Genomic DNA, 63,856 nt, shown 5'->3' with positions numbered 1-63,856 from the left:
TGCCTCCCTATGGGTCAGTGCATTCCTTAAGTTCTTGATTTACTTTAAAGTGCAGCTGTGCCTAGACTTTGTACATTAACATATTTACATGTCATTAAAAAGCAGTAAAATTGATTTAAAGCAAGTCCTCATTCATCATTCTAGCTACGTGTACTGTGAATAATTCATTCTCGAGGATACTCAAAGATCACAGCTGGGACTTGGAAGTTGATTTTAGACAGTTTATAACAGCACTTGCTATGTGTTTACTCTAGATGGCTGGCAGGATTCTGCTAAAATAGAAAATAGCTGAGATTTCAGTGCGTCTGTTGTGAACTTTGAAGATTAACTTCTCCAGAATGCTTATAGCTACAGAGATGAATTAGGTGGTGTTTAAAGTGCTTTTACTGCTGATTCAGAATATGTAAACATTTCAGTGTACATGGTATGAACACAGGTTCACTTAAAATAAAACTAAAACATCTTTGCTGTTGCAAAGCTTGTAGTACTATAAGTAAGGTCCCATTTTCACATAGATAACACAGGCTGTGGCTTAGGGTGCAGGGTTGTCAGGGGTTGCATACAGCTCCAGCAACAACAACCATGTCACTGAATATAATTAACAATTCCCATGCATGATAAAAGATTTTAGGTTACCACCCAGCCTGCCAACACAGTCCTCCAGGGTCCTTATTGTTGCTACCTACCTCTACACAGTTGGCTTATTTTCACTGTGCATTTACAGCTCAACCGCCTGTAGGCCTAGAACTGCTAGGTGAAATATACACATTTTCTTAAGTGCTGCTCCATCAATGGTCTTTACTGCATTTGGCACTCTGCTGGCCTAAATCTGCTTTACATTGCCGGGCATTATTGCTGCTGCAACAATTAGGTAACACGTAGTATTCTTGCTAATGTGGCTGGCCTATTGCTGGTTCTAAGTCCTACTGCTTTTCACATTGGCCCTTATGTATTAATGTGAATCAGTGCTGCTAGAAGTATATTTCCTGGTACTTTAGAAAGGTCTATTACTTGGCACACACACACTTGGATAATACTGGCCTATGGTATCAACTTTCATATCCCTCTTAGATTGCTTGTTCAATTGAAAATGCTTCTAAAGAGCAATTACAGACAAAAAGTTAAAGCAATCAAAGAGCTGATATAACTGTGCTAAAATCAGGAAGTTCACTGTGATTACTTTGGAGGAAACCTCAAGTGAGGAAGCAATGCTGAATAAGGCTAGGTTCACACCTGGCCGACTTCTGACCGCGCTGCAATCATGCACAAAACTGCACTGATTGCCGGGCGGTCATGAAGTCGACCACCACAGCCGATCGCACTGTGGGTACCATTATTTTCTAATGGCACCCCAGTCGCGCCGGGCAGAAAAGCGGCGCATCGTGTGTTGCAAAAAAAAAGACCTTTTTTAGCGATTGCCGTGTGGATCCAGGAGGAGGTCAGCTATTGCAGTCTCTATTTTTCTCTTACTATAGGTTTGTGAGTTCTGTGTAATGCAGTCACAGCATGTAGAAGGCAGAAAGAAGGACAGTAGGAATTCACTTCTTGGAGTAGGTAACCTCCTCTATCTTCTTTCTAGGCACATATAAATCTGGTTGGTGGCTGTGAGAACATTCTAACTACAGGCATTCATTTTTTACACCAGGCTTTCTGTATGTGAGAGGCAGTAAGAAGTGACTAAGCATCACAACTAAAGGTGTTCTAGGATCATCAGATTAACAACGAAAGGGGGATTGGTGCAATACTGATTTGCCTGGGTGAGGAGTACTGAGCAGGCAGGCTATGCTACCTGCATGCATCTGATCGTTTAAAGCTGAACTCCCGGCAGATATAAAAGACACAGATTAATGCAGCTCTGTATTCATCAGTGCATCATTAAATGTATTTTCCATAAAAACAGTAAAAGTATCTGATTTGATTCGGTATCAGTCTCTTGCAGTTGCTGTTCAAGCAGAGCTAATACTGGGAGAGGAAGAAGCAGCACAAGGATTCAATCAGTTGTACTGAAGTGCTCATATGCTAACAAAGAACACCGTGATAGGAAGAGAGAGCAGTCACATGTAGCAGAGAAAAATCTGGTCTTCTGCCCTGTCAAATAGGACTGTGCCATGTGGTAGAGCTGTGTAAATCTCAGTGCTGAATGAACAGAAATACAAATCCTCTGGCAGGTAAAACAGGTCTCATGTATGTATGTTATTTGAGTATTTTGCTGTTTGCCTGGAGTGCAGCTTTCATTTTCCGTTTTTGACCAGAATGTACTTTTTAAGGAACGTGCTAAATGAATGCACAGTTCTAATCATTTCTACATGCTATATAAATTTTTTATTTTTTTTGGCAGAGCACCAAAAAAAAAAAATGTGTGGCACTGCTGTTGCTTTTCGGGGATCACAAATGTCACTTTGAGAATCCGAAGTACTGGTGACTCTCAACAGTCCCTTTAGAATTTTATTGCATCCTAGTCAATAGGTTCATTAATCAGTGATCAGAGCAATATGTTTTTATGTTCATTTTTGCCCAGAAGTGTAGTAAGGTAAACAAGCAACCTATAAAATGATTATAGAAACACCATCAAAGCACCAGCAATGGGTAACATTGCCAATAATTCACTTCAATCCCTTACAAAAATGAAATCTGAAAATATTGTTATACTGAAAATAGACTTAATTTTTCTCACCTTAACTAACTAATGTATAGCTGTATTCTAGATATCAGAAATATATGTCTAGATATATTGTTCTATTCTATGGACTAAATTCATCCAAGATGCAGGTATTGATAGCTGACTATTATGGGAGATTTTCTTCAACAGCTTGCGTGGAAGGATTACTAACGCGCAGTTACAGTCTTATATTGCAATGGTGCTCTGCTATGAATTTGTGACCGGATTGCAACAATCATAAAAGATGAACCATAGAAGAGAAAAGGAAAATAATGATTTCACATTACTAGTCCGTGTTCTGCGATATTGCACCAGATAATTGTTTTTTTTTTTTGTTCATTAGAGGATTGCATTAGTTAATCTCCATGTGCCTTGGCATTAATCTTTCAGTGATGAACTGCCTGCAACTCCTCACTGCAAGAACTGTACAATTAGATTGCAAACTCTTTGACAGAGCTTTTGTCTAGATAAGTTGCATGGAGACAATCATGTGTTTATCATCTGTTCCCCTCCACCTTTGCCTGAGTGTGATTACACGGGGGCTGGAGGATCACCATCAACTGGCTTTTTCTCACCAAGGCAGCCCTTAGCTGTTCCTTCATAGCCTCTATCTTCTCTTCCAGCTGCTGTAGCTCTTCCTCTTTAGGGCGACAGGGTTGTCCATTCTCACATGAACTATCCTTGGCATTCACAGTCTCTAGGTTAAAATGTACTCTTTTCTCTTGGCGGATGGTAGTCCGACCTAGATTGTTCCAGACAGACTGAGGCTTCTTGCTGCCATCTTTCTGAGGGTTACAGCTGCAAATGAAATATACTGGAATGCAATATTCATCCTCTTTGTGGTTCTTGATCGAGCTCCTGTGTAGGTTCATTCTGAGCTGCAGCTTAAGGCCTCAGCAGCTTTAGCAGCACAGCAATGGTATCACCAAATCTCACTTCAAATCTGGTGAGACCAGCCGTTGTAGATTCACTCTACTGATATACAGCTATGAGGCCGCAGACACAGGGGTGCTTAGGCACCCTCACATACCAGGAAGTGGAATGCTATTTTTCAGTAGGAATTCAAGACAAATTGTACATTTTCAGGGTACCGATTGGGCACAATTACATTTCTAAATATTCCCTAACATGGAGAATCGATTGCCTAAAGGCTGCCATTGTGTGCTTTCTTCTGTAAATGCTAGTTTTTTGGCTATATATGGTTTCAGTAGTTTTAAGTCACAGACCTTAAACAACCATTCTGTAAATGATTGTCAGAAACTTATCTCCATACTTTTTCCAGATCAGAGTGTTATAAAGTACTGCCAGAGCATCAGCATGGCAGCCAGGAAAGTAACATATGGCAGCCTGCATACTTCTCTCAAGTGCATAGTTTACTAGAATGAAGTCTTCAGTTAAAAGAAACCTGATTTTAGACAAACGCTTAATTCATCAGAGTGTGAGCCAATGTGATGGCTTGGCCCTGTAAGACCTACTGTATGTATTCTATTGCCAAGGGAGCTTAGTGAAATGGTAGGACCCAGCATAACAGGAGCTATATGCAAGTACAGATGCTATGTTGTAGAGTAGTATTTAAAATTACACTTGTTTTAAAGAAGCACCCCTGTTAGCTACTCACAGCCTATGTACAGTATGTAATATCTGGATTGCCCAAGAAAACCAAATCTTAGGCAGTAGGTATATCAAATGAACAAAGAATATGGATCAAAATACCATTTGTCTGGGTTTTGGGGCTTCACATCTTGGTCTTCGAGAGTCATATTTAAAGCCCGATGGATTTTCTGTTAAATATTAAAATAAGAGTATTAGTATTCACAAGAGTTCAGTACTCTTCAGTTAAGAGTAAGCTGCTTGGGAATAGAAATGGAAAAATAGAGTAACCTAAAAATTTAAAGCCTTCAGGGGGAGACACAAAAATGTAAATTCATTATTAAACCAATATAATTATGGATAAAGGGCAAAAGCTGAAGGTCTAAAGAAAGTAAAATGAAATGGAAATGTAAAACATGTCTATGATACAGTGTTAATTTTGACAGCAAATTTCGATTTAGTTTTAGTCTTAGTCTTTTGACTAAAATGCCATTTAGTTGTAGTCATATTTTAGTCATCTGAATTGTTTTAGTTGACTAAATATTAGGGATGCACCGATATATCGGCCGCCGAAACATATTGGCCCACAATGGCACTTTTGGCTAAATGCCGAAAGTGCCATTTTCCTGCCGATACATCGGCGCATCCGTGATTTCTTTCCTCCCCGCTGGGCGCTGCTCTGTGTCCCAGCGTGGAGGAGAGAAAGTGACAGCCGGCCAAGCGCTGCTGGACAAGAGCGCTGTGAGCGGCCGGTGTCTCTCCTCCCACACCGCTCGGCCGCCTATCACAGTGCGGCAGACAGCGCTGTCAGAGGAGGCTGGGCTCTCCTCTCGCACCGCTCACTCAGCCTCCTGTGACAGTGTGTGTCAGAAAGGAGAGCAGGCTACATACACTCAGAGATCAGTGAACGCTAAGTGTATGGTACATAATTGAGGCTATGGTATGGTTAATATATCCTCTTTTATGAATGAATGGGAGTGATCTATATCCACTCCTGTTCATTCATAATTGTGGTTATAGTAAACATACTATATTCTCAAGTTATCAATGAACAGAACACTCATAGAGGATTCCTGTTCATTGATAAAAGGGGATACAGAAAAAGAGATTGAGGACTCTGTGTTCTCAATCTCTTTTTCTATTTTAAAAGGGAAATATCAGGGGTCTGTTTAGACCAACAATATTTCCCCGAAGCCCCTAAATGTAAAGTAAAAAATAAAAATATTTAATAAAAAATGAATACATAAAAACAAATAAATATGAAAACATTTAAAAGTTTATAAAAAATAAATAAAAATAAAATATTTTAAAAATGAATTTTTTTAAAAATAAAAAACATTTTCGGTATCGGTTTCGGCCTGACAATTTTTTCTATTTCGGTTTCGTCTCGGTTTTTACATTTCTATTTCGGTGCACCTCTACTAAATATCATAAAATTGTGGTCGACTAAATCTACAGTAGATTTAGTCTACTAAAATCTAGTGGGTTTAGTTAAAGAGTAATTTAACTACTTGTTGTAAATAAATGGGCGGACGGCAGCCTCTTCCTGACGGGTGGACGTACCTGCATGACATCAGTTTTTTCTGCTCTAGGGGGGCGCGTGCGAGCCGAATCCTGCTGTGTATGTAAACAGCTGGTACCAGCTGTTACATTAAAGCATTTCGGGCGGCTCTACAGCATTGGAGTACAAGCAATAATTCTAGGGACAACAATCACTGATAACACTAAACTGATGAGTGGTAAAAGCTTTTAAAGTGTCGCCTTTGGCCAATTTTAGGTATGGAAGTTTTTTGGGATTTCGCAGGCGCACGCAATTTTAAAGCTTGACATGTATGGTGTTTTTTTTACCTAATATGACCCCATCTTCTATATTGTACCAAAATATTGGATACTAATAAATGTTCTATAACATAACATAGGGAAAACTGTCTTTTTCTACAAATTTTAAGAACTTTTTTCATTATATAGTAAAACATACAAAACCCCCCAGTGGTGATTAAATACCACCAAAAGAAAGCTCTATGTGTTCCCCAAAAATGGTATAAAATTAATTTCAGTACAGCTGAATAAATGTCAGTCAAAGTACTGCAGTGCTGAATACTGAAAAATGGCCTGGACAAGAAGGGGGTGTAACACCCCGGTCATCAAGTGGTTAAGAATTTCTCTAAAATTTCCAATATCAATATACCGTATATACTCGAGTATAAGCCGAGATTTTCAGCCCATTTTTTTGGGTGAAAAGTGCCCCCCTCGGCTTATACTCGAGTCAGCGCCAGCGCGTCATCTTACTTACCTCGCCGAGCGTCGCGTCACTGCTGCTCCGGTGGGCGGCGCTCCGAGCGGGGTCATCTGGCAGTCTCCGGGTCCTAATTTAGGTGGCCGGAGACTGCCAGATGACCCCGCTCGGAGCGCCGCACACCGCAGCAGCAGCGACGCTCGGCGAGGTAAGTAAGAAGAAGAAAAAACCCCCCGCAGCGGCCAGTCAGGCAGGGGAGCAGGGATGAGTCAGCGGCGCGCTGATCAGGCGAGAGGAGCTCCAGGTGGGGTTGTAATTTAGCGGGCAGGCACCTCTGAGCCAGCTAAATTAGGACCCCACCTGGAGCTCCTCCCACTGGACCAGCGCGCCGCTGACTCGTCCCTGCTCTCTCCGTGATGTGATGATCGATCACCGGCACACGGACACAGTGAGTGAGTGAGGGGGGAGGGGGGGTAGAGAGAGAGATTCATTAAGCAATTATATATGTATTGTCTGCACTGTATTAGCAGTATATACTCTATATAGAGTATATACTGCTAATACAGTGCAGACAATACATTTACAATTATACTAACATGAATGTATTAAATGATCTGTATGTAGCCCTGTACTATGGATCATTTAACCCATTCATGTTAGCAGAGGATCATTGTAAATGTATTGTTGCAGGCACTCTATATATACATGTACTATATACTACATATAGAGTGCACTGAACAATAGATTTACAATTATCCTCTGCTAATATGAATGGGTTAAATGATCCGTAGTACATGATATGTAGCCCTGTACCCCCTTTTCCACTTACAGAGCTAGGTTATTTTTCTTTTAAATAAATATTAATGTCATTTTATTGGTATCTATCTACCAGTAGCTGCCTCATTTCCCACCCTCGGCTTATATTCGGGTCAATACTTTTTCCCAGTTTTTTTTGCTAAAATTAGGTACCTCGGCTTATATTCGGGACGGCTTATACTCGAGTATATACGGTATACTCCAGGAGTAAATATCTGGTAACCTGTAATTACTTATGGTATTAAGGTTTGAACATGCAATACAGACACAGAGTTAACTGTTGTGATATATAACATGTCTTTATTTATCTTAAAATTAGATTAAACCAAGTCTTAAAGAAACAATATTGAGTATTTTCAACAAAGGACCAGTAATTAGTAATGTATTCATTATAGCAACTTGCATATAAAATTCTTAATTCTTTCAAGCAGAAGTGCAACTCTAAAATGCTAAAATGAAAAACTATATTGGCTGTAATGCCATTGCACATATTACCTATTAGCCGTCCATTCAGGATGTACCTGGAAGGCCAAAAAGATTCATTCTGATTGGTTCTCTTCCCAAATCATCTCTCCCTAACATTTTAGTCTAGTTTTAGTTCGTCGACTTAAATGTCAATATATTTTCGTTATAGTTTTAGTCATCAAAGCTTAGTTTTTGTCTAGTTTTAGTCACTGAAAAAGTGATGTAGATGAAATTAACACAGCTATCATATAAATATGGATGATTTTTGAAGGCAATGAACAATGATAACAATGCAACAATTTTGTAAGTTATAATTAAATTCAACTTTTTTTAAAGAGAACCAGTCACTTTAGGTTTATGCATGAATCTTAATCTTTAGTTTTAAATTGTTATAAATGGGCAGGCTTGCTTAATAGGAATTTGAATTTAACCCCTTATTTAGCTTTAGTTTATGTGTATCAGCTTAAGTGCCAGGGATCAAAGATCACCTGAAGTCTGCAGCTGCTACCATGTCAACTGGCTGACTCCAAACATTGTGTCCCAATTTCCTGGATTGCATGACAATGTATAAGCACAGTCCTGCTGTTGCTTACATTTTTATTAACTCTAGGTGTTGGAAAGCAGTGTGTGAGATCAAGCAGATTTCATAGCAGCAGCTTCAGTGAGCCCTCAAACTGTCAGGACTAGAAGCAACAGAACATTGCAACAGTGTACAAACCATGCAGTGGACTTGTAAATACTAATGGCACTTTCCTGCAATTGAAATGGTATTATATTGACCTCTCTGGTGGTCCATGTTTCCTACATTCACTCCATTCCAGTGCTGCAAGCTCCATCAGACTTACTGCTGTGTCCTGTACACATATAGGATGCTTACAGTTTTAGAGTAAGGTAGAACTGGGATCCTGATATTATTTGTGCCAGTGGTTCTGATTTAATACATCTTAAAACAAAACCATTAATGTTTATTTTAAAATCTTAACTTACCTGACTAGTATGCAGCCAGTATGTGAATCTGCGACGCCCTCGCATACGAGGTATAACCAGGTGGTAGACAACTCTCTCCCCTAGTGATGTTAGAAGTGAGCCACCGAACCCAACGCAAAGAAGAACAAACAGGCCTGAAAAATGGTAAATTCCCATCTGGAGTGTCTGTAAGATATGAGCACAGTAATAACATGAGCACAATAATAAACACAAAAAAGAACCTAACTTCAAATGTAAGACTTTAAATAGTGATTAGACGTTTGTCTATTTTTGGACAAATATTTGTTACACAGAAGAAAATGAGTCTCACCCAGGTTGGAAAAGTGTGCTTAGTTCTTTTTGTTTGACTTGCACGCTGTTCTGGATATTAATATACGCTCATGCGCATAGAAATCCGCTGCGCTAAAAAGCACAGTTCTCAGCTCTTTTGTATATGATAGAGCGCGCTCAGCGGTACCAAGTGAAACAGACACAAGCTGTTCTCACGTTGGATGCTCAGTAGAAAGTCCTGTCTAGTGCAGGAAGCTCCGTTTATTTATAGGACACAAAGGGATAACAGTCGGAAGAGCTAGCCACAACAGCCAATTAATTATTCAATACATTAACATAACACAGAGTCGCCCATCAAAAGCCGTCGTGTAGGGGGCGTGGCTTACGCATGACGCTGAATGGTCGCACTTGAGCAGAACTCCTGCCACAGCCCGAAGAAAACTGCCGTAATACAGCTTAATCGCTTCTTAGACCTCAGCCCAACTGAGCACAGACATGGGTAGGAGAAGCCAACGTTCATCTGGTTCGGAAAAAGCTGCCTCCAGTACCTTGAAACAGTACTTATTCGTGGACACGCGAACCTCTCAGGCCTACTCCTCGCTGCCTACCACGCGGCAGGCGCCTGTGGAACGGACGGAGGAACTAGCCATTCGCACCATACCGATGACTCCGGATTCCCCGGGTTCCTCCAACGAGTCAGATCCCTCCTCTCCTGCGCAACTACAAGCTGAGTTGCAGGTATCGGAGGTTGTGAGAGACCTTCCAACTAAGGCGGACCTGGCCCACATTTTCCAGGTACTGGAATCCTCCAGGTCAAGTAGGACCTGTACAACATGAGATCAGACCTCTCTCATCTCTTGACCCGGGTGGAGGAATCGGAGTCTCGGCTAGATGGCCACGACAGGGTTCTTCGAGACATTCGAGAAGCCCAACGTCAAATGGCGCTTACGCAGGGGAATCTCCTCTACAAAGTCGAAGACCAAGAGAACCACAACCGTCTAAACAATCTGAGAATACGGGGCCTGCCAGAAGCTACCGCAGATCCCGACCTAGTGGCTTCCCTACAAGGTATATTCAACTCCATCCTGGGAAGGCCGGTCTCCACACCCATACGCTTTGACAGAGCGCATAGGGCCCTACGTCCGCGTAATCTCTCCGACTCTGCTCCCCGGGATGTGATGTGCCGGTTCCACAACTACGGAGATAAAGAAGAAGTATCCCGCAAGCTGAGAGGGATGTCATCAATAGATTTTGACGGAGCACAGCTGCACATATTCCCGGACCTGACCCGAGAGACTCTGTAACGCCGACGGGCCCTACGCACATTATTGGATCTACTTCGTTGTGCAGAGATCACCTACCGCTGGGGCTTTCCGTCCAGCTTGATCGACAGGAAGGGCGGCAGCCCGATAGTTTTGCGTTTCCCGGAAGAGTTGGAAGCTTTCTGCTCAGATCTGAACATCTAAGTGTCTGACTTGCCCGGCTGGATCAACACTGTTCCTGACCCCTACAACAACGCAGCGAGTAGCTGGCGCACCCCCCCTCCCCCCCCAAGAAAAGGCATTCTGGAAGACCGGAGGTTGCCATGGGACTCGGGTGAGACTGTTCCACTATCCCTCTAATCTCCCGCCACTGCTATAATGACCGCCTTACCCTCCGAGCATCGGCGGTTATTCTCTTACCCACACCGGGATACGCACTGGCATACCCTTAGATACTGTTCATGTTTGGGTTTTGATTTTTTCTTACGGTACCACCTGCTGTCAACGATATGTTGTTTCTGTTGTTTTCATATGTTACTTATTTGAATGTGTTTCTTTGTTCCCCCCTTCCCCTCCCCCTTCCCCCTTTATGTTCCACTATCCCATGTAGGAATGCTATGGTATCTCAAACTATGTTGCACTTAAGGGATGTTCCTGACTCACCATGGCAACTGTTAAATTAACATATTATAACGTACGGGGACTGAATACACCCGCCAAACGCCACAAGGTTTTGAAAGAACTCCACACGCTCTGTTGTGACATAGCGTTTCTTCAAGAGACGCACTTATCACATTCTACAAATATGCAATCTGCACTCTCACATCTATCCCACCTGGTACTATAGTCTATCAGACTCCAACCCTGCCAAAGGAGTTGCCATTGGTGTTTGCATGAACACCCCTTTTATGCTATCTGAAATTAAATCAGATGATAAGGGTCGATTCTTATTCTTGAAGGTAACTCTCTGTAACACTTCATGCACTCTGGCCTGTCTTTACTGCCCAAACCAGAACCAAACTGGCTTTTTGTCCAAGACACTCACCAGTCTCCTGGATTTCACATCTGTGATACTTCTGGTAGGGGGGACTTTAATTTAGCACTGGACCCTCATCTAGATGTCTCCTCGGGACGCACGGCACTCTCACATGGTCAATTGTCTTACATTAAATGACTATTACATAAGACACAACTAATCGACACATGGCGTTTTAAGCACCCCTCAGACAAATACTTATCTCATTACTCAGCGGTAGCCACACGACTTATTCACGTATAGATATGATCTTCATTGATCATCATCACCTACACTTGGTTAAATCGGCCTCTATAGCCACGAGGACAGTGTCTGATCATACCCCGGTTCTGACCTCCCTTCCTGGCCATCATTACCTTCCACATCTACTAATTGGAAGCTAAATTAATATTTACTACAATGCCCCATCTCCAGACCACAGCTGGCAGCAGATATACAAAATTATTTTCATCTAAATGCCACACCAGGTGCCTCTCCGGCAGTAGTCTGGGAGGCACACAAAGCAGTGACTAGTGGCAGATTAATAGAATTGGGAGCCAGGAAAAAGCGGGAGGCAGAACGGGATTTTTTTGGGGTTTTTTTTAAACTTTTTTTATATGTGACTTTTATTTTATTTTACTTTTTTATATGTGACTTTTATTTTTTTTTTTATTTATATATATCTTTTTTTGCACTTATTGTTATTGCTATTATATAGGGGATAACAATCCCCCTATATAATAGCAAAGGCACACTGACAGGTCCTCTTTATGGAGACATTAGGGGTCCCTAGGACCCATAATGTCACCTGTGGACTCCAAAAGAAGCTGATGAAGCAGAGATCTGCTTCATCAGCTTCTTTTCTCTGGCTATAGCAGCCAGATGACTGACAGGTGAATGCGGAAGTGATGTAACACACATCACTTCTGCATTCACAGCCTGGAGGGAGGTCAGCAAGGAATTCACAAAGTCTCCCTCCCAAATGTATTATCTGCATTAAAGGACTATAATTTGGTATCAAATTTTAAAATCAATCTCTCGAAATCTACCATCCTCAATTTAACAGACCCCCCTCCCACAGAAGTTAGAGCCCTACAATCCCTTTTTAGTGGCAATCGCACAAACTAAAATGTCAGGGAGTCAATTACACACCCCGCCTAAAAGATATGTTTAAATATAACAACATGCCTTTACTGAATAACATTCGTGCAGACTTGAGTCGCTGGTCCCCCCTGTACCACTCCTGGATGGGAAGAATAGGTGCCATCAAGATGAATGAGTTGCCGAGACTTCTTTTTCTTTTTCAAATGCTACCCATGGGCGTTCCACTCTCCTTTTTTACACTCTTATGCTCACTGGTCTCTAGATTTATCTGGAGAAACAGAAAAGCAAGGATCTCTTACAAAATTCTGACCAGAGCAAAATCTCTTGGTGGAGCTTCCCTCCCTGATTTCAGAAGGTATTATAGAGTGGCCTCACGAGCCAGACTTATAGATTGGCATTACGCAAGATAGACCAAATTGTGGGTGCAAATGGAACACACTGTGAGTCAAACAGCTTTACACAGGGTATGTTGGATTCCAAAGCGCTATAGACCACTGTCCACTGACCATCCTCTTAATGACTACAATGCTATCCATTTGGGATACGATTCACTCCAGTCAGAACTGGCCATACAACTCCCCTCTGATGCCTTTACTGGGCCACACATATTTCTCACCGGGACTCATGGACAGTGGATATCGCTCATGGATTCAAACTGGCTCAGATCTATTACTCCACCAGGTCTTACATGAAGGGAGGCTTAAGCCTCTGTCCTCCCTGTGTAATGCCCCAAGACCCTCCTTTATGGATGCCTAGACATATGGGCAACTATCACATTTTGTGCAGCAGCTCCCTGGTCCCCTGAGATCCAAAAAGGAATTAAACCCACTGGAACTGCTCTTCCCAACAGGCTCCACCTCCAATAAATGCATCTCCTCACTCTACACAACATTATCACACATGGATGCCACCTCTCACCCGCCTTATTTGACACACTGGGAAAGGGAGCTGGACAGCCCTCTTACTGAAAAACGCAGATCACGTATACTGACTAGACATGTGCGATTAGTTTAGTTCCGCATCGAAATTCGGACGAATTTTCGGAAATTCGGACATTCGGATGTATCCGAATTCCGAATTACAGACATAACGAATTCAAATGAATCCGAATTTCCATTTCCGAAATTCGGTAGCGGTAGTTCGAACGTTCGTTTCGTTTTCGGTTCTTATTCGTTTCGTTCGTTGGAGAAAAGTGACATTAGAGAAGGAGAAAAATATTTTTTCCCCCTCAAATGTCACGAACGAACGAAACGAATAAGAAACGAATAAGAAGCGAATAAGAACAGAAAATGAAACGAACGTTCGACCTACCGCTACCGAATTTCGTCCGAATCCGAATTCCGAATCCGAATTGACTTTCACACCTGATCCCGAAAAACGAAATAACACAAATCCGAATTTAAAACGAAACGAAACTAAACAAATTTTTTGGCAGTGCACATGTCTAATACTGACCTTCTCAAGAGGAGTGTCCAGATCCTCACACATCCAGGAACTCCACTATAAGTTACTATGTCGTTGGTATTACACGCCATAGAGAATGCACGAGATTGATAATTCAGTGTCTCCTCTGTGTTGGAGGGGATGCGGAAAAGTGGCCACACATGCTCACATATGGTGGCAGTGTCCTAAAATAGTACCCTACTGGCAGGAGGTTGCCTCAGAAATGTCCAAGATTCAGGGAACCCCAGTACAACTTGACCCTTGGGCAATGTTATTCCATGGCTCTAATGGCCCAGTGGCCATGGATCTACGCCCGCTTCATTACACCATTACTTAATGCAGCTAAATCTTTAATACCAGCCAAATGGAAGAATAGCTCTGCTCCTTCCTTGTTGGAATGGTTGGACAAGGTGGAGCAGATTTATAGTATGGAAGACCTCACCCTTACCGGGTTAGATCAAAAAGAACGCCTCAAAAAACCTGGGCCTGCTGGCTCGCTTATAAGACGACCCCCTCTTATCTCACCAAGAGGACCCATGTCATCTAGGACAGGATACTGGTTTAAGGACCGAATGTTATAAATCACTATGCTGATATAATACCGCGTCTACAAATTGGGATTTTAGCTCATGTATTAAGGGTTTACTATGTACAACTCCAATGCTATTTAATACCATGCGAGACATGATCCTACCTCTCCCCATTTTTCATTTACCCTCTCCTCCCTGCCCTTGCCCTCTCCCTTCCCTACCCTTCCTAACTTCCCACACTCACGCCAAACCTGTTCCCCTTCCGTACGTCGGGACAAGATCTTGGGAATTAAAGTATCCAGTACGCCTCATGTCCTGATGTATGCATTGTGCTTGCCTTTTTGTTACTGTCTCCCTTCAAATGTCTGTATTTGTAATGTGTTACCGTAATTGTATTTCCCACTAAAAAAAATTTCAAATAAAAATGTATTACACAAAAAAACCACAGTCAGCCAATGAGACACATGTATACATTTGAATAGACAATAGAAAGGGGAGTATATGTCCATGCATGTGCAGCACACCGTGCACAGTTTCCAGCTGCTAGTTCATGAGAACGCCGTGCACACCAGTTAAAAAAAGAAAACCATGTGCAGTGGATTTCCTGCCAGAAAGCTACACAAAGGAATCAGCATGTTAACCGTAAACGCTGGTCTGATCAGACTCGTGCATACACTCCCGCCGTTACCACTGGCACAAATTCTATTCAGCATTGCTCAGTGAACAATGCCTAATAGAACTATACTACGATTCCTGTGAATGTGAGTTTATGTGCAGGGAAAACACCACATTATTTCCAGTGTGTTGATCAGGCACATTAAAAAGACATAAACGTATGTTCTTTCATAAAAGCAGATATGTTCCAAATGATACTGTATGCAGGCCCCTGCTCGGCCTCTGTCATCGTTTCGGCCCAAGCATTCATTGCCAATCAGCAGACCTTGCTCTGCCGGCAATGCCTCCTCCCCTCCCATTGGCCAGCGGCAGCACTCCCCTCTGCTTGCATCCTTATTGCTAGGCAACAGGTTGGCTCTTTCTGCCTCCACTGATATGATTGACCTGTGGCACTAGGGTGGTGCTCTATTTAAACACCACAAGCCCAGAGGTCTGTCTAAACGGGTGCTAGTCTAATACTTGGTTTGAGCCTAGCCTGTCTTTAAAGTATGCTTATTGTCTGCTGCCTGCCCTGACCTCTGCCTGTAGCTGGATTACGTTCCTGATTTCAGTGTGTTTGATCCTGGAACAGAATTTGACATTGTGAACCTCAGCTTTATTACATTAACATTTAAATATGTTCTGGTCAGAAAAAAAAAACAGTTAATGTACATAAAACCAGAATGTTTGCAGTAGGTTTCATTGGTGAGCTACAGCAGTAATGCTATTGAATGTTGCTAATACCTCTGTAGCAGCTAAGTGCAATTTCATCAAATAAGAAAGAAATACACCAGGGAGATTTTTTGTTAAGGCTTCAACCAAACTACTTTGTATGTATTAGCTTATTTTCTGTTTGGAAACCACAGGAGTAGGACATTGTCTGAGACTGGGAGGCCTGCTACAAATCCAAAACCTTCTTTCACACACTGTATCCAAAAATAAAAAGCAGATACAGATAAATTTATTGTTCTACATGCATATTTATTGCTTGGTAATAGTCTTGTGTGCAGGTCCTCTATATCTATCTACATTTATCATATATTATCCATACCATTTTCCTGAATAAAGCTGTATATGTTAGGAATTATATGAGTGACCTTCCATCTTATTGTAACTATGGCAATAAAAGATTATTCATACCTCTGTCACAGCAAATACTCGTTTCCCGCATGGCACCATTTTGTACCATTTGTCGTGCAAAGTGTCCATGAATCCAGATGACTTGTAACGACTTATAAACTCTGAAATATTCGAAGTTAGGGCAGAGTTTTGGGGTAAACCAATTCCATATCCTGCAAAATGGATAGACTTGACTATGAGAGATAAACTGGCTTACATATATCAAATACATATTAAAGGTCATAAAAAATAATCAGAATTTAATATAGCTCTATACCTAAAACTTAATTTTACGTTTTCTTATATTATACATATTTAAAACACAAGGAATCAGTCTATTTCTTATACATTCCTTACTCAGGGTAACGATTATCACACATACTCAGAAATGACTAGGAAGGCTTAATTTTGTTTTTGTTTTTTTTTGTCTACCTTTTTTTTATTTTCTGAAAGACCTTGACTGATATCAGTGTCTGTGCTGTGTTGTCTTAATACTGCCTGCAGACACTTATCTTAACTGTTCTGCCAAGATTTGTAACTCACGCCTCTGGCACTGACTGAGGTAGTGGATCTTTGTCATGCACAACATGCTGGGATTAGGGATGGGGGGAGAACTGAAGCCTGCCATGCTCTGATAATGGGCCTATTCTGTTTTAGCATCTGACCTTGAATGAGCTGCTGTGACAGAAGACTGAGGGTGCTAATTAGATTTAATAGTAGAAAAGTAAAAATTTAGATGATACCTTTTGTGGGGTTAACTGAATATACAGCATCTTAAGGCACAAGCTTTCAAAAACTATTTATAAAAAACTGCATAGTTATTTGTATACAGTGGTGTAACCAGAGTTGCGGGCGCCCGGGGCAGAACAAAATTTTACGCCCCCCCCCCCACAACCATTATATCACTACCTCATCCATACTACTGTCCCTCTGGTTCGAGGATAATTCAATACAATACGCAATACATTATACAACAGTGGAGAATGGCAACTGACTATAGAGGACTACAAATCCCAGCAATGCATTATAGAGGACTATAGAGGACTACAAATCCCAGCAATACAGTAATGGAGAATCGCATCCGGCTACAGAGGACTACAAATCCCAGCAATACATATTACAGCAATGCAGAGTAATATGAAGCTACATACTCTTTGTTGCCAGGGCCGCTGTCAGGGGGGTACGGCCGATATTGATGTAAGGGGCCCGGCCAGCCTCAGAGGCCTGGCCCGGGCACCTTACATGAGTATCGACCGTTCAAGTGACAGGCCAGGATGTGGCCGGGCCCCCCGCAGCACCGGAGGAGGCCGGGGCCCGCACGCTCCAGACCCTCACCTGGGATGCCTCCTCTGGTGTCCCCAGGGGGTCTCCCCACTGTACATTCGTTTTTAAAGATGGACGCCGCGAGTAGAGGCGGCCATCTTTAAACCTGGCAAGCGCCCACATATCATTTAATATATTGCCGAACAGGCAATATATTGAATGAAAATCATTCCCTGGTGGTCATCAAGTGGGGAATCAGTATGATCTGTACCTCTTGCTGATGCAGATCATACTGATTGCTCCCTCGTGGTGCCTCTGCTAACAGGCAGGGATCGATTAGCATGTCTGCTCAGCCAGAGTGCAGATGACACTGATTCTCCACTGAAGCCCAGGGATGCAGCCCCCCTTCCTGCAAAACAGGTAAGCAGGAGAGGGGGACGTTTTTTAAATAACTATTTTAATTGTTAATGCGTGTGTGTTTTTATTGTGTGTGTTTTAATAAATGTGTGTGATTTTTTTTTTTTTTAAATGAAGCTATGTGTGTGTTTTTTAATGAGTGTGTGTGATATGTGTGTGTTTTTTTAACCACTTCCCGCGGGTTCACGTAATTGTGCGTAATCCTCTGGAAATGGTTATACCAAGAACACGGCTGCTCCTGAAGCCATGTTCTTGTACCGTGTTAAACAGCTGACGATTGCTGTTTAAATACAAGCAATCCGGCGTCTGTACAGGCGCTGAATCGCTTGTACGGTGTGGAGCTGTGCACCCCTCCTCCACGTCCGCCGGTGCCACCGTCAGCTTCCTGGGCTCATCTGTCCCTCGTGTGAGCCCAGGCCGCGCGTGGAGGTTCTCCCCTGACAGATCGGAGGAGAGATCAGTGGCTTCTAGTTGCGGATCTCTCCTCCGATCACTGGACCCGGAAGTGATGTGCATTACATCACTTCCGGTGTCACTGTACACAGTCTCTGGCTCTTAGGGCCTGTTCAGACCACTTACAGTGCGTTCCGGCCTGAACGCACTGCATCACATTGCAGCCGGCTCACTTTTGTGCCGGGCAGGAGGTGTGGCGGGCCATTGAAGTGAATGGCGCCGTAGCTACGCCCTCCAGCCGCAATTTGTTTGCCTGCACAGGATCGCAGGGCACATTCTGCCTGCAGTGCGTTACGGTGTGGTCCGGTCAAAATGCTGCAAGCACTATTTTGACCGCATCGGGACGCAGGCACAATGTGCCCTGTGATCCCGTGTGGGCGATCGCATTGTGGCCGGAGGGTGTGGCTATGGCGCCCATCACTTCAATGGCCCGCCACTCCCCCTCCTACCTGGCAAAAATTGAGCCGGCCGCAATGTGATGCAGTGCGTTCCGGCCGGAATCGGGCCGAGAAGCACTGCAAGTAGTGTGGACAACCCCTTAGAGCCAGAAGAAGAAGCTGATGACGCAGATCTCTGCTTCATCAGCTTCTTTGGGGTCCCTATGTGACATTAGGGGTATGAAAAACCCCTGACGTCTCCATGAAGAGGACCTGTCACATTATATGTGCTATTACATAAGGGGCTTTTTAGCCCGCTATGTGATAGCAATAAAGCTGAGTGTAAAAAAAAGGTAAAAATTAAAGTAACATAAAAAAAAAAGTAAAATGCAAAAAAATATTTTTTTAAGTTTCCCCTTTCCCCACGTGCACGCACATACAACACAAACCCGGGTCGGATGCGCCTACATGCAAAAACAAAAAGTACGCCACACGTGTTATGTCGCTAGCGTTGGAGTGAGAGCAATAATTCTCGGCCCATCAATCACTGATAGCACTAAACTGATGAGCCGTAAAAGCATTTAAAGCGTCGCTTATGGAAAATTTTGGTTATTGTAGTTTTTAGCGGTTTCATGGATGCTTGACATGTTTAGTATCTATTTGCCCGGCGAGGCCCCGTGTTTTATATTGTACCAAAAAATTAGCCATTATATTCTGATTCTGTGCACTAAATTTTATTTTAGTGTATTTTATCTTAAAAATACTGGTTTGATAAACATTTGCGCAAATACTGTGCGACATAAAAAATTGCAACTAGTATCTTTTTATTCTACAGGGCCTCTGCTTTCAGAAAATATATAATTGTTTGGGGGTCCAAAGCTGTTTTCTACCCAAAAATTCAGATTTTATCATGTGTTCAATTGTACTGTGATTGTAATGTCTGCCCTATATTGTAAAGCTCTGCGCAAACTGTTGGCGCTATATACATCCTGTATTATAATAATACTAATAATAATGTGTGTGCAACTGTAAGAAATTGCTCTGGGCAGCAAGTGGTTAATGAGTGTATAAATATTTGAATGTGTGTGTTTCCCTATTTTGTCTGAGGCGGTGATGATGCGGAACATTTTTTAAACCCGAGTGCCCGAACTGCAACGCAATACTAAAGTTATTTTCAGAGTTGGCACTTTGAGATAAATATATTGATTTTGTGTCGCAGTTTGGGCACTCGGGTTCAAAAACATTTGCCATCACTATACTAATCTGACAGCGACGCAGACGAGTGCACGGAGGTAGCGGGGATCACATCACTTCCAGCCAGTCCGGCGGCAGAGAAGGCAAGGCACCAGCAGCAGGAGCAGGTAAGAGGATCTGGGAGGGAGATGCAGCCCCAACCAGCCCACCTGAGACCACTACGGAGCCCACCATAGAGAGTCTCAGATGAGCTGTGCAGCATGTATGGTGTGCTCTGCAGGGTGACTTTCAGGTGGGCTGTGTGGGGTCTCAGGTGGGTCCTGTGTCCAGCGCGCAACTAAGGCCAGAGTCCGGCGCGCAACTAACGCCAGAGTCCTGCGCACAACTAAGGCCAGAGTCCGGCGCGCAACTAACGCCAGAGCCCGGCGCGCAACTAACGCCAGAGTCCGGCGCACAACTAAGGCCAGAGTCCGGCGCGCAACTAAGCCCAGAGTCCGCCTCGTAACTAAGCCCAGAGTCCGGCGCGCAACTAAGCCCAGACTCCGGCGCGCAACTAAGCCCAGTGTCCAATTCATATACTGTTCTGCATTGCTGTATAAATGTATTGCTGGGATTTGTAGTCCACCTACAAGCGGTGCCATTCTGCATTAGAGTGTAAGCTCCTCTGGAATGATGGGACTGGCTCAGTGTTCTCTGTACAGCATTGTGGTATATATCAGAGCTATATAAATGTATAATAATAACAGTGTGACTGGCTCAGCGGTGCAGGGGGGACGGGGGGTTGCGGGGTGCAGTAGAGGAGGCTCCCTAATTAGGCTCTCAGGTGGCCAATGAGGACTGTCAGGTGGTCAGTGGCTCTCTGCTGGTCAGTGTGGGATCTGTGGTGGCCAGTGCGGGTTCCCTGATAATTAGTGGGAACTCTGTGGTAGCTCCCAGGTGGGTAGTGGGGGCTCCACTGTGCCCAGTGGAGGCTCCCTGGTGGCCAGTGGAGGATCCTTGTTGGTTAGTTCGGCTCCCTGGTGGCCAGTGGAGGCTCCCTGGTAGATAGTGAGGGCTTCCTGTGTACGGTGACCATTTGTCCCCAATTTCTGGGGACAGTCCCCGGATTGAGGAGACCATCCCCAGACAAATGATGTCCCCAAAAATGTCGCCGGGAACATAAAATATATATATATAATTTTTTTTTAACCACTTGCTGTCCGGAGCAGTTTCTTACTATTTGCGCACACATGATAAAATATACATTTTTGGCTAGAAAACAGCTTCAGACCCCCAAACAATGATATATTTTGTGAAAGCAGAGGCCCTGTAGAATATAAAAATGCTAGTTGCAATTTTTTATGTTGCACGGTTTTTGCGCAAATGTTTATCAAACCAGTATTTTTAGGAAAAAATAATAAAAATTTTAATTTAGTGCACAGAAACATAATATAGTACCAAATTTTTGGGTAAAATATGAAAGATGGGGTCACATCGGGTAAATAGATACCAAACATGTCTAGCCTTAAAATTGTGGTCGCCTGTGAAGCCCAAAATTTCCCATAGGGAACATTTTAAACGATTTTACCGCTCATTAGTTTAGTGTTATCAGTGATTGATGGCTCTAGAATGATTGCTCTCACTCCAATATGTAACATGTGTAGCGCAATTGTCATTTTCGCACGTAGGCTCTCCGACCCGTGTGTATGTGGGGGGCGGGGACTTAAACATTTTTTTATTTATTTATTTTTTCTTTTATGTTACTTTAATTTTTAAACACTTTTTTTTTTTTAACACTAACCCTATTGCTATCACATAGGGGGCTAACAAGCACCCTATGTAATAGCAGATAGGGTGTGACAGGTTCTCTTTGTGGAGGCAAAGAAGCTGAGGAAGCAGATATCTGATTCCCCAGCTTCATCTCCTGGCTCTAAGAGCCGGAGACTGTGTACAGTGACACCGCAAGTGATGTAATGCACATCACTTCCAGGTCCAGTGATCGGAGCCCGGTACAAAGGATCTGGCGGCTGTACGGACACCAGATCGCTTGTAAGTTAACAGCAATTGCCTGCTGTTAAAAGCGCAACCAAGAGCTTCAGCAGCGTGTTCTTGTTTTAACCACTTCTGCGGGCCGCCGTCTAGAGACGTATTGCGGACCGGAAGTGGTTAATACTCACCTGATCCCTGGAACCACCGACAAGCGCAGCCTACCGTCTCTCATGCTGTCAGAATATGCATACAGAGCGTGCCGGTTACTATTTAAACTGGCACGCTGTGTACAGCTTCTGAGAAGATACGCTATTAGCATAGCGAGGAATTCAGCTGCGCATTGTGCATCGCTCCGGCTATGCTAATAGCGTATCTTCTCAGAAGCTGCACACTGTGCGCGCCGGTTTAAATAGTAACTGGCACTCTCTGTATGCATATTCTGACAGCGTGAGAGGCGGGACGCTGCGCTTGTCGGTGGATCGGATCAGGTAAGTATTTTAAAAAAAAATGTTTTATTTTATGTTGCCGGGGACATTTAAAAATCTCCCCGGATTTTATTTTAAACATGTCTCCTTACCCTGGTGGTCAGTGGGGCTCCCTGGACCCTGGTTGTGGGGGGTCTGTTGTGGCTGCAACTGCTCCATCCCTCCGCTGCCTCTCTGCCACCTGCAGCCGGTCAGCCCGCCCGCATCAGATGCGGCTCTGTAATCGCCAGCCGCTCGTTCCTCAAGTGGGTCCTCGGGAGGCCTGCTACTGTTTGTATAGAAAACTACATGTAACTTAGTTCTGTGTGAGTTAACCAGCTGCTGTGAGAATGGGGCAAAATCTCTTCTATTTAATTGTTAAAATATTGTGGGCTGTAGTGAATGAAAGAAATACCATATTAAGGCCTTTAGATGGAGCTTAAGATCATCTTAGTACCAATAGCTATAATACGTGTAGTAGCTAGCAATGGTTACAGTTAGCTGCTAATTTCCTCAAGCATGCTCTAAAATTGTTACTAATTGTTACTAAGATTTATCTCCTATGTCCAGTCACCATAATGTGTTATTTTCCCAATTATCTATGCAATAGTCATGTTTTTTTATTTATATAGCTAGACCCCTTAGGGTTCTGTTTATCAATCTTTTCACACAAGCGTCACACAACTTCACTCACCATTGCACATTTGCACAATAAATTCTTATGTAAAAATGTATGCATCTTGGTTGAAAGTTGTATAAGTCATTGGTGAAATCATTACAGGTGAAACTCGAAAAAATTAGAATATTGTGCAAAAGTTCATTTATTTCACTAATGCAACTTAAAAGGTTAAACTAATATATGAGATAGACTCATTACATGCAAAGCAAGATAGTTCAAGCCGTGATTTGTCATAATTGTGATGATTATGGCTTACAGCTCATGAAAACCCAGATCCACAATCTCAGAAAATTTTTGGCAGTGTGGGCAGGTGCCAAGTCCTGCTGGAAAATAAAGTCAGCATCCCCATAGAGCTCGTCTGCAGAAGAAAGCATGAAGTGCTCCAAAATCTCCCGGTAGACGGCTAAGTTGCATTAGTGAAATAAATGAACTTTTGCACGATATTCTAATTTTTCGAGTTTCACCTGTAATAACTAGACCCCCATGAGGAGCGAGCATTGTTACTGGATCTAATAGGTGACCCTCATTCTATTTTGCAGCTAGTGGAGTATAGGTGTAGAAATACTATCATCGAAGGAAAGATTATTTATACACTGTTACAAGTTTTAAAGCCACATTACTACAACAAGGAAATGATGCTTGTAAAAGAGGTGATCACAGCCAAGAGGTGTCGCTTTGAGCGCCAATGATTATGTGTCTACAGGCTATTTTGCTGTAAATTTGGCCATGCCTACTAATGATGAGGTCTGCTGTATTAATATTGCTGAGCAGGGGCTACCACACCTGTTAGGATTTAGAGGGTAGCGGGTAGGCTGGGACAAGTTAGGTATTCATGAAGTGTGTGGACATGCATATATGTGGCTGGGTGTGGCCTGCCTATTAATTTGACCTTGATAAATATTGTTTAAGACCTTTAAATCCACTCTAAATTACCTTCTATTGCAAAAGGTTTCCCCACGGTCAGCAATTTGCAGTCTGAGTCTATGGATACCTCGTAATCTAGTAACGCTTTATCCATAATAAAAGCATTAAGGATCGGGGGGTCCGTTCTGAAAAAACAATACCAAATATAAGTTTTACCCTGATGATATTCAGCTTGTACTGGTTCATACATTTTATCTACAGTATACCTTCAATTTAATTACGTTACATTGTAATACCCTTCACTCAGACATTTATTAAAAACTTCTGGTCCTGACAAAAATCCTTCAGCATAGATACCACCATTTCTCAATTTTTCAATTTTAGGAATGATCTGCAGAATGTTTTAGCCTGTGTAGCATTGCCACCATGGTGAACATCCCTGTTTCTGAAAATAAAAACCCATGCCTTTGCACGGCGTGCTCTGTCCTATTCCATCTCCCAGCAACCCACGTAGCCCAAACCTGCCAGGGAGGATCTAAGTACCACCCCAGCAGAACTAAGAGAGCTAAGCAGGTTCTCCAGGGAGCCTTACTATCTTGCACTTTACATCTGATGTCCTCACCTTTATGGTAAGGTCAAAAACACAGCTGGGGGGATGGCCATAAGCAGCAGCAACATCATCAAAACACACAACACCAACCCAGGCCTTGCAAGGCAGAGGAGAATAAGGATGTTAACCACCACGCCTTAGTATAGTGATATTCTTGTCCTTTATTCACCTGAAGAAACTGACATCACAAGCTGGTGTTTTGGGACCTTGCAAGGTTCCCGGCCCAAGGCAGAGTGATGCACTAACATTAGACGTAGCGCTTAAAGGAGAACTATGGGGTTAAGTCTTTTCCCCATAATTCTCCTTAGGGTAACGGGAGGACACAAACTAGCGTCCTCCCGTCACCTTAGGCTCAGTATACAGCTCGCTGTAGCTCGCTGTATACTGAGACGCCGCAGTATACCGCGAGCAGCTGCTTGCGGTATACTGAGACGCCGCAGCTAAAGCGGATCCCGACAATTGTGCCGGGATCCGCCCAGCTGCGTGACTGACAGCTGGCTCTGCCTATCTAGAGGCAGAGCCAGCTGTACCCGCCCCCTCCCCCGTCCGTTCCGCCAGCCAGCGCTGGCGGATCGGAGCGGGGGATCCAGCCCCTCCCCTGTCATGGGAGAGAGCCCACCTCCCCCTCTACTGAGCCGACCTGTGACAGTCTCATTGTCACAGGTCGGCTCGAACTATGAGGTGAGTGAAAATCACTCACCTCATAGTTCTCCTTTAAATAGTATCAACAACCAATTAAAAACAAACACTATTACAAAGCCTGGATGTCAGAATGACCTCATAGCTCCTCCCACACTGAATGTTAATCCTTTGTGTGTGTTTTTTGTATAGAGAATTAATCTAAATAAGTGTCTCTCAGTGTGGTATGTGCACATCAAATCTGTATTTAAGCTGGTAAGGATAAATCATAACACTTGGTGAATGTATTACTGATGTGTACTGCAAAGGTAATTTTATACTGTGGCAGCTGGAAAACCATGTTTGTAGGTTGCTATTAGCAACCACATGTGGTTTGCCATTCGAAACCACATGTGTGGGTTGTCATTAGCAAGCATGCTGGTGCACCGGAGAATTTCTGCTATGTGTCCCCCACCCCTCTTTTAATTGGTGCTACACATGTGCCTGCAGTTGTTATGGCAAAGCATGTGGTGTCCACCTAATACCCATTATTATAACTGCAGTGAGATGCAGCCTCATGGCTGTCATGTGCTTTCTCTAAAAAGTTATCTAAGTGTATATATATGCAGAGGCATGGAATAAGGATCGGTTCTGGTAAAAATGGCAGATGTTGCAGCAGCATGGTATACCAATGAGTTACAATAATGTGATGTAGTCATTGGTAGTCCAATAATTATGTTATTTAACCTAGTGGACATGCTTCCTTTGGTTTACCCTGGATAGGCCAGGTACCTTGTGTGGTCATCTGCTCTCATTCCACATAGAACCAAATCTGTGATGCATTGTGCATTTAAATATTGGTGCCCCACAACTGTATAGCAAATTTACTTGTTGTGCTGGGCACTGGTGAGTGGCTGTTATGCCATCCAACATCTCTTACATTCATCTGTCATGCATTTACTTGCCATATAGCAGATGTTTTTTGGAATGGTTTTTTTGTGTTATGGTCTATTCATCATACACCTTTAAACCTGCAGACTCTACAAATGTACACTCTTGGAAATGCTAATCCTATCTTCCTGCCTGGTAGTCTGGTCACACTTTAGGCCTATGCTGACAAATCTATTCACATACAAATCATATGTAGAAATAGTCACTGATGTCTATTTCGACTTCTACTTATATAACAGCAAGAATGGGTGCGATCCTGCTGTGTGGATAGGGTTTCTATTTTTTTGGCCCCTGATTGTAGCTGAACTGTAGACCTCACATTCTCATTCTGTATGATTTTGAGACTAATTTATTAAAGACATAATAGATTTATAAAATAGAATTAATTGAGCTACTATTGACACTGGTATTGATAAGTTGCTCAGCCTACTAAGTCCCTATAACGTTTGGCTTTTAGTTTGCTTTTAGTTAGTTAAACATGGATGCCCCCACATTATATTATATTGTCTAACAGTTGTGCCCACCCTGTCATTGAAATGCCTCCTCACTTTAACATTTGGACTCCATCTGAGGTAGATGGGACGCTGAATCTTCGCATGTAGCTGTGCATTTCAGGAAAACTTTTTTTAATGTATTGCTCTGCACTGCTCTCCCACACTGTTCCAAAACGGAAACCCTGCGAAGGATGATGAAGCTGTAAGGAAAGAAAGATAATTGTCATGCAAAGTCTGATTATGCATTCCATAAAAGCATCCTCTACATATTTGGTCTCAGCTTTACAAGATCAATTTATAGTCAAGTGCAATTCATTTTTTAAATTTTATCGTAAGAATGCATATTACCTAATTTTTTAAATAAAGAGGCTGTGTACAGCAAACCTCTGCTGCAAGAGCAATTAAAGTCACTGTTGGACATTAATAATGTGATCATAATATATAGCAAAGCTTGTTTACTAGTGACCTAATTAAATGAAGTCATAAATCCAGAAGACCTGTCACTAGCATTATAATACTAAATCGGCTGTAGCACTACAATGCAGGCATCTAGCAGTACTTACATATACCTTTTGATGTCTTTTATATTACCCCAGTCCCATGAATCATGGAGTGTGGTATGAACATTTCAACACCCTCATTTCAGGAGGTGTTCGTCCCCCCTCCCCAGCAGCAGTTTGGAATCCAGGGAGAGGAGGAAGCTGTCCTCCCGCCCCAACAGCAAGCCAGAATTGAGGATGTGATCTCCCCAGCAGAAGTGCTGGCACCAGGGCAGAGCCAGACTGGCCTATGCCCCGCACTGTTGTCTGTTTCAACCTCCATGGGAGAACAGGAAGCTGGCCTCTCTTCCAGCAGGTGGCTTTGGTGTCCGGGAGAAGATAGCGGCTTTATTTCTCCCCTTAGGCAACATGTTTTTCAGAAAGACGCACTCAACTATTCTGCCCAGCAGCAGAGGCAGGGGGTCCCATGGACGGAATATGGGGATTTATACTGCCTGACTAACGCAGGTCCAGACCAGCTGGGGTACTGGGACCTGGTTGTCATCAGGGTTGGGAGGCATCAGGGTTGATTCACTTTGCGAAGAGATTTTAACATTGCGGGGGAAATTTCCCTAAGCTTAGTGAATGTGCTGTTTTTGCTTGCACATGATTGAATGATGGAAGTCGGCAGACATGCATCGCATTCACTAAGCTTAGTGTAAATGTCCTTATAAAGTGAATAGCCCATTTGCCTTTAGTAAATCAACCCCGGGGATACTGCGGAACCCACCGTGACCTTGGCTCCTGGAGGGGCCTGGGGGCCAGCCTCCTTCCCAGCGACTATGGATCTAGGACTATGGAGACCCCCTTTGGTTGGACTGGGTGCCCGTGGACAATGGACAGCTGTTGCGGTGAAGCCTGGCCCTATAGCCGTTCAATATCACAATTCAATACCAACTTGGGAAACACAATGCTAAGGCCCACAGATTATCTTGACAAACGGAATTGGAAGGGTGACTGTAACATCATGGACATCCCCAAGTGGACCCATATAGGGTGCCACCGGGTCTTCCATCCTTGGGGGGAGCTATGTGAAGACATGCTCATCAGTTTATGGGTTATGTGTGTGTTATTGTTGGGCTATGTTTAAGTATGTTATACTGTGTAACCTGTTTATCAAAAGACTATCAGCACCACCACCCCTGTTAGCTCTCTTTGTACTCTGAAGGAGCTCAGGACAATGACATTCTCCTGTGTTTGACCAGACTCCTGCTATGGCTGTCTGGTGCTCTTTAGCAGCTGGACCCCTGCGGGGTTGTGCAGTCAGAATATCTGGGGAGGGCAGGGTGGATGTGATGGGATTAAAATCTTCTCTGATCACTTTGTGTATAAAAGGTTGTACAGTTGCTCAATAAATCAGACTTTGTTTCACCCTACACGTGGTTTGGGCTAGTGACTGGATGGACAAGGAGCTAATGATCATCGGATTGCATCCTGAGTACCAGAGTCCATCACAGGGGGTATATGGGAAACACAGAGTGGCAACTTTTGACAATAATGATAAACGAGTACACACGTGTGCTTTCTTGCTGCATTAATTCATGGAAGTGGAATGCTTTGGCAGTAAAAGAGCAAATGTATGTTGTGAGGACTCCCAGGAAACAAGGCACAATCCTCAGTGAAAACAGGACGTTTCAGTCCTTTTAGTCTTTTTAATAACAAATAGAAATAGGACTGGAGAGACAGATATCACCTTATCTAAATTTCATGGTGCACTTCCCCTTGCCATAAGGATTCTGCTATTTAGAAGCATTTAGAATTGCTCTTCTGTTTTAGATAGTGTTATACAGTTGCCAAAAACTTTGCTTTATTGAAGATAGTTGCGTTTATTTTACTTACTTGCAAATAAAGTATCTATTCTTGGAGCATCAAAATCTGGCAGTCCTTAGACTCCCTGTCAGTCTTACACCATCACTAGATCAACCTCAGAAAACACATTAGATGGCTACAGATCTAATCTACAACTTCAGCAAAGTTTAGACTATAAATGCCATGCAATAGTTGTGATATCCCGTATAGCTCTTTATTTTAACGTTACCATTTCTATTGGATAAATAGCTGTGGTGCTTATCTAGCTAGGGCCACTTCAAATGAAGGTACCAATAAATCAAAAAAGATGCTGAATAAGGTAGTATCAACAATTGTTTAGCCTTATCAAACCACAGTGACAATAGAGCACACAAACACATACAGTATATAATAACCAGAAAATATTTCATGCAAACAACAAAAAAATATAAGGGTAAAGCCATAAAATATATTGCAATAATCCCTAACTTAAATGAATATACTTTTTACAAATGTAATAATCACAGTAATACAAAATATACATGTAAAGGAAGTAAAGGCAGAGGTAAATGTGGTAATAGGATAATGTTGGCCATAGACATGGTAATCATTTTAAAGTGTAATGTGTAGTGGTTTGGTATATACTTTACTTTCTTTCTTTACTATGGTTAAGACCTCCCCCCTGCATGTATGAGGTTCCAATAAAATACATTATGGGCCAGATAATTTATTGTGGCAATATTTGGCACACAGAAGCCTGCTTTTCTTGATGCACCAAATAATAAGGTAAGAAATATATTTTTAAACATTATTTTTTTAGGTGTTTTTTTCTCAAATTTGACTGCAAAAGTGGATCTACACTTTAAGATAAGGCTGGGTTACCCTTTACTCTTCTTCCTATTTAGTTTTATTGCCCTTTTGTACTGCTTTGCTTGTCCTCCTCATCCTGTACTGTTCCTCTCATCTGCCTACAGCACTTGCCAATACTGCTTCTGTTATCTGCTTTCAGCACTACTCCTGTACTCCTTGATTCTTTTGCTGTCAGTTCCCCTCCTCCCTCCATATTTCCTTAAATACCTGTTCTGTAATGCTCCTCTCTTCTGCCCTCAGTGCTCTCCTTTCCTACTCCTCTGTTCTGCTTCCAGCACCACTCCTGTGCCACTCCTTCCGCTTTAAGTGCCCCTTCTGTAACACTCTGCTCGATCACCTTCAGTGCATACTGCTTTTTAGTTCACCTCCAGTGACTCCTATACAGCTCCCCTCATCCGTGACCAGATCCCTCTATCTGTCTTCTCTCCTCCAGTGCACATCAAGAACTGTTCCTTTCATCTGCCTCCATTGCGCCACAATCCTCCTGCCCCCTGGTCCACTTATTTGCCTTCCATGCTTATCTATACTGCTTCTCTCATCCACCACCAGTGCACTTCTCATGTGACTCTAATCTCCTCTGTACTGTTCATCTCATTCCTAGACATGTGCGATTCGTTTCGTTACGAATCGAAATTCGTACGAATTTTCCTGAAATTCGTAAATTCGGAAGCATCCGAAATCCGAATTGCAGTTTCCGAATTATATCCGAAATACGAAATTCCGTTAAGGAATTTCAGATCCGAATTTCTTTGAAACGGGAACTAATATTACCCCTGTAAATGAGATTGAACAACATGACAAGATTTTTTTTAAAATCCGAAATCTGAAATACGGATCCGTTGCTGCTGAGGGTTGCATTACAATACAGGCAGGAAATACGAAATTCCGTTGATGGAATTTCGTTCCGTTACGAACATTCGTTATATTGAAGTTAAAAAGCAAAATACCTTTGTTGATATATTGGAGTTGATGGTAGTTTTTTTTTTTAAATACGAAATACGAAATTCGGATCAGAAATCCGCTAACGGAATTTCGTATAAAAAAACAACTACCATCAACTCCAATATTAACAAAGGTATTTTTGCTTTTTGACTTTATCATAACGAATGTTCGTAAAGTTATGAAAATGTGCCGAAACGAATGAAAATTCGAATTTCTTACGAATCCGAATTGAGTTTCGGACACGAATTACGAAATACGAAATAACGGATATTCCAAAACGAAACAAATTTTTTGACGGCGCACAAGTCTACTCATTCCCCACTAGTACCCTGCTCTGTATAACTCCTCATTTGCCTGCAGTGCTTCCCTGTAATCCTGCTCTTCTCCACCACTGAAGCCACCCCATGCTGCTTCTCCACCAGGAACCATCTTGTACTGCTCCTCTCATCTGTCTCCATTGCTGCAGTAGTAAAACTTCCCTCCTCCAGGACTCCGACATTCTCTGCTTCTCCTCTACAGCCACAGAATATGTCACCAGTACACCTTCTCTGGAAGTTTAAGTTTAATGTGTGAGAAGAACCACAACAAAGAAAGTGTTGGAGCTATAAAGGGCTCCTTCATTAAGGCAAATGTGACTTGTAAAATTCGCCATTTGTTAGCATTCTATCAAGCAAGGTTGAGTTGATTATAATCTTCTCTGCATTCAGCACCCCTCTCTACTGATGCTTTCCTTTGTCTTCCCCCAGTATCACATTAACACTTAGTACCATAGTTCCACATTCTTCTGTCCCCTTTCTATACTGAGTGTTACTGTTCATTCATAACATGAGAACAGAGTATGTTTACCATGTCCACAATCATGAATGAACAGGAGGTGATGTAGAGTCCTCAATTATTTACAAACATTTAGTGATCAGTGTGAGATTCGGTCCGGCACCAGCAATGACCCCCGTCCCCTCCGTCCTCCCCCCCTCTCCCATTGCAGGTGGACTCGGCTGCCGGAAGGTCGCCTTCAAACAGCGTTGGGCGCAAGGCAGAGGCGGAAGTACCGCCGGTGTGGGACCGAGCCAGCGCGCAAGGAGAGGAGGAGGGGGGCCCCCTAGTACCAGTGGCAGGACAGGGGAACGAATGTTGGGGGGCGCCGGGCGCCATCCGCTTGGCCGCTCTGCAAGTGAGGCAGAGAGCCGCACACCGGGTCTTATTGTACCACAGGCAGCGCTGGGGCCTCGGCTTCCTGAATACACACCCCTGCTGCATGGTGTTCAAGCCTGGAGGACAGTTAGATGAGGTAAGTGATTTAATCTCTGTGCCTGTATGTTCTGTGAGTTGTTGGTAGTCCTGTATAGCTGATGGAACTAATCTGCATTTCTGTATAAATTATTACTGGGAGTTGTAGTCCTCTTGGCCGCCCCCCCCATCTCTGCCACGGGGCTGTGTTGGAATGGATACTGCGCCCCCCTGTAGGCTGAGGCAACGGATGCACCGGCGGTAAGTCCGCCCCTCTCTTTACACTATACTATGTTCCATATACTGTACAGAGCTCCATAAAACACACCGGTCTATAAGTATACTGTACACCAGTGTTGTAATCGAGCAAGAATGCACAAGGAATTGTAGTGGTGTTTTGATTTGAAATGCTTTCTACAGCCAGGACCAACATGACCAAATCAGTAGCCTGTCCCAACTTCTGAGCCTCATAGCCTACCACTCCAGCAGGGAGAGGCCTCCTCTTCTTACTAAACAGGATGGACTAAAGTAGAGCCTGGGTTAAAGTTTAAATTGACGATTCCTGGCACCTTCCAGCTGGAAAGGAGTTGCACTACTCATTGGCTTATAAGAAAGTGTAGTTCCTCTGAATTAGTAAAAAGTGGCAGCAGGGCTGGTGGTTAGCTGGTGGTATGCAGAATGCTAGGGTACTAACACGGTCTTTCAGCTCCTCAAAGTTTGTAAATAACTGGGTGGTATATAGGGCTGCATGGAAGATCCATCCTGTCTAGAGAGATAGTTACAGTGATAATTATTGGACTGATGGGCAATCAAGGCACCACATTCCGTGCTGAACTACAAATGGAAAATATACAATTGATTGGGATTTTTAAGGTGTCAATAAACAATGAATTATGTATACAAAGTCTAATTTTATTTCACCTAAAATAGATTAATAAGTATAACTACCTCAGTCATAAAGGTTATAAGTAATATAAAACCTAATTAGTCACCCTGAGCCATCTACTGCTCAGTTTATACTATTACATCTAAATCATTACATATAATTAAAATAAGTGACAGCCACCATACAAATAACAAATTGTGTGTTCTCAGATAAAAAGACCTAATTGCAACTGATGCAGTATAACAGAACTGGCCTTACCCAATGCATATGCCAGATTTGACGATCTGCTTCATCAGGAGATGTTTAGAGGCATGTCTATAACCTCATATGAAAGGAAGTGAATGTACAGAATTGACAAAGGGCTTCCATATGTAAGAACCATGTGTATTGAACCAGAAGCCAGATACCTCCAAGGCAGGAGCCCACAGGGGGAATGTAAGGGTTAATGGAGCTCTACTAGGTTTAGATACTTCAATAATCTATATAATATTGAAAATATATTAACGTTTTTACAAAAACTATACTTGTTGAATAAAAAAAAAAGGATTTTTTTGAAGTAGGGAGAACACGGCATTATTTTCATTTATATTACCTGATCAACTGTTTGGTTGTTTTAAAACAAAGTGGTTTGTAGACATGAAAGTTTTGTTTCATTCCAAATTGAAATTCAGAAGAATTTCTTTAAATTCGGTCACTTGAATACATCCAAATTTCTGAATGCATGGCAACAATAAGGAATTACAAAGTATCTGAATTTTCTGAAAATGAAAATTCGAACGTGTCCGAATTTCAGTCGGAATGAATTGTATTGTTAAAGTGAAAATCAAAAAAAATACAGTGCGGCTCCCCCCCCAATTCATAGCAGACCCTTTAGGTCTGGTAGGAATCTTAGGGGGGACTCCATGCCAAAAATGCCATCCTTTTTTCATTCCCCCCCCCCCCCCCAAAAAAAAAAGTCCCACGATGTAAATCCATCGCCAATCATGTTGTCCAGTGATATAGATCCTCCTCAATCACGATGCCTACCACTCGCCAACAAAGAAAAAATCCCCACCCACCGCCACCACGTCCACACCGAACAAACAAGTGACAGCTCTGCTCCTGAATGTAAACAAAGGGGTGGAGTAAGTCATGCCGTCACTGGATTTTCTACGCCCCTTTGCTTACTTTCTGCAGCAGAGCACTCACTTGCAGTAAGTGTTAGTCAGGTGACATCACGATTTGCTCTGCCCCTTTGTTTACCTTCCCGGAGCAGAGCTCTCACTTGTGGCTGGAGTTTGTTGGGTGTGGACGTGGTAGTGGGCGGTGGGGATTTTTTCTTTTGTCGAGTCGGTGAGTGGCAGGCATCATAATTGATGAGGATCTACATTGCTGGACAATGTGACTGACGATGGATTTACATCATGGGACTTTTTTGTTGTTGTTTGTATTTTTATGAATAAAGGATTTGTCAAAAACTGTGTGATATACTAATTTATTAATAAAGAACTTTTCAAATTAGGGACAGTACTTGTGTCATCCACAACCATAAGCTTGTGAATAATACTAATATTGTTAAAGTCTCAAAGTGTTAAAAATGTAAAAAAAACATCCACGAATGGCAAAGGACTCACCCAGTAGATGTTAAAGATGACAGGAGTAGCATCATCTACTGTAGCTCCTTTAATTCTTACGTTCCCCCTGCGGGCTCCACAAGAAGCTATTTGGCTTTTGGTTCAATACACATGGTTCTTTTGACATATGTAAGCTTTTTAAGAAATTATTTATTGATGTATAGGATTGTCAATACTGTGCATTTACTTTCTTTCAAATTATGTTGTAGGCATGCCTCTATATATCTCCTGATAAAGCAGATGTAAGATTTGGGAAACACACGGAGTAAAGCTTCTCCTGTTCCACTGCATTAATTAGCTCTCATTAACTGAGGACACACCATTTTTTAAAATCTTTATCAGCAGTGGTTGTTACTTATTTTTATTATATCTGTTGATCTGCTGAGCAGTAGAAGACCCAGGGTGCCTATACAGTTATTATATTACTCATAACCTTTGTTTCTGATGTCATGCTATAATGAACCAACTGTTTTAATGTTTTTATATGGTTGGTTTTTATCTTTGTTTTAGTGAAATAAAGTGAGACTTTTTAAAACTTAATTTGATGTTTATAGGCACCTTACAAATCTCAATTAATTGGAAAGTTTCTGCCTGGAGAAATGCCAATTAAGAAAACATGTCCCTAGTTGTATAACTGAAAATATAAAACCACTTCTCTGTGGCTTATACTTTAATTCTTCAGACTAACCTTCACTCACGTTCCCAGCTCCATGCCATGTTCACAACAGATACCATGAAATTTGGTTAAAGCACTATATCAAAGTTCCCATAGGAATAAATGGTAATCCAACGTGATTTATAGAATGGCATGGCTAGTAGAACTGTGGCAGGAGGCAAGATCCTAATGGGAGATTATCCAAAAATAATACAGGAGATGTCTACTCCCTATTGGCAATATAAGGCAAAAATTATCATGTTAAGAAAAAGCAGATCTTAGAGACATCTGTTTTCAGCCATACAGCTAGTAAAGGGGTTTACATGTCCCAACAAGATATAAGCATTATTAGCCCTGAAATACAGATAAAATGTAAACAGTAAAAGTGGAAAAGAATAGCTTGGACTATATATGTGGCATTATCACTTATAGTGTATATAGTGTATATGGATTACCTACCTTTGGATCATGGATTCCAGACAAAACTTCAAAGGTCTTCTCTCCTACCATGACTGCTGCAAGGTTTGCAGTATAACTTGACAAGACAAGTAAGCAGAAAATAGCCCAAAGGTTCATAAGAACTCTGCCTGTGCAACATTTGGGTGTTTTACTTGAGACTGTCCTCCCAAAGAGAATAGCATAACATAAGTTGAGGGCAGAAGAATAAGAGAAGATCTTTATACGATTACGTCCATGTGGGGTCATGCCAAATGGACTTTTCCATTCATAGACTGTGAGAAACAACGCTGTGATGTGCAATGCCACAAATATACCCAACCACATAGACCAGTGTAGCGGCCACATAAAGGCTCCAATAGGGGAGGCAGTGTCTCGCATCCTCACCAGGATACCAAGACTCGTTGAGTAAAAAGGGCTGGTGAACTCAATTACAGTGCTTCGAGCTGAGTTGATGCTAAAGGAGGTGACAGCCATGTGGGCTGCTCCACTCAACAAGTCTCCAACTAATCCTGTCCAGTGATCCCCCTTCCGTCCACCATATTTTCCATCTCCAACAATATACAGTTCAAAATCAAACCCAAGGTCTTCAGATAATTTTTCTAATAGGTCAATGCAGTAACCATAACAACATGTTTTGTATTTCAATGGTACAGAACCATTTGGTGAGTTAAGCTGTTGAAACAGCAAATCTAATAAGGCAGAGTTATTAGTCCGTGGATCCAAGCACATTTGGCCAGCTGGGCAACTGCCATCAGCATCAACCTCTCGTGTGAAAACAAAAGGATGTTCCACCAGAGTTACCACTCGAAGTTTAGTACGTGGAGTCACTACTAACACTGGTTCACGTTTTTTTATTCGATTTTGCCACAAACCTTCCTCCACCTCCATTTTGCCTTCATGCCAGCCACCCACAGTAACCCATGTTGGATGCCCTACAGAGTCACGCACGAGGCTCCAAATCTTGTAGTGGTGGTCAGTGTGGACCAAATTATTGTCTGTTACATAGATATGTCCTGTTTGTCCAGAGAATGATGTGTTGGATAAATACCTGTAATGAATGGAGAATGTTAAAACTAGCTTTTTTTCTCCAAATTAAGCATTTTCTAGTTAGTATACTTTAGAAGAACAATTTTCATTTGGTGTATTGGGAATGGTACAATAGAATGCTCATTTGTATATAAGGAAGCATATATTAGTTGACAGAGAAACAAAATTTAGGAGGCACAATAAAAAGAAAATCATATATAGGTTAAAAGGCAAAGAAAACGTAGTAGACACTAAAAACTAAAGTGTAAAATAGCTAATAGAAGCAAAGAGGTCTAAACAAATGTTAAATGTTAGTTAATTGCATAGGATTTGTGTTTAAATGTTAGAAATAATGACAGTAGTTTGCATTTGTACATATGACTGCATAGTCATTGGTTTCATACGGTCCTCTGTTCACAAAGGAAGCACCCCTTCTTTTTAGAAAGATTAAATATAAAAGAATAAATCATTAATTATTGCATCAGATATCTGCAATTTAAATGTTAGTAATTACAGTATCTCACCTGGAAAGGTACATGCCAGAAGACTCATTTTGTGATGTCTGTTTATCATTGCAGTTTACCATGGTTTGAATAAGGGCAAGATCTGGTCTTATTTGGACTGCTCTGGAGATTGCCTTAGTTACTAGCCCCACCGCATCTCTTAAGAATGTTTCCAAACTTGGTTGGCTGACTTCTCCATAAGCCAACAAACCAGGGGGCAAGCCATCTGTCTGCATCTCTTCCACATTAAGTGGTTGTCCAACCAGCCAGTGAAACTCTGGTGGTTCCAGACCATAGTCTTTTGCTGCTTGAAACACCAAGGAAGATCGCTGGGCATCACACCCATGCAAAAGCAAAGGTAATTGGCGATTCTTTATGGTATCAAAGTGACGATGAAGGTAAGTTCCCACATCAGCATCATCAAGTGGATGAATGTCAAGGATCTCATGTGTCTCTATGCTTGTATTAGTTGTCAAATAGTCAAGTATGATGGGGCTTTCCCATGGGTGGCACGTGATAACAGTTAGTTCCTCCCAGCTGTTGTTCTGTAAGACACTATTGAAGATTTCCATTAGAGAATCCACTGAACTTCTCATATCCATTCGCAGGTGAAAAGGGTTCTAAAAAGAATGAAGCACCAAAATGCTGTTTAGATATTGTAGATATAATGTACAAGCTGTCTATAGTATAGAAATCACTGAAGCAATTACAACGCAAAGATGAAATACAAGTCTAAGCCCATGGTTTCTAAATAAAAAGCTCAGGAATATGTGAGCTTTAACATGTGGTTAGGGTTAAGCCATGCTCAAAAGTATATGCATATTTATACAAAAGACAACTTACAGCTGAACTCCAGACAAATATTAAAAACATAATGTAACACAGGTATGAATTAATTAAACAACAAATGTAATTTTTACATGCATCTAACATAGGTATCTGTTTGATAGTAGCTTCATTTATTCTTATACACAGCATACACAGAGGAAGGGGAATCACTGCAAGTCAGTTTGAGCTTTAATGCTTTGCACAGTGCTGTCAGTTACAGTGATCATGCTTACAGGAGAGGAGAGCAAAGGGAAGTCCTTATCGTTTTGCTTCTCCATTATGGGCCATTGTCAGACTGGGTGAGGTTCTGGACCAGGCTGCATTGCTTAAAGGATAATTAAACCCAAGAACAAAAATTTTATATATTGCAGCTTTCCAGTTCTTAGATGTGGTTGCTTCCTATTTTCCGGCTAAGAACATTTTTAGCAAGTACAGTAAATACTGTTTGATCTTGCCCAAAATAAAATGTCCTTGTCACTTACTGTGATCTGACCTGGAAGCATAAAGCAGCGTTATCTTATGTGTATAAACTACAAATGCCATCATCTCTCATATAATAGAGACGAACAAAGGTAAACAATAGGGATGCACAGATACTTTTCAGATACCAGTGTCGATACTTGGCATTTTCATGAGAACTACCAAGGTTACAGCGGGTACAGCTGGGACCTGGGTCTCGCGCTCCACCACTGTCCGGAAATCATTAGTCTGTATTATTTTAGAAAAACTGTCACATAACAATAAACAAAAATGTATCAGTACTTGTATCTGTGAGGACTTGGGCAAGTATCAGTACTTGTACTCGCAAAACTGGTATCGGTGCATCCCTTTATTTATATTTATAAAAACAAAACATACATTAAAACAGAGATATACAAATCCCAGGAGCTCCGTGTGCTCCTTCCTTACAAATGACAGCTGCCTCCTAATTTTTACATTTTTCTCCAGTGTAGTCTTGGAGCGGGAAAAGTATCAGTACTTATACTTGTACCGAGTACGGTACTTGGTATCGGTGCATCCCTAGTAAACAAGGCCAAAAAAGGTCCATAGGTTCAGCATCATACCTATAAGCTCATGAATGGGGTGTTTGGCCTACAATGACACAGTGTTATAGCTCAATTAGAAGACATAGGCAGCACACGACCCATGTACCTCACAAATCTATTGAGGTAAAAATGCAAAAGTGGTCACATAAAAAAAGATAAGGAGTCATATAGTATCTACAAACGTTTCAGGTCTGCAAGGGACCCTTTTGTAAGATAATAGCAAGGTGACATACAATGTTTGAAGTCCAGCATGTATGAAAACCATGGCTACCTCCTTAGATACTGTGGAGAAGTAAGCATAGCCACCCAAGGCCAGGAAGTGTGTTGACAGGTGAAACTAAAGGATAAAAGGCCCATAAAAAGAAAACTAATGCAGACACTACATCTAAATACCAGTAAATACCAGTAAGCTGCAATATATGACACTTTTGGGGGATTTAGAAACACTTTAAAGAACACCTGTGTTGAAGAATAAACCGTACAACCAATACAGTATCCTAACACAGTCTTTAAAAGATAATAACTGATTTGATTATGACTTCCTGAATTTCTTCCCAATGTTTTATGTTACCACTAACAACCACTTCTATGCTAACATGCTGAGACCACTCCTGTAGAAGTGTATGAGGACACACTGTGCAGGCTCAACCAGCTGTAAGCCACAGGTTGCAAACATAGTGGAAGGTCAAGGCCATGGGTTAAGGTTAATATGTATCTGAGTTGGGGAAGGGTGGGTTTACCCTTCATTGTGGAACGATGAATATGTTTACTTTATATGAAAGTATGCTTATCCTTTCTAATCATTTCTAAAGAAAATGGCCCTATACAGAATTTTCTAAAGAATCTGTAAGGTGGGCCATATACAGGTAGATATCATGCTGAAATTGATGGACGCTGAAACATCCTGATTGTTGCAGTTCCCAGCATTCTTTCCTTGAATGGTTGGTGTCCTAGGTACTGAAAATGTGTATGTTCTCTAATGAGCATTTTTCATGGTCATATGCCCTTCGTTATTGACCTCTAGTTCTTGCTGACAAGGTTCATTGATGCTGAAATTTGTTACATGACTTGCAGGTTTGTTTTAATAGTTTTCCTTTGTGAGCACCTGAGCAATTAGTTATTTGTGAGTAAATTAGATCTATTCATCTGCTTAACGTTATTGGTGAATAACTTATAACTAGTCATCTACATATCTTTGATTTCAAATATTCCCCACTCTGGGTACAAGAGAGTTAACATTGTCATGAAAAATAATGAGCCCATATATCAAGAAGAAACAGCAGTTTACATTATCGTTGCTTGCTTGGAATATATTTTGTTTGTACATCTTCTTATCCTTATGTACTGTCAATGACTGATTATGTGTACTGATTCAAAATCCATTAAGTGTTATCAAATGTATTCTGTTTAGCAAGCCTTGAAGTGTGAGTCCAGCCCAACGTTTTTTTTCAATTTTTGGATAGAGTGGGGGGAAAGATAAGAACCTTTGTTAGATGTTTACTGCTATCCAGGTCTCAGAGAGATTAACCCTTACTTCCATTTTAGTTAGAATGCTCACACAGTTGAGTCGAATTCACACTTCCGAGTTGCACATTTCTGCAGTGCGCGATAATGCATATGCATTGCTGTGCCCTTCATTTTGGATAGCATCCCAATGCACCAGGGTCATGCACCTGCATTGCCGTGCATTGCATGTGTGTTTTTAAGCATGTTAGGGTCCATTGGCAGTCCATTTATTTCAAAGGCAACTCACATTAACTTATGACATAACTTGCATTAATGCATTGCAAAGATGTAAATGAGCCCTCAAGGAGTTGAGCAGGTTCACTCCAAAAATTGTGTGAACATGAGCTTCAATTATCCAATAGCGTGAAAAGCACCTGCACATGACTGGGGATTCAAAGTGAACAGACATTTGCTTTTCAGATGATTGGATAATTGGAGTGAATATTTACAAGTTTATTGATCCTCAACTCCTTTAGTATATCATCCTCCAAATCTCAGCTAAAATAGTGTATCATTGATCATGCACCCAAATAAAAATGTGGTAACAGGGAATTCACACTCAAGCAAAAAGAAATTGAATGGATTTATTGGTTAAAGTGCATGTAAACCCTAACCATGAACTTCTTTTATTTGCTTCCTTTTATCCAGTTAAATAAACCACTGACCGTTTTTTGTTATATCTGTTTAATAAGTGGAATACTTATTGATCATATCAGGGGTTCAGGACTGTCCTGTCTCTTGTGCTCACTTACTGTGGTATCTCAAGGAGAGTAATTAGTCCTTCCAGTGCTTATCTTACAGAATGATCAGCCTTTATGTTGTGGAGATCTGTGAGTGAGAAGGTCTGAGTAGTTTAGGAAAAGACACTGGGCTGGACTCGCACCACTCTGCCAAAAAAAAAACTAATTGTTGTCAGATCAACATGAATTTTCTGTACTTGTAGGGTCTTTACAGGGATGAAGCACGGGGAAAAGTGCTTGTATTGTATATATGTACTGCATATGTTTTCTTTTATTTTGCCACGACATACACTTTATTACAATCCACTCTTGAAGTTTGAAATGTGGATTTGGACTTTTATAAACATTACTGTAAACCTTTTTTTTGTTTTATTTCAATTGTTACAGTATACTCTTTTTGAATAAATAAAAATATCTGCTGAAAATGTTGAAGAACAAAGAAAAAGATACCACACCCATGCATTAGATCTGGGGTTAATAATGAGTTATTCAGGGTGTATAATAGAGATTGTAATATAGCAATGGGGATAGGGGTTTCACATGTCATTTCTGGTATGCCCGATTTAAGGGCTTGTTCACACCATAGCAGTGCATTAAACACATCCATGATCCATGCATTTATCACACGCTATCACATTACGCTCATTTGAACAGTGGGCATGTGTTGAGTTGTGGGGAAAAAAGTAGTGCATGCATTGTTGCCTGCTGTCTTTTCCTTGAATTTTGAAAGCTGTGCTGTGTTAAGGGCTATGATTGGCCAGGCAGTCTGTGACTGAGTGTTTCGTCCTGCACCCTTCTATTCTCTTGCTATGTCTCTGCAATTTGCTTCCTGTGCATTACAACTGTATGTTTGCTGACTCAGCACTGCCTATCACTGGTTCTTTTCCTCCATTCTCATGTGCGACTGAGAACGCTTACCCTCCTATCCTATGATACTAATAATTCCATTCATGGAGCAAGGCTGAACTCAGTCAGTGAATATTAGGACGATAATGGGGTCTGACAAACCCCAAATTGAGTGAGGAGAATGGGGATATGTATGAAACACAGTGCCACTCTCAATTTTCAACAAACAATCAGATTTGGGTCTTCTATCTGTGGGCAGACAAAACAAACGGCACATTTCATATAACCCCCCAAGGTTGGCCTTCACCCAGTCAGGTGCTAGCAAGGCACCCACTGGAGGGTCAACAAAAAGCTGCTGCAAATGGCAGCTTCAGCTCTTAAGTTTCCATTGAATTCCATTGAATTAATGAAGGATTGCTTAGGGCTCATTGATCAGAGCTGATGACCTTACTACATAAGATTGGACTGCAGCAGATTGGCCTCTGACGTAACCAAAGACCAAGCAAGCTTTGCTAAGTACTTTTCACTTTTAATCCCGTTACTGATACTGTTGTTTGTTTTGTAATAACCATTTTCTTTTTCTTTTCATTAAAACAACATTTTAAAATTGTTAAATTAAATCTCTCAAATAAAATAAAATAAAATAATTCCTGCCTCTTTGAAAGAAAGCTACCATATTTCGAACTTTGTCACCTTCCTGTCTGGCGTGGCAGTGGGTATCACAGACATTTCTTAAGGGCTAGAATTTCTACAATAGATGCTGTGAATGGTGTGTGTTCCGTTATAACATGTTGAAGGCGTTAGGGGTTAGCTGAGGAGTTAACCGACTCAAATGATGATCACTCTTAGTGTGCTGGTCCTTAGCTGGAAATTCTCTGTGCAGGGTAAGGCTGAAAGCTTAAATTGACACATTCCGATGGCAGCAGTGAAATGTTATACTAAAGATATCATATATTGGTGGCAGTGGTGGGAATTGAGACTGCCACCCTCATAATTACTGGTGGACACCGTTTAGCATGTCCCACAGTTCTCTGATGTGCTGTCTTTTGACTATAAGCATGATTGTAATGATGACTGTGTTCTCCATTATAATAACTTACGTTAATAATATCACATAGTTACTGCTGCTTGATTTTAGCTTCACTTATGCTGAGTATTATACCTTGTATTTGAAACAACTCATTCCATTTCAATTGACTTGTGATATGACATTCTAAAGTGCAAACACTTTCCGTCTTTTCAACAGATCTATCTAGTGTAACTAATCCTATGAAAGTATAAGATTTTAGAAATGCTTTTTCTATTTGTAATTTTCTGTTTTTATTTATAATTTGGGGATAGAATACATGGGGCAGCATATTTATGCACTATCAATATAAGCGTTGTTTCATGTTTTTTGGTGTTACACAATGGTTGTGCCTTATTGCCCGTTTTTACAATGGAGGTCTATATGTCAGCTGACTAATTCATTTCAACAGCTGTTAAGTAGAGAGGATGAATGATCATAGTAATTAATCTACTCTGCCTCTGGTGGCTAATCTTTAAATCTCTAGATTTAGTACAATAAAAAAATGTCCAAGAACGAGCATGCAAAAATGTCAAAGTAATATTAAATTACTTAAAAGTAAACCCTGAAATAATGATTCAATGATCCACCTTCCATCACCCTCCAATTTGAAGGCATTGAAGTGCACCTAGTCTCTCATATCCTACTATGATTGGCAGACAGAAATCCGATGGAGAATTCTCACTGGCTACTATAACAGCAGTAAGGCTGTTCCTCTAGTAAACAGAGCTGCTGTGAAGTACACACACTCCTTACACAAATATCACAGTCAAAATGTTGTGGAAGATACCATTTGCTTGCGACTTTTCACCCATAAGACTACATTATCTGCCACCAGAGGGCACCAAACACACAGCATTGATCAACACTGTTTCATATATGACTGATGTATGTGCGGTATTTTATCTTTGCAGTTGTTGATCAGCAAAACAAAGTTCTTGTGTTGGCATACAGCCACTAGAGAGAGAATCTTTTGACACGATGATAGAAATATGGTACAGCTAGTGGCGGAACAATCACCATAGTGACCCAGAGGCAACAATCGCCATTGAGACCCAGGTGGGGCACAGGGGGGCCCGGCCAGGACGAGGAACAAAGGGGTCCCCCTGATGCCGTGCGGGCGGCCTGGGTCGCTATGGCATTGCAGGCTACTGGCTGTCACTGGCGGCTGCGAGGAGGAACGTGCCGCTGTCAATGATCTGAGTACTGATTCCTCCTCACAGCCGCAGCTGAGTCAGCGACAGCCACCAGCTGCGGAGGAGGAGGCTGGGCCTGGCATCGCAGTGGGGGAGGAGGCGGGGCCTGCCAGGGACTGTGGAGGAGGAGGAGGCGGACAGCGGATCGGGGCTGACAGGTAAGAGGTGTGCAGGGGTTTGACCAGCCCACCTGGAACCCTGCAGAGCCCACCATAGATAGTCTATAGTGGGCTCCGCAGGGTCACTCTCAGGTGGGCTGTTTGGGATATCAGGCGGGCTCTGCAAGGGGCGTAACTAGAAATCACAGGCCCCCATACAAAATTTTGCAATGAGGCCCTGTGATTTCTAGTTACGCCCTTGGGTACAACATACATTTTAGGGGAAAAATTATTATTTTTTTTCTGGATAAAGGAGTCATTTCTGATTTTCATCAACACACTGTTATCTGATTCATAATTCTAATGAAATACTATCGTTTTTTTTAAATTCTGTACATGATATCGGGTAATATTTGTGATGTGTAATAACTGCCTGGTGTGATATAGATCCAGAATGGGATCATTGATCTTCCTATGGAAAAATCTATTGAAGAGATGGGCTGGTGTTCTTAAAATGTATATGCCATTGGCAGTGTTTCTCTACATTTTGTAACCAGGTTCCAGCCAAGTGTAATCCATGTAAATAAAAAGCTAAGAAAACAGACTCTTGTTGCCTTGTCCCTTTGAGGCCACGTATATGTTTGTATGTCCATTTAAAAGCATCTTGTGTTAACCTGGTGGCTGTACAACCCCTGAAGTGTAAAGTAGAGGGTTATACCTGCAGTTAGTTTAAACTGCCACCCTAGAGACACAAGGAGGCTTAATAACCTCAAATATTTTCTAATTGATACTGAGTAATGTACATCGGTTTTACACTGTTTAGTTTTATCCAGATAACTTATTCAAGGTCATTGGGTAATTTTAAAAGACTCAGAAGGGACCCCATGCTTGTTTTTTGGCTTTGAATAGACAGGGAAGGAAGGGAATAGATAGGAAGGATTAAAATTTATTCAAGGTTCTTTTTTCTGTCTGTGACCTCATTACACTTCCTTTCATTGTGATGTCCGTACAACAAATGGGGGAAGCAGTGGTGCTGGGACAGGAAGTTCTAAACCATTCCCACTCTACCTAAAACATGGTTTTGTCTGTGGCTCCAGTGGAACGATTTCCCATCTCGTCATTTCCTGTCCTCAGACTGAGGGGAAGAAGGCAGCAATAAAAACCTGACAAAGGCTCTAACCCTTCACTATTCTATCTAAAACAATAATACATGTTTTGTTTATTTTATCCTATTTTTTTTAAATTGCAGCTCAATGCACTAAGGTGAGGGCTGGCAACCGGTGAATCACAATCTACCCGTCAAATGCAGTTATGTGATGGATAGATAGTGAGCCCACTGTGCTGCCAGTTTCTGATCCTACCCACCACCTCTCAGCCCTCTTAGTGGCAATGTGAATGGAGAGCCAAGGCAGTCTTTAGGCTCCTCCTCACTCATAGCACAACTAAGATGAAACCTGGGAGAGTTTCTTTCACTCTGCTGGGGGCTGCTGTATCTGAAGTCTGGTGAGTGAATTCTACAGAGGGAGGGGGGAATTTGTGCTGTGGCACTGACCTCTGTACTACTTTCTATTGACCTCTTCACTTGGTGTTACCTAATACTGACTCCTGTACTCTGCATTTCATACTGTACTACTAACCTCTGAACTCTCCTGTATTTACTACTGATCTCTGAGCTCTGCATTATTTACTAATGACCTCTTCATCACTTACTTCTGACCCTTGCACTCTGTGTTACATACTTCTTACCACTGCACTCTGTGATAATCACTCCTGACCCTTGTGCTATAGACCACTGAACTCTTTGTTACTTACTACTGACCTTTGAACTCTGCGTTACTACTGACCTTTGAACTGTGCATTACATACGGCTGGCCTCCAAAACCAGAATTATTTACTATTGACCACTGAACCTCACTCACTCGTTTGTATATAAAGAGTTTAGACAGGTGATGTGCAGGAAGTGGGTGGAATGTAATGTTATAGAGAAGGCCTGGAAACATTGAAGTGTATGTAAACCCTAACACTATACTTCTTTTATTCAACTATACCATTTAAAACGTTTTGTCATGTCTGTTTGATAAGTGGTGAGGGCCAGCAACCGGTGAATCAGAATCTATATGCAAGTTTCCATGTAAAAAAATAGTGTTGTGTTATTGGTTGATAGTCTACCTGGGTGAGCTACAATGTGCATGTTTTCATGCCAAATAATGAGAAGGGTGCATTCAATGAATACCATAATGATGGCCATTGTTCTGCCTTGGCGACATAAAAAACTGGAACTTTAGTCATCTGAATATGAGGAATTATGGTCATTGAAAGTCTTGTGTTGTCAATAGATGGTCTATCTGGGATAAGCCGCAATGAATGAGAAGGATGCATTCAATAAGTGCCATACTAAAAGCCATTGCTTGGCCAAATAAAAAAACTGGAGTTTTAGTCATTTTGATATGAGGAATTATGGTAGCTGAAATCCTTGTGTTATTGGTACATGGTCTACCTGGAATGAGCCACAATGTGCATGTTTTCATGCCAAAGAATGAGAAGGACGCATTCAATGAGTACAAAATTGAAGGCCATCACTATGTCTTGGCCAAATAAAAAAACTGGAACTTCAGATATCTGAATATGAGGAAGTATGGCCACTGAAAGCCTTGTGTTATTCAGTGGCGGAACTATGGGGAGGTGAGTCACAGGAGGCGTGTTTGCCACAAGCCCCGCACCCTGCAGTGAGCGCACACAACTCCATGGCTGGGTAAGTCCGAGCGCGGGGGGGCGGGAGGATGTAGCAGCTGGGTACAGATGTCGGTCGGTATCTGGATGGTGCAAATCGCATGTGCAGGAGAACCGAGATAAAGGGGCCCAAGATAAAATCTTGCACCAGGGCCCTTTGGTTATTAGCTTCGCCACTGGTGTTATTGATAGATGGCCTACTTGGGATAAGCCGCAATGTGCAAGTTTTCATGTTTGCAAGATTTATTGGGCTTTATGCAGACTTTATGATGCCCCAAACACTTGTAACAAATGCCAACTTTTAAAGTAAATGCCTCTTTTAGTTACAGCACATCACATATTTCAAACTACCAAAATGAAATCCTAAAGAAAGTGAACAGAATCAGTACTACAAGCACCCATGTGTCTCTGGCCTGAATGATTAGTAGTTGAGCAGCTGTGTTGATAATATGTGGGTAGCTGGGTCACCTGTGTAAAAAATTGAACTGTTTATGTTTTATGATTGAATTAATAATGCAGCAATGAAAACCAACCCTTGAGCCATCTGCTTTGTATGTAGATGTCCAGCTGCATTACAGTATGTGGCTCACTAATCAGGAACTTGTAGAGAAGACTGCCCACATACATCCTGATCCCTAAGGTGCCGATACACCTGCCGATTATCGTACGATAATCGCGGGTGATCCCGCGATCGTATGATAATCGACAGGTGTATGGGCAGCGTGCGACCGCTTCCACTGTAAGGTCGCACGACTTTTGTCTTCTGAGCACGCTGGAAAACTTGCCGGAAATCGTCCCATTTTCGGCGGGTTGGTGGCGTGCTCGGAAGACGAATGCCGCACGGGCCGGTGTGTGCAAGCGCACACTGCCCGCTCAGCACTGCAATCATCGGAAGCCCGCTCCTTAGCAGGGAGGGCTTGCTATGATCGCAAGTACAATCTGCCTGTCCAAGATGGGCAGATTGTACGAAATTTTTATATTTAATACCCAGGGACTAAAAGGTATGCACGAGTGTCAGAAGTAGTTTTATACACTTTTCAAACATGTTTAAAATCAAGGAAATTTTTTGAGATGTGATCCCTTTTCTTTAAAATGATCTGTTCAAAAGCCATGGATTTTGCAGCTTACCAGTCCTTAGTTTTCTTTTTTCTGTTTTTTTTTTTACTTTATTCACCTGGTGATCCTACCAATAATGCCCTGCCTGTAGTAGGGAAAAAGTGCTCACATGCTGTACTTTGTTTATAGGGAGGAGAAATATTGTCACTCGAAGACAGGCAGTGTGTTTGGAATACAGAACACAGGGTGAGCCCTTTCCTCATCTCAGTAGAATAGGAAGCATATGTTTTGTAGTTTACACAGGTAAACTGGGCAGGGCTGATAATACTACTTGAGATAACACTGCAACACAGGATCGGTTTTTATTTACTTTAATTGAAGTTCATTGTTAGGGTTTATATACACTTTAAAGAAGAACTCCAGGGAAAATTATTATTAATTTAGAGGCTACCTCTGCACTGCAAGGGTTAAGTGCTCAGGAAAATAAAACAATTATAGTCACCTGATCCTGAGCCGACTTGTTCTTCGACTGGTCCCTGAAGCCTCTCTCCCCCTCCTCTGCAGCGGTCTAAGGTCCTGTAAATTATCACATTCTATACACAGTGTATAGAACACGAGGAGGCCGAGGGACATTCCATTGCTGCAGTGGAAGAGAAGGCAAGCAGGAGGGAGTGCTGTTACAGCTGGCTGGCTCTGAGGATTGGGTGAATATAACTTTGTTATTTTCAGCCATAGACCAAAATGAGCAGCTAAGCCTTGCAATGCGGGGGTAGCCCCACTCCAAGGGTTAATAATAATTTTCCCTGGAGTTCTGCTTTAAGTAAAATCTAGTCCTCAGCTGCAGTACTGACCAGCACAAATAGGAAATAGCACAAATAGCTGGCCTAGAGGCCATCTCTTTATTCCTTCAAATTTTCTAATGATCTGCTTGCCCAGAGATAGGCATATCTCTTAAAAATTAGGTGAGTCCATCTCGTTCTCTTGTTCTTGTTGCATTTGTTAAATCAGAATTATTTGACATTTTTGTTCTAAAGTTTAGATACGCTTTAAAGTAAAACAACTTTTTTTTGGCTGCTGTTTTTTTAAAAGAGTAGCATCTTGACCAACAAGTGGATAACAACACAGCTAGCAGGCTTGTCAATCTCCTCTGCAGCATTACATCTCCTTAATGTGAGCAGCTGTGTGCACCCTGACAATAACACTAGTGACCAGGCAAGTGAGAAAAAAAAAGAGTACATCTTGGCATGTCTGTATTGTGGGCCACAATATAGTTAAAACCGAAGCAAAAGGCATCACAATTAAAAATGTATGAAAAGAAAATCCATTTATGGGTAAAGAAAAGCTTCAGTTTATTATGAGACGCTCAACAATGGATACCCTTTTGCATCTGTCATTTTGTCAATATTTCAAATGACGAGTGATGGAGCTACAAGGATTAGGATGTGTTTGCTCTTACTCAGGGCTGCGAGGAAACATTAACGCTAATGAGTTACGCATACTTGCGTGTTCCTTCTTATCTCTCAGTCCTCATTTTTCTTACAAGCACACCCAAATATTGTTATAATTAATTAGATGGCAGTCCGGTAAGCTATCCTGATTACCATTCGCTTGCCCCTCCTTAATGCACCTCCTTAATGCACACAAATAATAGATGTCATACGTTAAACACAGACAAGTTCAGGACTGGTTGGACTAAGACATGTTTTATATAACACACCTAGTAACAAATAGTATATAGAGGTGTGATATATATATGCTGTTTTTTGAAACCTTATTCTGGAACAATGATAATAATCCAAGGATCAGTTGTACATAAGGGTTTTCACAGATGCAGACAGAAAAATATATCTGCTAAAATACCTGAAATAAATAAACAGATTGACCTTTACTTGATTATTGCAAGGAAACTATGGCGGTCATTACTGTCTATTATTGGCTGGATGATGGTAAACTGATTGCCCAATAAACATCAGACAACACAGTCAGGAAGCCAAAGATAAATTACATTGGGGAAGGAGTTTGAGATCTGAGCTATGAACGGAGGGTTAAGCAAATGTAAGCAATAAGTGCAGTCAAGATGATTACATAGAATACTTTATGCTAAGGTGGTGCTGTATTACAGTCTAGTTGTAAAGTGACAGTTAGGTTATAAAAGGTCAGTTATAGTGAAATGTGTGACTGTCTAAGAGTTTCAAGTGAATGATGAATGGACTGAAATGTTGTTAAATTTTCTATGTATTTCATGAGGTTATTTATTTAGAAGTGGCTATGTTCTTTCAGGCTTTTTCTAATACTTCCAAACTAATTGGATTTGATGAATTACCTTAGTGTTTAGTGGCACAATTTGCTCCTGCTCCAGAATACTGAGGAATGGGATCTCCAAAAAACTGGACAAGAATTCCAATTGTAGTAGCTCCTCCTGTGACTGAGGGAATGCCAGCACTGCAGCCACCCCTTGTGCCACAAGCACCTGGCACAACCATCGTGCCAGCGAGGCAGGGTCCCTTTCCTTGGGGGCTCCGGAAACCACCTCCAGACTCAGGTTGTAGGGAAGCAAACTGCTGCGGCTAATCCGGGAAAGAACGTTCTGGATTCTTGTTTGAGAGTGTCCAGCCAGGGGTAAGAGGGCACCAAGACGGACTGTGTGCCCAATACGGGCAAGAATACGACATGGCTGTGGGTGGCCATAACAAGGCACCAAGCTGCAGAAAACACCAAGGTAGAAACAAAACCAGTGTAGAATATCCATAAGGTAAAGTCACAGAGGGAGGAGGGGGTGACACAAGGTATTAAAGCGTGTGATAGTGGCAAAATAGTGGAAGATAAGTAAGATGGGAAAGTGGAAGGTAGGACAGAGAAGGAAAGAAGCAGATGGAAAAGAGACGAAGGGTAAAGTGCATTAGAGGGGAGGGTCAATAGAGATGAGTAAGAAAACAAGCAGAAAGCCACATAAATAGGTAAGATGATAAGATGTGAAGGCAAAACAGTGCAGGGTGTCTAAATAAAGAAATGGAAAGGAAATACGGGAATATAGGGAAAGCAGTGTCTCCAGGATGATCCAGACTGGATGCCGAGTTGAGATCTGCTCAGCCACTGTTTGCTGGAGTCTGGTAATACTGACAGAACAGAACGAGAGAGGGGAGGGAGAGAGACCAGGAGGGAGAGAGGGACCAGAGGAGAGGTCAAAATATTGATGAACAGGAGAAGGAAAGCAGGCAGAAGACGGCAAGATAAGAAATGCTAAAGGATAACTGTAAATCAGAAAAGGAATACAAGAAACATTAAGAATAATCATTGGTCATGGCAAGTCTGTGAGATTCAGGTGACAATAGCAAGGCAAACAAGGGAATGTGAAGCAATACATGGAAGGGAGAGAGGGGGTTAACATGAATGGTAAAATAAAGAGGCATTTAGTTCACAGCGCAGCCGGTAGGCTATAAAGTTATGACTTAGCTGCATTAACACTATTTCTGACGGATGATAGTCTGGGTCAATCAACAGAAATATTGGCCCCTTGACTCTGTCAGATATCTGAGACTGTCTAGGACAGTGAGCACAAGGCAAGGGCATACAGAGAGCTGGGACCAATAAGCGTTATTAGCATGACCATTAGTTGTACACTTATGATTTTTTATTTTGCATAACTGAAAGCACAGCTTTTGTATCCGTCAGCTTACACAGCAAGCAGTTATGAAAAAAAAAAAAAGAAGATAAGGATAAACATAAAGAAAAGCTAAGCCAGCACAAAATAATTCAACAAATGAACAAAGTGGTAAGAACAAGAGGCATGCAGGATACAGGCTGGAGGGATGTCTTGGCCAACTAATGTCCTGTGTGATACTGCCAGTTGCAATCATTTAACACTTTAAATCAGATCAGATTTCTTATTTAATTTGTGTTACAAAGCACCCTGGTGTAACAAAAGGGCTATCTGGTGTCATCAAATGTTTGTCTGTTGCTCAGTGCTGGACTGTATTTGGACTGCATCCAGATAAAAGCAGTAGTACAGGAGGAACGCTGCCAATAGAGATGGAAGAGATGATACGGTGCCAAAGGAAAAGAGAGGATGCAGAGAGAGAGAGACTCCTTGGCTAGAAAGGTAAAATGATTGTGCTGAAGGGGAAGTCATATATAAGAAAAAGCAAGTCACTGAAATTAAATGAGCACAGAAGATGGATGGAAATGAGAGAGAGGCTCAGACTGCACACAGGAGAATGTGCAACAGGAGGGTGATGGTATGCTATAGCTTAGTGCAGCAGTGACCAAGTGCACAGCAGACACGTTTCTGGTCATTTTGCTGGATGATCGTAGCTAGAGCTATTTAAAGCCAGTGAACCGATAATGTGTTTATGACAGGAATGCACCTCTGAAAAAAGATGTTTTTAGTTTTTTTTCTATATTTGCGGAAAAAAAACAATCTACAGCCAGCTTAAGAAATATAATACTATATCTATAATAGAATACTGTAATATAACTAAATGTTGACATCCCCACTTCGTAATTTAGATTAGAATCAGGAAAAAAGATACCTGATTGGGAACTAACCTATCTATCAGTGGACAGTGAGGATGACATGGTAAATTTGTACAAACCGAGAGTTGCATTTGTCTTTCAAAGCGACAGAATGCTATTTACTGACTAATAAGAACCTGCGTGAAGTGCTAGTGTGAGGGCATTTGTATGCAGTGAGGGAGTCGTTCTCCTGTTTGTGTAGATGTCACAGATTGAGGAAGCCCCTTTGCTGAGTATGTGACCAACACCAACAGGGGAGTGGGCATTAATGTGGCAGATGAGGTTTAATGTCGATAAATGCAAAGTAATGCACTTTGGAATTAAAAATAAACAAATGGGTTATACAATTATGGGTATGCCGCTAGGGAAGTCAGAAATGGAGAAGGATTTGGGGGTCATTGTAGACCACAAACTGAAAGGTAGTTTGCAGTGCCAGGCTGCTGTAAACAAAGCTAGCAGGGTCTTGTCCTGTATTAAAAAGGGGATGTATTGCAGGGACAAGTCTATAATTTTGCCACTTTATAGATCATTGGTTCGACCTCATCTGGAGTACGCGGTCCAGTTCTGGTCACCAGTACTAAGAAAAGATGTCCTTGAGTTGGAAAAAGTCCAGCGGAGGGCAACCAAACTAATTAGGGGTATGGAGGACCAGAGCTACGAGACAAGGCTACTAAATTTAAACATGTTCACATTGGAGGTGAGGAGATTGAGGGGGGATATGATCTCCATGTACAAAATGTTCAATGGTGGCAGCAACATTAGCGATAAACTGTTTAAAATTAACTCCATTACAAAAACTAGAGGCCACCACCTAAAATTGGTGGAAAAAAAATTCCAGCACAAGGGGCGAAGGGGGTTCTTCACAGTAAGATCAGTTAGGGTCTGGAACTCACTGCCACAGACAGTGATTTCAGCAAAGAATGTGGAATTGTTCAAGAAACTTTTGGACGATTTCTTAAGGGACCGTAATATACAGGGGTACAGGTACTCCTAGAATGAGATCCTAATAGGTTGGACTTGATGGACTAATGTCTTTATTCAACCTCAAATACTATGTAACTATGTAACCCTAATGAACCCTTCTCTCTTATTTGTGTCAGTCGGAGTGAAGCATTTTCGCTGTGGGGTTTCAGGACAAGCAGGCTTCAGACATATATTGTGGACGTGTCAGTGATCATTGATAACGCAGCAGATTTATCCCAAGACATAAATATAACTCATGGATCTGACTACTCTGCTTGGAAAAACAATTTACATACAAATATAAATACAATGATAAAATCAGATTGGTTTGCCTGGGGAAAAAAATGATTTGACAACATCTAGATTATGTCTAGTGAATTATGTACGAAAAGTAATGACTACCTGAGGAAAAGGGAATTTAGCATGTGCAAGAATATGTGGTTAACTTTTTTATGAGACTTTGGGCACCAATTGTAGAGTTTTGCAACAACTGTTTTACAGAAAAGGCTATTATAATTGGAGAGATGGTCCATCTTCCCGTACCCATGAGTTCATGATCCGAGACTAACTACTGTTCCTGTAAAATTCCATTTGTGTTTGTGTTCACATTACATTCTGTAAGTAACTGGCATTGTTTAAAATGCCCCCCCCCCCCTTTCCAAATTTAAATAAATACAAAACTAACTATAGAAAGGTTAAAATGATCTAGAATAAAATTGCAGGATCAGCAAGCTGTGATAAATGCATACATGTGTTATTCAAAATCATTGTTTTCCCACCAAACACCCAGCAAAAGGATGGAAATGTAATTATTTTGATCACATTAAAACAAAAAAAGGAATCAGTGGACCAAACTGATACGTTGATGGTACACTACAATTCTGTTATCACCTGACCAACCATCACACCTGCATGAGCTTATTGGGCATTCCATTCCAAACCATTTGCATTTATATAGAGTCTGAGTCCCTTTTGCATGTATAACAACCTTCACTCTTCTGGAAAGGTTTTCTACAAGATTTTGAAATGTGTCTGTGGACATTTGTGTCCGGTCAGCCAAATGAGGGCAGGGATCTGTGGGGCTCCTTGAGTTCATTTATACCAAAATCATCAAAACCATGTATTTATGGAAGTGGCTTTGTGCACATGGGCACAGTCATACCAGGACAGAACAGGGCCTTTTCCAAAATGTTTATATAAGGTTGGAAGCGGACCATTGTACTATTCAATGGAAACACCTGAACACATACTTTTGGCTATATTGTAGATTTTGTTAGAGATATGCCTTGGTGAAAAAAGCCCTGTTAGTATATTAACTCATGTTGCTGCTAAATATTGCATGACTGAAAATCCCTAGCAGAAGGGATGTTTTGGCTTAGCATCAAACCCACCCAGCTGCACCTATAATGGAAAAATTAATTTTAGGTGAACTTGAATATAATGAAATTAGCAGAATGTAAGTTATTTTATCAGCATGTATTAGTGTTTAAAACAAAGTGTACCTTTTTATATTGGTTAATTTTGAACATATATGTTTCCTGACACCAACATGGCAGCATACGAATAAGTTTAGCTCCGCCCCTCACCTAATCACAGTACCAGTTATACTATAAATTAGAACACGCCTCCCAAGGCCACCATTCTTTTTTCTGTCTTCCCTGCTCAAGCTAGTTATACTAAGAATACTTTTGATTTTTACCCTCACCTTGCCGATTGCTTCTGGCCTGCTGCACAGGTTCAGCCTCTCCTTGTTGCGAAGTTCCCTTTGTTCAGGTGGCTAAATGCTATTTTATAAGGGAAGCCTCCACCCATATCTTCAGAGTTTGTGGTGCCGGAAATGGTCCTTTATGATCCTCTCATATTCGGACGCCTCCCCAAGAGACAGGCTACATTCTATAAGGTGAGGGTCAGGTAGGTAACAAAAAAAAAAAAAAAGTGTGCTCTATTGTCAGCACTGTTCCTTCAGAGTGCATATGCAGGGGTTAATAGATTGTAAATAGATTGCCACTGCTGCTTCTCAGAGTGCACATGCGTGGATTTTTGGATTATAACTATCTCCAGCCCTATTGCTAGCACTGCTCCCCAAGGACAGAGTAAGCTGCTCCGTTTGGAATGAAAGGTCCTCTTCAAGCTGTGATAAAGCTGCTACACATGCAAGATCCTGCTACCAGGTTTCCGACGTTCGCGGCGATATGTAACATGTGCGGCGTAATGGACGAAATCATTGTTTTCACACGTATGCGCACCCGACGCCTGTTTGCATGCGTGTATGCATGGGGGGGACTTTAACATTTTTTAAAATTATTTTTTATTTGTAACTTTACATTTGTGGGGGCTGCCTGCGCAGCCCACGCCCCCTCCCGCCCCTGAATGCAGATGTTTTTTCGTTGGTAGATCTCAATGAGCTCGTCATTTGAAAAGTAGATCTCCAGACGACAAATAGTGGGCACCCCTGGATTAAAGTATCAGAACGCATCACAAGAACTGTACAACCTTTTGAGCAGTGCTGGGCCTGCGATCATTTAATGCAGGGGCAGCAGTAAATAAAGAGGCAGAAAGATGGAGGTCTATATCCTTAAACAGAGGTGAAGTACTTTATGAACTGTCAATCACCGGCAAGGATCCCCTTACTGTGGGCCTTTAGTCATTCCCTAATCAGGGCAGTTAAAAAGGCCATATGTTGGGAGGAATACACTGAGTGGCCAGATTATTATGACCACCCCATCAGTACTTCGTTGGGCCACGAGATGACTCCACGAGATGACTTAGTTGGGCCGCCTTGTGAATCCACGAGATGTTGAAAGGTGATGCGAGGAATCTGACACTGCACTGTTGCCCTTCTGTTGTCTTGTACCAGTCTTGCCACTCTCCGTTCTGCCCTAACATTGACTAGTCGCTGACGGCCACAATTTGCACGTTCAGACCCAGATTTTCGTCAGTCAGTCCAGTCTTTAAACACTTTAACAACAGCTGCTCTTGAACATTTAACGAATTCTGCTGTTTTGCTGATACTCGCTCCATGGCTCAGAGCGCCAACAATCATCCCACTTTCAAAGGCTGTTAAATCGTGTTGTTTACCATTATCTTCAGAAAAAAACACTTCTACTGTCGTGGTAAACAACCTGCTTCCCTATTTCTAATGGTCTGGCCCTCTAGCAACTTCAGCGCGAAATGATAGCTAATTTGCCTACAAACGTCAGATGGTCATAATAATCTGGCCACTCAGTGTATATACCCATTCAAGACGAGGTTTGTTGCTCTAACTTATTCTCATGAACATTCATCTGGCTAGTTAGGCATAAGGACACCTTATATGAGTAAAAAAAGTTTATCAGGGTTATTCACAAAAGGGTGAAGAGTTTGGAGAAGTGAACAATCTAGGACAACATAGCTGAGCTGGAAAGTGAGCTGAATTGGAGACTGTTTCAAGATCAGCTATGTTGTCCTAGATTGTTCACTTCTCCTGCCTTCTCCAAACTCTTCACCCTTTTGTCAGGGCAATACATACTTGGCAAAGAACACAGAAGCAGACATTTTGGCTGGCAATGAGGTCTCAGGGGCATGGCAATTTCTGAATGAAATGAATCAGCAATTGACTTTATAGTAAAGCTGCTATGGATATGCTGTGTTGCTCATCAGGGACTGCAGTAAAGTCACAGGAGATGGAAAAATTCACAATCAGCTTTTCCTCATTTGAACAAACCAAGATTACTCGCTTGCAAGAGAAACAAAAGTCCTTTTGAGGGTTCCTCTTGTTGGTTATATGTTTCGATAAAGCACTGAGATCTTGAGGAATGCTAAATTGAGTTTTACTTTTCTTGAATATGGCATTTGGAAGAAAACAGAAAGGAAAAGTACTTCCTGTGTTTTATAGATATGCATCAACACATAGACTAGCATTGCACTAAAGGGCCACCTACAGCTCAAAGGACATATCAGTACATTAGTACAAAATTGACCAGTAGGTCCCAGGTTGTAAGTGCTTGCACAAGTTTGAGCATATCCTGTTCAGGATCCATGGGTCCGGTTAACAATTCAAGATGGACACTGTCATGTTTTTCTTCTCATCTTCCAGTCAGTTTCATTCCCATCAGAATTCCTTGGTGTAAGCAAGGCTCTAGGTTCTATGTACACATATCCAAATGGTGTCTCATAATCTTTGCAGTCCAGAAAGTCAAGCTTTTAATCCTCTATTTTTTCCTAGTGGAAAACCCAGAGACTTAAGACTAGTCTTGGTTTTGAATGTTGGAACAGAGGGATCAGGATCCAGATCTTGCATATGGAATGTCTGTATTCAATCACATAAGCCATCAACAGGCTATAGGATGTTGTGCCTGGCAGAGGTGTATTCATGTTCCTGTACAGCTGTAATTTCTCAAATGTCTTGCTTGCCATTCTAAAGTTCCCCTTTCAGTGTGAACAAGGCTTCAAGTATTCCACTATTTGCGGCGACATCCTGCCGATAGTCCAGCATGCTCATACTCTGGCAGTACAAGGGAACATCTTAAGCTAGGCTCTGATCAAATTTAACAGGCTTCCCCAACAGGGAAAGCCAAGCAATGCCAACACAATGGATGACGTTTTCAGAGAAACGTCAGCAAATTTCCAAAATTTCCAAGTAGGCACCTGTCTTACAGGGTTATTCACAAAAGGTTGAAGAGTTTGGAGAAGGCAGGAGAAGTGAACCATCTAGGCAAAAATAGCTGACTTGGAAAAATCCTCCAATTCAGCTGACTTTTCAGTTCAGCTATGTTGTCCTATATTGTTCACTTCTCCTGCCTTCTCCAAACTCTTCACCCTTTTGTAATAGCCCTGTTAGTGTTCTGTTTGAGGCAGATCAAGTCTCTATCCTACTCATTGGTATCCCATTGTCTCAAGTTGACAAAATCAATTCACATAGTGAAATTAGACTCATTGGAGGCTGAGGGTCTTCCAACAGGATTCTTCAGAAGACAGAGAAAATATTCCCTGTACTGCAGGAACAGGGTGATTCCAAATATGATAATCTTTGTTTCTGGCCAAGGCCACAAGCCTATTTCAACTGTCATCATCAGTGTCCCTATCCAGTGATCATGTTAATAATGCATTCGTATGTGCTAATCACTTCAACAACCTCTTAGTCCAAGGCAAGTGACAGTCCAATGGGGGAACAAATCTCCAGCATCTTGGAGTTTAGAGAGCCTTCCAGATCCATTTACCATCCGTATTGATTAATTGAACAACAGGATGATGTTTCTTCCATAAATTCAGTGTCACAAGGGAGGAAGGAACTGCTCAGTGCTGATGGAGATACCGCTAATCATGAATTCAGCGCTGAACTCCCCTGAATTTCCTGGCTGACACTATAAGCTACAAAGCCTTGGACAACAATTAATGTTTTCTTATCCAGCAGTTTCCTGTGCATCAGCAGCAAGTGGGTTATCCAGATCTCATCCTGATGGTAATCCCTAAGAGCACATGAGAAAGTACATTGAGGTCACTTTCTTTTAGTTCGATCTGTTCATCTTTCTGGCGGTATCAGAAAGGGGCTCTCTGCTAGGGTTGCCACCTTTTCTTCAAGCGAAACCCGAACACTCAATCGACGCATGGACATTTTTTTGGGAGAATGAGTCGCGGCTTATTCATATATAAAAATTGCCGCCCATTCATATGTAAATATCACAGTTGAGACTATTTTCAGTGGGGGGCCAGTAGCTCCTACCTTCATTTAGGTTGCCCCTGTCTGCCTGACATCTTGTGTCCGGGTTTCTGCTGCCATGAAACCTGGACACAGCATTCAAAACCCGAACTGTCCGGGTGAATCCTGGACAGGTGGCAACCCTACTCTCTGCATCTACTAAGTCACATGCTTTGTGGCTGTTCAAGCAGATGGAGTCACAGATCAGTCTCTGAGTTCACTCTACTGAAGGATTTCATCCTTATGGACAGATTTAGTGGTGTATCTCCAGAGTTATACTGGAAGGCAGTAACCTGGTATATGTTCCTGTCCCATTACAGGGTGTATCCAGGAGTCTTGTCCATGGTGAAGTTTGGTTCTAAATGTGTTTAACAATTGTGTAAATAGATAAATATCTCAACTTTGCCCTCCCTTATGTTTGCTCGCTATGTCCCATTCGTATGCCTCCATGTTGGTGTGAGGAAAATGGTAAATTGCATACTTACCTATCAGTAATTTTTCTTTCCTCATGCCAAAACAGGGCAGCATATGGGACCCTTCCATGGCTTTCGCATTGAGTGCTTGTTATGAGAATGATGGCCTTGGGAGGCGTGTTTTATTTATAGTTTAACTGGTCCTGTGATTGGGTGAGGGGCGGAGCTAAACCCATTCGTATGCTGCCATGTTATGGCGTCAGGAAAGGAAAATTACCGATAGGTAAGTATACAATTTCCTGTTATACATATTAGACATGTGCACTGGCAAAACATTTGTTTAGTTTCGTTTTGATTCTGATTAGGCGTTATTTCGTTTTTCGGGATTCAGGTCCGAAATTCAATTGGGGGATTTGGCGATTTGGACAAAATTTGTTAGCGGTAGTCTGGACGAAATTTCGTTTGTTGGACGAAATTTCGTTGCAGAAAAGTAAAATTAGAAAAAAGAAATACTTTTTTTTTAAGTCTGCAGAAGAGGAAAAAAAAGCATGAAGTTCCCCCCCAATTCATACCAGACCGTTTAGGTCTGGTAGGAATGTTAGGAGGGACCCCAGCCCCAAAAAATGGGTAAAGAAAACGTGGGGTCCCACCTAACATTCCTACCAGACCATTGATCCGAGCACTGGCCCGGCAGGGCAAGAAAGGAGGGGGGCGATCGAACACCCCCTCCCTGCGCCTTATCAGGCCACGTGCCCTCGGCATTGGGAGGGTGTCCCTATGCCGATGGGGACAAGGGCCTCTTCCACACAACCCTGACCCAGTGGTTGTGGGGGGTCTGCGGGCAAGGGGGCTTATTTGCATCGGGGTACCCCTTTAATTAAGGAGGAAAAAATGAAATCAGCTGGATCTTCAGGTTGCAAACTGGATTGCAGAAGTAAATTTCTATCCTTTGCAATGAACTTGAGGAATATTTCATAATTAATTGCTGATCACTGACTTAAGGTGGATAATGACCTTTTATATTGTGTGCAGGGTCCAATCTTCCATTGCCACATTGAGTCTGGATGCGTGGTATGAAAAGCTACTTTAATCACCTTGTTATTATGCAAGCAGGCAAATCATCTCATCTGCATTCATCGTTCCTATGCAAATTATTTGCCTGACTAACCCCATGCTGAAGCTAAACACAATAATTCAGGCAATATCAGGATGGCTGACCAGCATTTCTATTGCCCAAAGTATATGCTGAATACTGACAATATTTTTAGCATCCTTGATGACAATGAGGTTCACATTTACAGAAAGAGGATTGTGTATTCTACAATAATACATATTTTGAATTTGTATTACATTAAAATGTTTAGCCTAAAATAATTTTTCATATGACATTTACATTATTGCACTTCCATATTTTTGTCATTGTGAGCTTTCTGTTGAGATAAGATATCAGCCACACAGAGTAATTTCAGAGTAATAGCAGGAACAGAGCAGGAAGAATCTTCATATTTATAATGCAAATATGGCTGATGGTTTTTAAAACCTTAAAGCCCAATTGAACCCTCTTTTTATGCCTGCAATGAAGTGTTTGGGAAAGGGGAAGGGGGGATTGTCAAACCGCTGCAGAGCTTGACTGCTGCTTTCTGACTCTCCTACCTGCTGCCAGTATTTTAACTAGGGATGTCCCGATACCAGTACTAGCATTGGTATCGGGACCGATACAGGGCATTTTGACAAGTACTTGTAGTTGTCAAAATGCCCCGATGTATAGCGTCAAAGCTTGCGCTATTTTTCCCCCCCTTACCTTCAGGCTGCTGTTCGGGAGAGCAGCGGCAGGTCAGCGCTGGTCCGGTGGGAGGAGCTCCAAGTGGGGTCCTAATTTAGCTGTCCGGCGACCGGGCAGTCGCCGGCCAGCTAAATTAGGATCCCACCTGGAGCTCCTCCCACTGGACCAGCGCTGACTCGCTGTTTCTCTCCCGCACAGAGCCGACTACGACCTCACCAGTGTAAGGGGTCGGCGTATTGCGTTTCGTCTTGAACGCAGCGCCGAATCAGAACATCCTAGATCGCAACTTGCGTTTCAGAGTGGAACGCAACGTGACGCGAGGACGCCGTGCGACTCCTCCCACCTAGCGGCTTGAATACTTATAAGCCGGGAAGGAGCTAAGCACGGCGTTCCACTAGTTTTGGAGAGTGCGCCCTGCCTGCTCCAGCTACGGTGAACCAGCCACTTACTTGGGGAGTCACCTTATGCCTGGAACTTCACCTCCACCTCGGACCCACACATTCCAGGGAGGTCCCTCTGAACAACCACCTCAAACCGCAAGTATCAGTCACCCCAGTGACTGCATAAACGGACTGTCAGTTTCTCTTCACTCTGAACTGCTGATTCCCATTATAGTTGAGAATACCTTAGTTACCATTCCCCCACTGCTTAACTGCATAACTACTCTTGCAAGGAAGTGAATGTGTGACATTGCATTACCATCTATAAGACTGTACTACTGAATTGTATCACCACTTTTGCCAGGGGAGAACCCCTTAACCTGCACTACTGAATTGAGCTAACAAACGGTGGGATACCTAATGCTGGGAATCACTGTCTCAATAACCACCCATTAGTCCTTTTTTTGCTGTCACTCCTCAGGAGTACCACCACTGCCTATAGGGGCTATTGCACTCATTTAGTATAATTACAGCAATAGGGAGCAGGTGTATGATGTTAAGGATCCAAAACTCTCTGTAGAAAGATGGAGAGAGCCGCCTGGGAATCCACAACTGAACAACCTACACATAAAACTACACCCTTAGTACTGGGACCAGGGTAATACTGTACATGTTACACACCTCCGCAGTTGAGAACCTAGTAACCCAGCTCGGTGCATTACAACCAGTGAGGCACATCGTGAGGCAGTGGCCATCATCGAGCAGTGAGTAAGGGCAAGGGGGGTCCCTATTAAGAAGCTAATAATATTAGCAGATGATAATTGTAAATCCATTGTCTGCCGTGTGTGCTCTACATGTACTACATATAGAGTACACTGCAGTAATAGATTTACAATTATCCCCTGCTAATATGAATGGATTAGTACATAACCTGTAGTTGCACTATGGATCATTTAACACATTCATGTTAGCAGGGGAGAATTGTAACTCTATTACTGCAGTGTATTCTATATGTAGTACATATACAGTACATATTCCCAATACGCTGCAGCAATAGATTTACAATTATCCTCTGCTAATATTATTAGGTTAAATGGAACTGGTAAACACCTCAAAACATCACTGGAACTGGCAAACACCTCTGTTCATGAGTCTACCATAGGTAAGTCTTTGAACAGGCAGGGTGTCCATGGCAGAACGCCACTGAGGAAGCCTCTGTTCTCCAACAAAAACACTGCTGCACGCCTGCAGTTTGCCAAAAAGAACATTAGCAAGCTGCAACGCTACTAGGAAAATGTTTTGTGGACTGAAGAAACAAAAGTTTAATTCTTCGGGAAGAATACTCAGCACTATGTTTGGCGCAAAAAGGGTACAGCTTATGAACATCTTCCCAATGGTGAAGCATAGTGGAGGGAAGATCTTGGCTTGGACTTGCTTTGCTGCCTCAGGGCCTGGACTACTGGCCATTATCGAGGGGAAATAAATTCCCAAGTTTACAAAAATATCCTACAGGATAATGTAAGGGTGCCTGTCCAGCAGCTGAAGCTTAGTGGAAGTTGGGTGATGCAGTAGCACAATGACCCTAAGCATCAAAGTAAATGCACCACAGACTGACATCAGAAAAACAAAATGTGCCCTTTGGAGTGGCCCAGTCAGAGCCCAGACCTTAACCCCCCATAGAGATGCAGTGGAATGACCTCAAGAGAGCAGTTCATATCAGACATCCTACAAATGTGTCTGAGCTGAATCAGTTTTGAAAAGAGGAATGTTCAAAAACTCCAGAGCTACTGAAAGCGCTTGCCTGAAGTCATTGCTGCTAAAGGAGGTGGGTGGCCGACTTAAAAATACAAAGTAACAATGTTATCTGGTTTCTGAACTGCGTTGATGGTCCATTTTTATACAGAAACTTCTGACTGTCAATTTGACAGTGGGGAAGTGGCAGCAAGTGCAAGGAGAGAAGAAGCAACAGGATAGAAGGACTTGGAGTACTACACATGCCCTGTGTA

The 63,856-nt window shown here is 42.0% G+C and overlaps 1 protein-coding gene across 1 annotated transcript; it reads right to left on the bottom strand.

Annotated features, from left to right (window-relative positions):
• Nucleotides 1–3,137: 3,137 nt before the first annotated feature.
• Nucleotides 3,138–37,612, bottom strand: GRIN3B (glutamate ionotropic receptor NMDA type subunit 3B). Its single transcript, XM_018559519.1, has 8 exons — nt 37,032–37,612; nt 35,482–36,529; nt 26,557–26,702; nt 23,899–24,014; nt 16,172–16,323; nt 8,754–8,918; nt 4,373–4,440; nt 3,138–3,457 (listed from the first exon to the last, which is right to left on the bottom strand). Exons 1-8 carry the CDS (start codon nt 37,610–37,612, stop codon nt 3,157–3,159), a joined length of 2,577 nt encoding a protein of 858 aa, XP_018415021.1. The 3' UTR covers nt 3,138–3,156.
• Between the last annotated feature and the right edge of the window lie 26,244 nt (nt 37,613–63,856).

This window comes from Nanorana parkeri, unplaced genomic scaffold (genome assembly GCF_000935625.1).
Source record: "Nanorana parkeri isolate BGI_ZX_2015 unplaced genomic scaffold, ASM93562v1 scaffold401, whole genome shotgun sequence".
NCBI lineage: Eukaryota > Metazoa > Chordata > Amphibia > Anura > Dicroglossidae > Nanorana > Nanorana parkeri.
This window is presented reverse-complemented; position numbering and strand designations above follow the sequence as displayed.

Bases quoted from the DNA above. Each gene is read 5' to 3' on its own strand.
- GRIN3B (XM_018559519.1), bottom strand. From the start codon at position 37,612: ATGGATATGAGAAGTTCAGTGGATTCTCTAATGGAAATCTTCAATAGT. The intron at 26,703-35,481 runs GTAGGTAATCCA...CTTTCCTTACAG, and splicing joins CTGGAATCCATGATCCAAAG to CTTCATCATCCTTCGCAGGG. The intron at 24,015-26,556 runs GTGAGGAGGCAT...TTGTTTTTTCAG, and splicing joins GATGGAGTCCAAATGTTAAA to AACGGACCCCCCGATCCTTA.